Source organism: Capra hircus, chromosome 9 (assembly GCF_001704415.2).
Source record: "Capra hircus breed San Clemente chromosome 9, ASM170441v1, whole genome shotgun sequence".
In the NCBI taxonomy this organism is placed as follows: domain Eukaryota; kingdom Metazoa; phylum Chordata; class Mammalia; order Artiodactyla; family Bovidae; genus Capra; species Capra hircus.
In genome coordinates this window covers 91,507,867-91,561,335 of record NC_030816.1, presented here as the reverse complement: position 1 = coordinate 91,561,335, position 53,469 = coordinate 91,507,867, and the positions used below count along the sequence as shown (strand labels likewise).

Here is a 53,469-nt window from a genome sequence, read left to right as displayed (position 1 = left end):
ATGTTTCTTGTCAGATCTGTAGCTCAATATCTTTTACATAAGCTACAATGATTCTAGCTAAGTCCTGTTGAGTGTGAATCAGAAGGTGATCTACATTTCTTTGAACAGTCGGTAAAACTTCTAAGTAATAAACTATAAATTTCAAATAATGAAACATTTATCTGAAATTTACAGGCTCTTTGAAAGGTGTATTCTGCCATGAAAACTTTTCCTCTGTCCTTTTTGTAAGAAATTTTTCACGATAACACTTTAACTCCTCCGTTGTGAATGTCACTATCGAGATAAGCTTGTTCACATTTGTGATGGAGGTGGGATGGCCCACTGTGACTGCTCTCCGGTCACATGCCTTTCCCGATTTCTACTGATGTCCCTACACTCAAGATTGTTTTCTTTTTGTACCCATCAAGTTCGGCCTCTCAGATCTGCATTTACACAGAATGAGAATAAACACTGCTTCCAAAGCTTTCTGCATCTCAAAGGAATCTGAAAATGATGAAGCAGGAAGAATGGTTGAGATTTTAAATGATTTCTAAGCCCCACTCCCAAAGAAACCCATTAGATAAGACATTCTAGTATCTTTTACTGGTCTATATAAATACATTAAGTTTCTATCCTTGTTATAAAATTGAGAAAAATGACTGGACAAAGTTGCAACAGATTGGAAGGCTATGTTTGGAATGACTGAAGATGAAAGAGGCTACATGAGTTCAAAGGAGTATGTGTAGGTTGATACAAGGTATCAACAAGTACATATCAATGCATTGATAAAGTATACCTTTGTAAACAAAGATAAAACATTTATCTTTTCCTCTTAAACTGAACCTTCCAGAATTTAACTCCTTCAGCTGGCTCCCCTGTGGACTTGATGGTTTATTGTGACCAGATTTCGAGTAATTATACTAATCATTGCTTTGATATGTTCTCTTTGCTTTAAAATTGTTTATGCTCTCTCTCTCTCTCTGTTGTAGTCTAATCTTATTATGTTCTAGCAAGATCACGTGTTTTATCTATTTAATAAGATTGTTGCTTGCAGCATTCACTGTGTAAGCAGGTCTCCAACATATGAATGATGGCTTAAGATCTTAAAGCAGTTAACATATCAATATGTATATAGATATTTTTAGTTATATGTACATAAATTGTTATAATTATATGTATAGAGACCTAACTATATGTCTAGAGATTTTTGTATCTAGATGTATAGAGATATTTATAGTGATATGTATAGAGATATTAAGGAGTTCAGCCCCATAGTTTGAATGTTCTTTGGCATTGCCCATCTTTGGGACTGGAATGAAAACAGACCTTTTCCAGTCCTGTGACCGCTGCTGAGTTTTCCAAATTTGCTGGCATATTGAGTGCAGCACTTAACAGCATCATCTTTTAAGATTTGGAATAGCTCAGCTGGAATTCCATCAACTCCACTAGCTTTGTTCATAACAGTGCTTCCTAAGGCCCACTTGACTTCAGACTCCAGCATGTCTGCCTGTAGGCAAGTGATTACACCACCATGACCATCCCAGTCATTAAGCCCTTTACGTACAGTTCTTCCATGTATTCTTGCCCCCTCTTCTTAACATCTTCTGCTTCTGTTAGATCCATGCCACTTCTGTTGTGCCCATCTTTGCATGAAATGTTCCCTTGATATCTCTAATTTTCCTGAAGAGGTCTCTAGTCTTTCATGGACCTAACATTCCAGGTTCCTAGGTAATATTGGGAAAGGAGTATGTCAAGGCTGTATATTGTCACCATAAGAACTACAGAGCTTCTTGATGAAAGTGAAAGAAGACAGTGAAAAAGTTGGCTTAAAAGTCAACATTCAGAAAACGAAGATCATGGCATCCAGTCCCATCACTTCATGGCAAATAGATGGGGAAACAGTGACAGACTTCATTTGGGCAAGGTGAGGGGAGCCTCTAAAATCACTGCAGGTGGTGACTGCAGCCATGAAATTAAAAGACGTTTGCTCCTTGGAAGAAAAGCTATGACCAACCTAGACAGCATATTAAAAAGCAGAGACATTGCTTTGCCAACAAAGGTCCATCTAGTCAAAGCTACGGTTTTTCCAGTAGTCATGTATGGAGATGAGAGTTGGACTATAAAGAAAGCTGAGCGCCAGAGAATTGATGCTTTTGAACTGCGGTGTTGGAGAAGACTCTTGAGAGTCCCTTGGACAGCAAGATCAAACCAGTCAATCCTAAAGGAAATCAGTCCTGAATATTCACTGGCAGAACTGATGCTGAAGCTGAAGCTCCAATACTCTGGCCACCTGATGCGAAGAACTGACTCACTGGAAAAGACCCTGATGCTGGGAAAGATTGAAGGCAGGAGGAGAAGGGGACGACAGAGGATGAGATGGTTGGATGGCATCACCAACTCGACGGACATGAGTTTGAGCAAGCTCCGGGAGTTGGTGATGGACAGGGAAGCCTGGCGTGCTGCAGTCCATGGGGTCGCAAGGAGTCGAACCCAACCGAGCCACTGAATTGAACTTAACAAGACACCCGATATTATCTGTTTAGCCCCAGGCAAGGACCGGAAACCGGGAATAAGTGAGCCCGCCCAATCCGGTCCCCCCGTGTCCCCGCCCCCTCTGCGCTGTTGTCCAATCACGTCTGGTCCGCCGTCCGCACTTCCGGGGCCGACTTCCGGCAGCAGCGGGGGCAGTGGTTTCGCGAAACCAGTAGCCTGTGTTCCACGCCATGGCGTCTCCAAGCGCCGGGCCGGCGGAGCTGGGCTTCGTGGAGGCGGTGCCGTCGTGGCGGCTGCGCAGCGAGCAGTTTCCCAGCAAGGTGGGCGGCCGGCCGGCGTGGCTGAGTGCGGCCGGGCTGCCCGGGCCCCCGGAGCTGGCCTGCCCGCTGTGTGGCCGCCCGATGGCGTTCCTGCTGCAGGTGTACGCGCCGCTGCCGGGCCGCGCCGACGCCTTCCACCGCTGTCTCTTCCTCTTCTGCTGCCGGACGCCGCCGTGCTGCTGCGGCCTGCGCGGTGAGCGGCCGCGGCCTCTGCTCCGGGTCGGGCCCCGGAAGCCGCCCGTCCTCCCCCGTACCCCGCCGGCCTCTCCCGTCAGGAAGCCGCCCGGCCTCCTCCGTACCCCGCCGGCCTCTTCCCCCCAGAACCCCGCGAGCACTTGCGGGGGTGGGGCCGTCCCGCGTGCTCGCTCACTCCTGGCCGCCAGCCTTCTGGTTAATTACTAGGTAGTAGGTGTGCTAGGGTACTTTCAGGTAATGGAAATTGTCACTGTTTGGAAAGGTGGATCCCAACAGGTTTTTCTTATTTCTGTAGTCTGACTTTACCTATTATTCTTGTTAATTTGCATAAACTGTAAGAGCGCACTTAGTTGTGTGAACTGTAGAAGTTTCTCGTTCTTTTCTCCGTTTCCAAAAGATGAGCTCTTTGCACGGGAAAACTGTCTTTAGTTTTTCTTTTTAAAAAATGAATGTCTTTTTCAGTCCAGTGTGAAGGCTCAAATACTTGAATTGCTGTATTGTTTTATTTAAATCATTCGTTAACAGTTCTCCTTCCCTCCCCTTAGTTTTCAGAAACCAGCTGCCCAGGCGAAATGACTTCTATTCCTATGAGCCGCCTTCTGAGGATCCTCCGTCAGAGACGGGAGAGTCTGTGCATCTCCAGCTCAAGTCTGGTGCACATCTCTGCAGAGTTTGTGGCTGTTCAGGCCCCAAAAGATGCTCCAGATGTCACAAGGCACATTATTGCAGTAAGGAGCATCAGAGTCTGGACTGGAGATTAGGACACAAGCAGGCTTGTGCACAGACAGGTCAGTCAGTTCTTTTTTAATTTTGAAATATCAGCTCAGTTTCCTTGTGTCTAAAGGCCAAATCTTTTATTTTGAGGATAAAGGTTAACATTAGAAAAGGTGTAATAATTTTCAGAATTTTGGTTAACTAGTGAGATAAACACCTTTATGAAGAAGGAGCTGTGAGTTCTCACCCACTCACATCCCAACCAGCTACATATGTTAGTGTCTAAGGAATACTGTTTATGACATGGAATACATTTCATAAAAAGGAAATTATTTTATTTTCAAAACTAAATGATCACTAATGATGCTAGTTACCTTCTTGTTTCAGATAATTTGGACAGTACAGTTCCAGATCACAACTTCCTTTTTCCAGAATTTGAAATTGTAATAGAAACAGAAGATGAGATTATACCTGAAGTTGTGGAAAGAGATGATGAATCAGAGATTATAGGAACCATGGGTAAGGAAACTGTTTCAAAACTCATTCGTTAAGTGAGTGAATACTTGAAAGAAAGAGCTCGATATGCCAAGAAGAGAAGCACTGAGCAACTCACTTGGGAGGCTTCAACCTGTACTTTTCAAATACTGCCCCATTTGGAGATATCCTTTCTGTACTTCCCTCCGTGGCATATATAACGTATATTTTGATTCCTGTGAAGTGTCGCAGGGTGTATCCAGGTGGTCAGTTGGGTGGGTCTGCACAAGATGCTGGAAACTTGGAAAGTTTATCTGGTTCCAAGATGTGTTTCTCAAATTGAGATGGTATACATGAGAGTGCCTTGAAGTGTTTGGTGGGTGGCAGGCGCCCTCTTATCTGGCAAGTTTGCGCTCCATGATCCTGTCAGTTACTTCACGGCGGTCAGGTGCTAGAGCAGTGCCTGTGCTGAGACTGAGTAGGAGCCAGCCCCTCTGCAACACGCACTCTGTTGCGCAGCACGTCCCATGGGCCTTCTGTGCATGATCTCACTGACGTTTTCGCATCAGAACAATACCTTGAAAACAGTACCTCATTTTGCAGTGAGGAGTTTGAGGCTCTGGGTATAACTTGTTTGGACATATAACTGACCAAAGTTAAGTTTCAGAACTGGAGTTTGAGCTCACATCTACTGACTTTAGAACTTGAACTCTTAACCACCACAGAATGTAGATTTTTAGACTCTAAATTAAATTTTCCATTAGCATGTCAGCTTACTGGCTTATAGTTCACATTCAGGGTATCAAAAATACCCTGTGAGTTACAAAGACTCTTGCCTGTTCAGGACAGGGTGATTCAGGTAGCTGGGATTCCAGAGGTGAGAGTGAAAGTGTGAACTGCCAGGTCCAGTGAGCCTGTGATGACTGAATGAGTGTACCAGCTGGGAAAGGAGAGATGGGGCAGAAAGAAACTGGAAATAAGAGTTCAGACAAGTGAAGGACAATAGGAATTAGAAGGGCTCATGATTTGGGAGTATCCTTTTCAGTCCTGAGTACAGCAGTCCTGAGCCTGGGACTTGGGGTCTATTCTTAATTTGAAGGTTTAAGGAGAAGCTCTTTAAAGAAACAGCAGAATAATGCTTCTTCATGGAGTACCTGAAAAGTTAGGTAGTCTTAAAGCACAGATGTTAATGAACCAAAACAGGGAGAGCCTATGAAAACATCAGGCCTTCACTGTCTGATTTAACACTAAGTTGGTTGTTTAAAAACTGGCTTTCCTCTGCATGTGTTTATTGTCAAGACGTGAGTTATTCCTGTTGCCGTAATAATAATGTTGATGATTTTTCAGGTGAAGCGCATGAGGAAGAATTGGAATCCATGGCAAAACATGAATCTAGGGAAGATAGAATTTTCCAGAAGTTCAAAACTAAAACATCTCTTGAACCAGAACAGGTGAAATGGAACTCATGTAGCCCCTTCTGCTGCTCTTTTCGGGTGGGGTGGGATTGTGAATCTTGAGTTGGGAATTCCTGGTGGTCCAGTGGTTAGAACTCTGCACTCCCACTATTGGGGGCCCAGGTTCGATCCCTGGTTGGGGGGCTAAGATCCCCAAAACCACTGTGTGTGCCAACCCCACCCCCAGCCCCGCACCAGAAAAAAAACCCCACACCTGTGTAGAAGTGACTCTTTCTGATAAAGTTAGTCTCTTGTGTTTAGGACTCCTTCACACAGGGGGTCCATATGGAAAGCTGTTTGCAGTGCTGATCCTTTTAATGATTATGGAAAGACTCAAGGTCACAGGGTGTATCATACAATCATTTTCTAAAACCATCAGCAGAGATAAACATCTTTTGTTGCCTATAACACATGGAGTTTAGACACTAATGGCAAGACAGAAAGGAAGTTTTTGCCCATTTTTCCAACAGGGACCTTTGACTTATAAAAATTAACTTGACACATTAGTAGAGAAATCACTGCCTTTGTGAAAAGAATAATGGGCTTTGCCGTTGTGAGGATTCCTGGCTCCTTGAGTTATATTTTGGCCTTCTGATGTAGTTGTATCTACAGTGGAGGGAGAAGCAAAAAGTGGTTTTGAGGGTTAAGGCAGATTATAGACTCACAGTAGGTGCTCAGATTAAGGCAGATTACAGACTCACAGTAGGTGCTCAGATTAAGGCAGATTATAGACTCACAGTAGGTGCTCAGATTAAGGCAGATTATAGACTCACAGTACATGCTCAGCAGATGTTTCCTTTGCCTGTTTTGTTCCATTAACTTTATTCCCTTAATTTCCCTCACCTTAAATATAAACCACGAAAGACTTTGCAAAATTCCCATAAGTCAGTCACTAGACAAATAAATACTCGAGCTTATAGGAAGAATAGATCTAGGTCCTAAATACTGAGAAGGTGGTTTTTAGCAATGTGTATTTCTTTTTTAACAAGAAACATCTAGGAAAGTCACTCAGTTGCTGCGTAACATTTTATTATAGTGAAATTCACTTCTGTTGTATTTAAAACAGTGTCTCACTTGGTATTTGTTCATTTCAAACTTGGCAACTAAGGTTCCTTATCTGTGTGAAGGTCAGCAGAGACACTGGGCTGCATTTTATATTCACAACCTGGTAAGGGGGAAATAGAATTATTGATAGTCTCTTCACAAAATAGCCATAGAATTCAGAATCTAACCATATTGGCACCTAAGAAAAATACTTGTGATGACCTGCATCAGATGAGCTGAAAGCATTACTTGGATGATACTGAGGCAGGCATTAATGGTGCTGTGTGTATGTGCCAGGGGGTGGGGGAGAGGCAGACAGGAAACTCGTTTTCCAATGAGCGTTTCATCAGTTGTCAGAGTATGTACCAACTTTCTCGAGATGATCCTCAGGTCACATGAGATGCTGGTGATTTAAACTGATCCTAACTGATTTTAGATTCTCAGATATGGCAGAGGGATTGCCCCGCTCTGGATCTCCGGTGAAAATATCCCTCAAGAAAAGGATATTCCAGATTGCCCCTGTGGTGCTAAGAGATTATTTGAATTCCAGGTAGGATCTTGAAAAGGAATATTTTAGTATATATTTACCCTATTAAGTATTAAAAAACTTTGCCAAAGTAATCTGTGTGCAAGCGTTCCTTTGGGTACTATGTATGGAAGGTGCCCTTGAAGGACACTTTCTGCCCCACTTTACAGTATGTTCCAAGGAGGGAATTATCCTCTACTGGTTAATCTGGAAGTTATTTCTGCCTCTAATTTGCTTGCTTTTTCTGAGATTTATCAGTTTACTAGTTTCTAGACATTATCTATTGACTGACTTCCGCAGTAGTGAGGATTTAAACGTCATTTATGCCACCTGGACCATCCCCTGCTTCCCAGTGTGGTTAGACCATTAGGGTTAGGGCCTCTGTTGTTACCTTCATGATTTAAAATAATATAGCTTTAATCTTTGTGAGAGGACTGTTTTAAAACCCTTGCTCTGTTTAGTCTTGGTTTGTGGATTTGTTAGAACAAATGAATGTAATGATTAAGATAAAATTTTTCTTGCCGAAAAGAGAGTAGTAGCATCAGGGTCCGTTTGGGTTGGGTGTAAACAACCCTTGAACTCTTGATTCACTAACATTATAAAGTCATAGTCATCTCTTAACGGTTGAAAGGGTGATTTGAGGACTTAGCCTAAATGGGCTGGCTCTTGGTGCCTGACACCCACGACGAGCTCTGTACAGCAGTCTGATAGCAGTGGTGGCAGTGCTGCCTTGGACTGATTCCCAGGAGACCACGGACTCCTCAGACCCCTTTCTCGTCTAAACAAACACGTCAATAGGTTGTCTTTTTGTATTCTACTATGGTAGTGTTTCTTCAGAGTCATAGGAACGGCATCTGCTATTCAGATTGTAAATAACACAAAATAAAAGTTGCCCAAATAGAAGCCTCTGCCCTATTTTTGTGGCATTATTATTAATAAAAAATAATTAGGTTAACAGCAAGATTAAACAGATCAGCCAATCTTATACTTGGGAACTTCTTTCTCAGATAAAAGGACACCAGATATAAAGAGGGGCTTTAAAGAAACAGAGTTGCAAAGTATTTTTAGATTGTTAGTAAGTTACCAGTGTAAAGTCTGCTGCTGCCTCTGTGCAACCCCACAGATGGCAGGCCACCAGGCTCCCCCGTCCCTGGGATTCTCTAGGCAAGAACACTGGAGTGGGTTGCCATTTCCTTCTCCAATCAATGCATGAAAGTGAAAAGTGAAAGTGAAGTCGCTTAGCCGTGTCCGACTCTTAGTGACCCCATGGACTGCAGCCTACCAGGGTCCTCCATCCCTGGGATTTTCCAGGCAAGAGTACTGGAGTGGGGTGCCATTGCCTTCTCTGCAGCCTTGCTGTAAAATGTGGAGACAGAGCTGAGAGATGATCCCTACAGTAGCCCTGGCGGGGAAGATCTGGTCTGTTGGAAACTGTGTCCTCCTCACCTTCAAGGAGAGCTCTGACTGTGCAATCCTTTCCTCAGGTCATGCCTCAGCTGCTCAACTACCTGAAGGCGGACAGACTGGGCAGGAGCGTCGACTGGGGTGTCCTGGCCATCTTCACCTGTGCCGAGAGCTGTAAACTGGGCATTGGCTACACAGAGGAATTTGTTTGGAAGCAAGATATAACAGATGCAGCCTAAAGACAATGGTGTGAAGCCTTAAAATATTCATAATCTCTTTTACCTTGCAGTTCCATTTCTAGAACTTTATCCTAAGGAAACAGTTGTACCAGAGATACACAGAGGTAGTTTTAGGTGTTGTTTACATTGTCTGAATGTTAGACAGACATGTCCAGCGGCAGGGAGTTGAATAAATTTTGGTGTATCTATCTAGCAGGAGGCTACCGTCTTAACGATACAGACCTATATGCAGATCAAGTAAAATAGACAAAACCATCCATGAACCATGTATATGCCACCTGTAGACCACCCCGTCTATATACCAGCTCATCTTAGACCACCCCATCTATATAGCAGCTCACCTTTAGACCACCCCATCTTTAGACCACCCCATCTATTAGACCACCTCATCTATAGACTAACCAATCTGTAAGACCACCCCATCTATAGACCACCCCATCTATAGACCACCCCATCTATAAGACCACCCCATCTTTAGACCACCCGATCTGTAAGACCACCCCATCTATAGACCACCCCATCTATAAGATCATTATAGATGGTGAAGGTTTTGTAAAAATATACATGTGTATGTATATCAAAAATCAGAAAGATACTAGATGTGAACTCAGCAGTGGAACCAAGAACTTTTTACTTATGTTCAAAATGAATTTTTTACTTTTGACTTATATTTAAAACAAACTAAAATCTCTTTACTTATTTTTTTTACAATATAAACAGATTATGTGCCTAATTAAGTCAAACTATCACTCAGAGCATCTTCCCCCTAAAATTTGCAAAATTCAAGAGAAAAATATTTGGGTAAAACCCCAAAAGACATGTATAATAACCAGGTGATTGTCACAGGCTCCAGTTTACATGGAAGCCCAGAATGTGAGAAAATTCTGAACCCCATTCACTAATTGGACTTCCCTGGTGGCTCAGACAGTAGAGCGTCTGCCTACAATGTGGAAGACCTGGGTTTGATCCCTGGGTCAGGACAAGGATCCCTGGAGAAGGAAATGGCAACCCACTCCAGTACTCTTGCCTGGAAAATCATTCACTAATCACTAATCATTGACTAATTAGTACAGTGAATGGGATACCCACCAATTCTGAAGGCAACAGTTAGCAGGATCAGAAAAGTCAGTAGATTCGTAATCAGAAGACTGACTTGGAAAAGCTCTACCTCAAAACTGACCTTAGCCAGTGGCACTGCTTACAGACCCGAGACGGAAAGGCAAGAGTGACGGTTTTCTCTTTCCATCTGCCTGCCTCAGCACTGCCCAGGTAGCAGGTAAACCCGAGGAATGATTTGGAATCAGCCACTGGAATTTCTCTGGGTTGGGCCCCAGGGAGTGTTGGACCTAAGAGAGGCCCTGAAGAGGCTTTCAAATGAGGGATATTCTGTTCACACAAGTGGTTCCTAAATCAGTGTTAAGGCTCCTTTCCACCCAAGCAATATACAGTTACAGATACACTTGAGATAATTCCCAGTTCTCTTAGCAGCAGTGAAGCCTGCCCAGCACTAAGGCAAACCTGAAGACATCGCTGTTGACCGCTGCTTAAAGACCAACAGCTAATTCTGGTTAATGGCCCTGCTAACCTTGAAATGCACTGCCACCATAAACACAGCTTAGAACAGCCTGCCATCACTTGCTAATATCACTGGCGATTACTTCATTGTACTTTTGTATCAGGAAGTCCTAGCCTTTTACTCGGTTTTATGTGGATAGTAGTGTTAGTACTGTAGTGGTGCTAGGCACTCAGTCGTGTCCGACTCTGCAGCCCCATGTACTGTAGCCCGCCAGGCTCCTCAGTCCATGAAATTATCCAGGTAAGAATACTGGAATGGGTGGCCATCCCCTTCTCCAGGGGATCTTCCCAACCCTAGGATCAGACCCAGGTCTCCCACATTGCTGGGGGATTCCTCACCATCTTGAGCCACCAGGTGTGTGTGAGTGTGTAATTCATACAAAGATGTGTATATAAAATAGTTAAACGTAGCAATCTATGCAGAACTGCAGTATGGAATCCCATGGAGAGACTGTTGAATCCAACTTTCAGAGGGAGAGAATGGCATTACAGTCCTGGAGCCAGGAGTGCTGAGTCAGCGAGGATCACCGTAACTAAGGGGACACAGCCTGGGGCTACTGAGACAATATGGTAGGAGTCACACACTTGGCAGGAAGCTCACTGGAGAACTGATCTACTGCGACCTTCATAGTCCAAACTCACTCAGATGCACGTTTGCCAAAACAGGACAGCACCCTGACTGCTAAGGACTTTTTAAGTGAATTCACTGTGGTCTATTTGGAGACATCCCTGGATGTCTACATACACAGGCTTGCAGGCGTGTGGTAATCAGCCAAGCTACTTTAGGTATATATTCCTGCCATGGTCTGGAGATGACAGTGAGTTCACAGGGCATTTCCACTTGGATACAGACATCCAAATCACAGCACTGACTTGGCAGCCATGTCCAAAAACAGCAGCTAGTTGAAATAACTAAAAAATTTAAAACTTAGATTAAAAAAGTAACTCAGTTGTCCCTAGAAATGTGAAGACACGTTTACAAACCTTAACGACCATGAAATGACTGACGCAGGACCCAGCAGCTGCTCCTGCAGAGGACGTCAAACTGCCAGAGCACATGCCCCACCATCCCCCCAGCCTGGGCTTGGCCTGGACACCGGCGGACCAGGCAGCTTACCCCACTGCAGAAAGCAGTGCATCCACCCCCTCTTATTTCAGATGCTGATGCCGGTCTCATCCTTCAACAGTTCAGAGATTACAGTGAAAAAACGTTTCAGTGCTTTTGATAATCATATTGGTGGTGGTAGTCTGTTGTTCTAACTCATCATCCCTTGTGTCTTTAAAAATTAAGGGTTCTAAGCATAAAATACATTAACACAGAGCTGATGGGGTACACATGTATACCTGTGGCTGACTCACGCTGATGTATGGCAAAAACCATTATAACACTGTGAAGTTATTATCTTCCAACTATAATAAATTTAAAAATAATACAGAGCTGACTAAAAGCCCTGTAGTCTGGATTGGATGTATTAATATGAACACGAGGCATTTTTATCTTGAGAAATTTTAAAGGGAAAATAAGCACTTATCCTGCTATGTGAAGTATATCACTATAAATAAAGTTTTCCAACAAATAATGAAAAAATGATTAAAATTTCATCTTTTACAACCTAATGAATTAATGGATCAATGAGGAGATAATCAGACATTCAATTTCTAATACCACTACTTAAGAGTCTCTATCAAGGGATCAAGCCTTCAGATGCAGCCACCCACCTTCAGGAACAGAACAGGGCGTGCTGACTGAACCGTCTGGACTTTGGCAACAGCAAGACAGACTAAGAAACCACTCACCAAACAAGCATGTAAATTTCCTTAAGTGAGATGGCGGGGAACTTCAGGAGTAAAACACATAAAAACACCAATTTATTAAAATGGAAGACTAATCGATATTGGTGTTAGGTAATTACTATAAAAGGATAATGGTTATGGGGGTGTGTATCTGGACAGGACCATGAGGAGCTCCTGGGATGGCTCGCAAGGTTCTGGCTGGTGGCTGCTGGGGTGTCTGCCTCTGAATAATACATTATGTGAAACGCGTATTGGGTTTCCTGTGTGTTTAAGTTCAGTCAAGGGATTGGAAATAGGTAAATATATCAACGACAATTTTAAAGTATTCTGAAAAATACCATTACTAAGAAACTATAAAATACTTAGGAATTAACTTCTATGAAATGTAAAAGCCCTAAAAAAAAATCATGACACTTTCCTGAAGAACCTAAGAGGAGCTACATGTGAGGAGACAATTCTTGGATTGAAGGAGATACTGCTGGAATGATGTCTTTCGGATGAGTTCATACGGTGCTGGCATCACTAATGACTTCTGGACTATACTCCGGTTGGACCTATCAACACCTGGGATGTGCAACTTCGGTAACACAGTGAGCCCTAGGAGTGTCGCTCCAGAATCACCTGTGCTCCCACAAGTGCACGAAAGGGCGCTCCCTGCTGCACTGTCGGTACCAGGGAAACACCGCAGATGGCGAAAACGGCTGTCACTCAGGAGAGGACTGAATGCATCACGGTATGTAAGAGGTGCTGTGGCACCACCGAGTTCCATGTCACGGAAGTCTGTCTGTCACGCAAATATGTGTGAGATACAGTGACTACAAAAAGGAGGCTATAAAATCAAACGTATGCTTTACCGTATTCTCCAAATATGGAGAAAAGCACGCCCAAGGGAAAGAATCTGAACAGAAGAGAGCTGAGGAAACACCAGTCTGTAGTTAACTACAGACTGTTTTCAGGGCAAACAGAAGGAAGTAGAAGAAACTTACCTTCCTGATTATATACCTCTGAGCTGTCTGAAAAACAATTTCTACAATTAAAATCACACACACCACATATGATGAAACCCCAAAACTTATACATGTTAACCTGATATTCATGAGCACAACAGACATCCATCTGAGTCTGTTGGGACTACCCCAGTTCTAACCATGAAGGCCTTTGGCTTAGAACCCATGTTTGCCACTTACCTGCTCTGTAACCTGGGGCAGATCCTCAGGTGGGACCTAGTTTGCCTGCCTTGTGTAAGAGCAACAAAACCTGATTACAAGTTTTGTGAGAATTAAGGTATGTGGGAACTAGAAGGTGCTCAATATAAGGGATGCAGTGAACACACTTTTGTGAGCAACTGTGAATTTTCACAATCCTGCCACTTTCATTGCGACAATGAGATGCTGATTGAAGCGAGCAAGCAAACACTGAAATGGTTTCACGCATTATATCTAAAATACAATGTTTTTAACAGCATGATCACATGAATCTTACAAAGTTTCATTTACAACATCAATCTAACACTTTTATAAACAGCATTTATTGTACAGAGTACTCTGAAGGAAGAAAAATATGTACAGCCATTTGTTTTCATTAATACATTTCTATTCTGTCCTGCAATACTGAAAAGGCGGAATGTGTCTGGCACAAAAATAACCCTCAGGAGTTACAAATTAGAAAACAACACTTTTAAAAAAGAGTTTTACTTTTCTGGTAGAAATATAAAAACTGTGGTTTATGGGGAAGAAATTAAACAAAATAAAGTCCAATCAATTGTTGAGGTGGCTTTAACACTTAGTTTTGTCCCTTAAACCAACTTGCCAACAGCAGTAAGTGTTTAAAATCTAAATATAAATAACAGGCAGCACTGCCCGTATAGCAGCACAGTTTGAGCCACTTACAGGGACGCTCTGGTGTTCTCTGTGCAGAAACAACACCCCTCCGGCACCCCATGGGGGCACACGTGGAAGAGCTTCACCTGGTGCTGCACCCTACAACCAGACGCCCATCCTCTACCACGTGGGGCCGTCCACACCACCACTGAGTGTACCAAAACCGATTGGTTTAAAACAAAAAAAAAGTGGGTGGGGGAGGCAGGAGAACACAGCAGCCATTACGTCGTCTTCCTGAAACCCTTCAGAATAGGGTAGATGTTCTCAAAGGCTTCATAAATTTCTGCTCTGACTTTAGCACCTACGAAGACAAGTGGAGTACAAGAGTCTGAAATGGCATTTCTTAACAAAACCACAAAAGCACAATTCTCTCCATATCCAGTAAGACAGATGCAGGCATCAAAACATTCACAATGGGATCCCTTGCCACCATCATATTTTTGTTTTCAAAGTGGCATTTTCCTAATTTGGCTTTTTGAAAAAAGAATTACCAAAGCAACAAGACAGATGACTGCACCTCCCATGCCTAGTCTGCCCACAGGGCAGCTGCTGTCTCTGCACCAGGGCAGGGCCCAGCAGGGCAGCGGTTGGCAGTGACAGAGGTCCATCCTCTCAACTGCCGCTTTCAGCCAAGCCTTTCTGCATCTTCTTTTGTTGAGGCAAAATGATAATGCTGAGGGAAACCAAAGTCTTAGACGATGATACCCAACTTAAAACACCATCTATTATGCAATGTAACGCTCACCTCCTCCCCTCCTCGCCAAGGTGACGCTTCCGTCAGCAAGGCTGTGATCTGACTTTCCTCAGCTCACCACCTCTGGTGGAGGTTCCCCATCAGTGTTGAGGAAGAGAGAAAAGGGGCAAAGCTTCTCTGCAAGTCACTAATCAGCTGTCCCAACACTGTGATATTACTTCTAAGTACTGAGAAAATGCCATTCTCGACACTTTCAAAACTTCAACCACTACCTTCTGTTACAACTTACCTGTTAATACAACTTTCCCAGAAACAAAAATAAGGAGAACAATTCTCGGTTTGATCATTCTGTAGATTAAACCAGGAAATAACTCCGGCTCATAACTAGAAGGAAAATAGCACAACAGTTTGGATTAGCAGCTGCTCATGCCTTTAGAAAACATGAGGACCTGACCAAGGGGAAGCACTGGGCTAGCCACAGACTAAGGAGGGGGTGAAGCCCAGCTCTGCAGGCAGCATCTGGCCAGTGAGGCTGACCCGTCACTAGCACTTGAAGACCAACTAATTCTGTTTCTAACGAATCTGGATTTCCTGACATAAGAACAAGAGTTTTATAAATGTGTTCTGTAGTCTCTGATCTTTATCAAGTTTCATTCTGGACAAGTTTATATCAACTTAAAAGAGCCCAGTAATTATCCATCTATAAGATCTGCCAGTCACACAGTTGATTTTCTAATCATTCACATCTCATCTCCTTAAAGTGAAATATCTTCTAGCTGCTACGTTTGCTCAGGCAATTTAACCTAAGTGCCAGAAAAGACACTGGTTGGAGACTGAACCTTGCCCTGTTTTATCTGATTAAATGCACTATTGGTACGGTTTTGTTCTAACCCTAGTAATCTCACTTTGTTAGACTGAAAACAGGATGTATGACCGTGTTTAACTTACTGGAAAATTCAAGGCAGGCTTCTCTGAGGAAGGGAGACGCTGGGATGGATACATGAAATGCCAGTGGGAGTTTCTTAGGTAAAAAGTGACAGAAGAGTGTGCCAGGGATAAAAGTGGGATGTGCAAGGGTCCTGGTGCAAGAGGAGCATGATAAGCCATGGGGCTGCTGTGAGCAGACAGGCTGTGAGAGGTGATCGGGGACCACCTGCCTTCGAAGTCTTCTTCAGGAAGTAGAACAAAAGACTCAAGCAACTGGGGAAAAGCTGATACAAGAGGGTGTGGGTTTTATTTATTCATTTACAATGTATTTATTGAGCAATAAAATGATGAAACGTACAGAAGGGAATCGATTTCATGCCAGTAAAGGGGAGTTCTGGGTGTCACTGAGTTACCAGATAGAGGAGGAGGAGGCTGGTGAGAACAGTAGGTACTACCAAAGAAATCGGGAAGACACTTCAACAATAAGCGTGCCTATCAGTGTATCATTTGTTCTTACTGATTATTCACTGGAAAAGACTCTGATGCTGGGAGGGATTGGGGGCAGGAGGAGAAGGGGACGACCGAGGATGAGATGGCTGGATGGCATCACCGACTTGATGGACGTGAGTCTGAGTGGACTCCGGGAGTTGGACAGGGAGGCCTGGCATGCTGCAATTCACGGGGTCGCAAAGAGTCGGATACGACTGAGCGACTGAACTGAACTGAACTGATTATTCTGCTTAAGTTTTATCATGAACAATGTTTAAATAGATCATAACTTTAAATTGTTGACAAAAGCAACCACCCCATGTATTTCAGACTTACCTACTGAATTGTTGGTGGGTTAGCACAAGGCCTTCTAACCTTATAGGGAACTTCACATCACAGCTCCCCACCATGTTCTGAATCTTGAAGTCCAGGAACTTAGCTGGAAAACCCAATTTCTGCACAACTCTGGCATACTTTCTTGCTGCTAGTCTAGACTGTTCTTCACTAGGAAAGAAAAAGCGAGCTATTCATACTCAAAGACAGCTAACGCAATTATTTATATAAGAGAAACTTTCCCACATCCTCGACAGAAAACTGTAGGCCTACCAAAACGAATACCTTTCAATTCACCAAATTATTGATAGCCCCAGATTTCATGGACATGAAGTATAATATCAGCATCACCATTAATATTGCTGTATTTAAGCCCACAAATTTGTACTTAGATAAAAACCAACAAGCGTCACTTTGATAGGAAAATACTGATGAGATTTATGCTCAAAGAATGTGTACACTAATTCCTCTTTTATGTTATGTCTTTCTTTATCCATTCCTAGAACTGACTTGTTGGATAAAATATGACTTAGCAGTGCAGGGCTTCTATAACAAAAGCAGAATGAAAGCCGTAGCATCATTGTTGACAAAAGGCTATCAAGTGCAGAGTCACGAATGCCGAAAGTCTGGCACGTACACACGCTGAGTTACACAGAAATAAGGTTGGAATACACGTCCTAAACTAACACCTATTGTTAAGAAAATGAAGCCGCCACTGTCTAAGGTGATGAGAAGCAACTACTTTAATACGAAAGCAACAGTAACACTGTGTCTGCATTAAAGCAGCAGCCTAGCCCTAGATGCCATGGCACAGCCGTCTCTGGAACATGCAGGCCCGGACAAGGAGCTCCTCTAACCCACCTCTTGGCTCCCGTGCACACCATCTTCCCAGAGCTGAATATCAGTGCGGTGGTGCGGGGCTCTCTTATTCTCATGATGACAGCTGCAAACCGCTGGAACAGCCAGAGACAACAGTTAATGAGGTCAGACTGCTGACTTCCATCAGGAGACCTACACAACAACAGGAGCATCCCAGACAACGAGAGGGACCTGGTGCTGAGCCAGTTACGACACTGTCACATGTTTCCTTACAGGACTCCCTTCCATCGCCACGTGGCACACATGCTTTTGCATAGGAAACAAACACTTCAACTGTGACGACAGAGGCAGCTGGGCCGAGAGTTTTGGATTCTGTCATGACATCCCAACAACTGAAGATAAATAATATCTGCAAAACTTTACCTGTGAATTTTCTGTTTTATTAATGATTTTTTAGGCAAATCAACTTACAAACCTTTCCACCTCCAGAAGGAATATATCAGATTACAAGCACATCAACACACAGTGAAGTGACCTCCCCATTCCCGTAGACTCTTAGAAACTGCACTGCTTTATTGGCATTTATATAAATGCAATGGCCTCTCTAAAAATGTGATATCTGCTACCTAATTACACACAAAAAATTCACATATTTCTAATGAAGATGACTCTGACAAGTTAGATAGCTTTAACAATTTTAATTTAAAAACTATGGTCTGTCTTCCTTCTAACTTTACCACCATGTAAAAATGGTAGCATTATATTCTAGTTTATACAAGTCCCAGGAAATGTCTAATTATTTAGCATTTTCCAAATTCCTTCTATAGTTTTTTACATTTCCTAAATTCCTTTAACCAGTTTTACTGGTTGGATAACTACTATCATTTCATTAGAAAAAAAATATGTAAAATTATGTATTCAACGTAATAAAATTATGATACACAAAAGGTTAATTCTTATAATGCTCTACTCATACAGATTTGCCATATGCATTAGGTTGCTATCTTAAAATCTGAAAATTTGTAGGTATTTTCTTCTTAATCTTTTTATTAAAAAAAAAAGACCTGGCAGTTATACAAAGGTAGAAAAATATATTAAACTTCCTTGTACTTATTATCCAACTTTAACAATTACTAGTTTTTGGCTAACCTTGTCTCATTCAAATGCCCCTTTCCCAATTCTCCAATTGCATTATTCTGAAGTAAATTCCAAGTAGCCTGGCATTCTATTCTATATAGTTTTCAAAACGCAAATGGGACCACACTACATACTTTGTTCAGTAACTGTGCATGATCCCCTCACAGTAAGTATATGAGACTTTATCCTGTGGACTGCTGTATTCGGACAGTCTCTTACTTGGCAGTTATTGAACAAAAACGCTACATATTTTGCTTTAAATTCTTGTTTGGTTGGTGTCAACAAACTTAAACACAACATATTCTTTTTAATCGAAAGACCTTTGGAAGAAAATTCTGTTATCACTGTGGTTTGATACAATTGTTCTGACCTTGGGATTATACTCAGCATTTCGGGCCCGAAGTGCAATGGTCTTTAGGTCAAGTTTACAACCAAGATTCACTGTGGATACAATATTTCTGTAAAAAATTTGAAAAGAAAACATGATTATTTACTGTTAGTTATCTAAAAAACAAAATATTTCCTAATTTTTTTAATTAAACAAATTTTTTAATTGCTGACATTAAGTGTTCAAACAAGTACCAAACACCATGCCAACATAATACATAGATAACCTCACTTAGTACTCACAATACACTATGAAGTAATAACTATTAATACTGCCATCTTCAGATGAAGAAACTGCTCTGTATATACATGCCTAAGTGAGGTATGACTTTCTCACTTCTTTCAAAATAAGTATCTTGAACAAACAAAAATTAAATTATCTCTGACAAAGGAAGGAAACCTTTTTCTTCCAATTAACGCTCAGTAGATCAAGAAAACCAGACACTGATATTACATAGGTCCAATGAACTTTTTTAACTCTCTTTCTCCTCTCTTTGGGGGCCCCCCACCCCGCCCTCTGCTCCCCCTGATGTCAGGGGGCAACTGGTATTCCGGAGCAGCACCTCCGTAACTGTGCTGAGGCGCCTGCGCCTCACAGCATCGCAGGCGGGAGACAAAAACTCCCTTTTCATTTTTAATATTTTTATACATCTGTTTTCTTCTAATCAATTTTATATACACAAGTTCACATAACTTTATCTATTTACTTCATAGAATCGGTAGCAACATCCCTACCGTCCTTTCTGATTTTAGTACTCTGAGTCTTCACTTTCTGTTAGTCTAACTACATGTTGATTTTTTTCAAAGAACCAATCTTTTGCTTCACTGATTTTCTCTAGTGTTTTCTTTGTCTCTGTTTCATCTATCTCTGCTCTAATCATTATTTCCTTCCTTCTTACAGCTTTTGGTTTAGTTTGCTCTTTTTCTAGTTGTAATGTTATTGCTTTGAAATTTTTCTTTTTTTTAATGTGATCCTTTGCTGCTATAAATCTCACCCTCAGCACCAATATTTGCTGCATCCCAAATATGCTCCGTGCTCCATCAGGCTTCCATTAGGTCTATCAGGCTTCTCTGCCCGTGGAATTTTCCAAGCAAGAACACTGGAGTGGGTTGCGTTTCTTACTCCAGAGGATCTTCCTGACCCAGGGATCCAGCCACATCTCTCGCACCTCTTGCCCTGGCAGGCAGCTCTTTAAACCACTAGCACCACTTGGGAAGCCCTATGCAGTATTTTCATTTTTATTTGTCTTAACTATTTTCTAACTGCCCCTGTGATCTCTGATCCACTGGCTGTTTAAAAGTATGTTATTTAATTTCCACAATTCTGTGAATTCTGGGGGATGCTTTGTGGAATACCAGAAATATTAAGGTGCTGGCAAGAAATAAACACCCATCTGAACTGGGTATAAATTACAATTTAAACCAAAGGTGCAAACTTAAATGGGCATAGGAGCCAGGTAACTGTGCAAGACAACAGCATATGGTATTTTCAAAGGTGAACTAATAAGTGCTTATCTTTCTAAAATCATTAACATTATTTTGTTTTTTTAAATTGTTTCAGATCAAACACACACCCAGGGCAAGATTTAGGTCTCTGTGTAACAGTCATGATCCATGATTAAACATTACTTAGTTCTAAAAATGATTAGGAATGACTGGCATGAAAACTGGGTGATATATTATTACAAATAACCCTTCATGTGGTTATAAGCTTCCTAATGACAAAAGCTATATAATTCTTACTGACAGATATGAGGCTATCTGTTTTTCAGGGAGGAGAAATTTTCCCTACCTGTCCCCCTACCCTTTTTCTGTTACATACAGGACCCACTGCACATAGGTAGAAAGATCCATTTAGGGCAAGAACAGCCATCCTCAGCTTGTGGGAAGGACACAGCTCTCAAAGATTCATATGCAGCCCTTATGATAAACAATGAAGAAAAACAGGGACCACTATGAACGATGATGATTCTGTGACTTTGCAATTAATCTTTCCAAAGACTTATAATACCACAAGGGAGGGAGACTATATAAGGCTTGATCTGGTTAATCAGCTACAGTGAAATATCAACAACAATAATGCAATCCAAACTGGACTTCACTGGCCCAAGCATCTAAGCACAGCTACCAAATTCCTGAAGATGTCCTGAGAGACCTTTCCTAGGGGCACTGACTCACTAAGACAGCTTCCCTTCCCTTTCTCAAGTAAGATAAAGCATGTTTTGATGCATGATCACCATTAATACTACACAAGTAAATCAATCCATCTGAGAACAGAGAACAGCAGCGCAGCTGCGGGGGGTCCCTCCAGGGCAGGGACAGGACACCAAGGAGAACTCACTGCAGCTGCGGCACGATCCCGGAGCTCTCTGAGGCTGGTGTGGCAGGGGTGATGGGGGTCATGGGGGTCATGGGGGAGGGGTATAAGGGAGTGGTGCCCGGCAAGGGTGCAGTCGTAAGAGTCTGTGAGTGGAAGAGCTGTGGTGTCTGGCCCGAGGGCCCCTGGGTTGCCTGCTGGGACGTCGACTGCTGGACGGCTGCCACTGCCGCCTGCTGCTGCTGCTGCTGCTGCTGCTGCTGCTGCTGCTGTTGCTGCTGCTGCTGCTGCTGCTGTTGCTGCTGCTGCTGCTGCCGTTGCTGCTCCTCCAAAATAGACAGACTGTTGGTGTTCTGAATAGGCTGTGGAGTCAGTCCTGTGCCGTAAGGCATCATTGGACTAAAGATAGGGATTCCAGGAGTCATGGCACCCTGTGGGCAGTTAGAGAACAGTGGGTTAGACTGGCTGGTGTCAAGCGTCTGCAGAACTCGGCTGGTAGAAGTGCAGGTGAGATGTGCAAAGACAGGCACCATCCGAGAACAAATGGGGCTGTTGAGCCATCATCTCACACACCTCACTTTCTTCTTCACCACAGCCCAGTAGCATAGAGCTAGTAGGTAAGAGCTTAGGATGTGGAAGTAGACCTAGGTGTGAAATTCAACGAACAACACGTGAGAATTTAGGAAGATGCTTAACCCTTCAGGCTCTAGAGGGTAACAATGGTCTAAGACTGTGAAAAAATTGAGAATTTCCATTCTTTGAAAGATACCATTAAGAAAATTAAAAATTAAGACACAGATTAGGAGAAAACATCTACCATACATACATCTGAGAAAGAACTTGTATCCAGAATAAACAACAATCAAAATGCAATAAAAGATGAACAAACAGACCAATAAAAAATGGGCAAAAGATGTGAAGGACATTTTACAAATGCAGATACATGAACAGTTACTAAGCAGTTGACAAAATGCTCAAGATCGTAAGTCAACAGGAAAACACTTTTACTTTTAGACTCAAGTGAAAACAGAAGTGCTGGCGAGGGTGTGGAGCAACGAGAATGCTCACATGCTGCGGGCAGGACTTGAGAACACGCAGGGCACTTTCTTATAAAGTTAAACACACACTTACACCATGACCCAGCAATCCCATTCCTAAGCATCTACCCAAGAGAAATAAAAACACAGCAGACATGAAGAATATACACATACAGCACCTTCACTCACAATTGCTTCAACCTAGAAACAGCCCTAAGGTCAGCAACTGGAAAACAAACTGTGGTGCATCCACACAAGAGGGCCACTTGGCAATAAAAAGGAATTCGCTGATATATGCAAACATTATGCTGGGCTAAGATGACAGACCCACGGAAAGCACACACTGACTGGGAGGACGCCACCTGCACAGTATTCTAGCGTAGACAAAACTGTCTCTACGTCTGCAAAGTGGATCAGCTGTTGCCTGGGGCTAGGGGAGTAACTGTAAAGGGGCAGAGAGGGATTTTTAGGCTAAATGAAATGTTTCAGAACTTTCAAAGGTGCATACACTTATCAAAACACACACTTAAAATGGGTTTTTTTATTTAACAGAAGTTATTCAAAAATTTTAAAAGTAGATATGTTATTTGGAACTTTAAACATAAAAAGGAAAAGATAAAGCTAGAAAATAATTAGGTTACTTATGAAATCAAACACTGTAATCACTCGGACCACTTTCATAAGTGTTTATCAAAAGATTAAGTCTTATAGACAAATATATATTTTAGCTTCCAAACTTCCCAAATTAAACGTTATCATGCCTATTAAAAATCTAAAGGAAATTCTCAATGAAATAAAGAAGACTTAAAAAAATGTAAGTCCATTTTCAGCAACAGATGGCTTAATTCCCTTCCTTCCCTTTCACAGTATCTCTAACAGTGCAGATTCTGTCCACGTGCACCCTCCCTCCAGTTGCATTACCTGAGGGGAGGCCAGGCCCTGAGCATAAGGTGGGAGGCTGTTGTTCTGATCCATGACGTTCACCTTCTTGGCAAATCAAAAACCTTTGGACTAGAAATTGCCTCAGCATTCAGTCTTTTCCTAGAGCATCCCCAGCACACTATTCTTGGCGACTTCCTCAGCTCTATGGGTTATCTTCGTGGACACCAAGAAACGGTGGTGCTGCTTTGAAAAGATTTGAAGTTTAATGTAAGAATACAGGTAAGCTATACAGCCTTATAAATCAGTTTCATGGTTATACAAAAACAAATTTAAAAACCCAATCAAGCTATCCTGGAATTCATTTCCTTTTACCTTACAAAGCTGAACTCTTATTCCTTCCATGTTTTTCATGACTGCGTGCAAAATAGTCAATAGGACAAAAACTATTTTGTTATGTGTTCAATTTATAGTCTTGTAATGTTAAATGTTAAGGTACATAACCAGCATTCAAAACTTTTGGGGAAAAATATCCAAGGAAAATAAATTCCTAAGGAAACTGTCATATCTGAGTAGAAATATTTATTATGCACTGTGTACATGGTACTATTAGGCTGAATTTAAGTTTTTAAATATTTCGTTCAGTTTTCTATCCTCTATAATGTCTTGGGCATTAAGTTTAATAAATTTTGAACTGTATCCGATACACTTCAGCATGATCATTTATTGAGAGACTACCTTAAATAAATAACATTCTGTGATAGAAGCTGTACAGACATAAAAATAAGACATCGTGTTTTATATATGTAATACCTTTACCTCTTCGGAGCACACAAATACCAATATGCTCGTACCTGGCTTTCCTTAAATCATCTCTTTACTGGCTACACATCTGAAATTCGTTTTAGGTTAAAGAACCGAGTGACTAATGAAAGACCTTTTATTCAGTTTAGTTCATATGGACTCCTACTGTGCGCAAGGCTGCTGTGAGAACTGACTGATTCAAACAGGACTGATTAATACCTTAAGAACAGCATCCAGTTATAACACAGTAAGCGCAGGATAAATGTCAGCTATTACTATTAGATTTCAGTTTAAATGTTACCAATCTAGTACGGTTTTCTCACACAGAACATATAGATCTTAAAGTTACAAATTATATGTCAAAGACACGCATGTACCTCAAGCACGTACTTGTATAAAAAAGCACTCAGAATCCGGCAGTGACTCTGAAAGGACAAAGGACTCTGAAGACTATATATCCTACAAACTCATGAGTGGAAAGCAGACCAAACACAGAGAAAGCTGCTTCAGAAAACAGACATATAAGAAAATCATGCTCTTTTGGGCACTGTTAATCTATTACAGCAACACAGTGCAGCAAATATGAAAATTAAGAGGATATACAGATACAGTCTCTGGCATCAAAGAGTTCAATTTGTATGGGATACGCAAATAATCACTGCAAAACTTAAGTGCTATAACAGCAGACACACACTGTGCTAAGCCCCTTGAGTGAAGAAACCAGGAGTATGTTTCTGTAATCTCTATACTTGGTACAGTGTCTGACACACGATATGTTGATGATGGATGAATGCACTGTTCCGTTTAGTAGCTAGGTCACGCCCGGCTCTTTTGCAACCACATGGACTATACAGTCCACCAAGCTTCTCTGTCCGCGGGATCTTCCAGGCAAGGATATTGGACTGGGTTGCCACTTCCTTCTCCAGAGGATCTTCCCAACCCAGGGATCGAACTGGTGTCTCCTCCAACTGCAGGTGGATTTCTTACTACTGAACCACCCGGGAGGCCCCAAATGAATGCAGACATGCTAGAGAAAAGAAGGCAATGTTAACTGCCAAGTGTTCAGAAGAGTGTGTTTATAAAGCAAGGACCATCTAACTTGGGTCTAGCAAGGTGAGCAGGAATTTACATTCAGCATTTCAGGCAGAAGAAAGGTTAAGCACAAAGAGACAAAAATTGAAAGAGCATGCAAGCAACAAACCAAGCATGACCGTGTGGACTGCTCCTGCAGCGGTGAGGCAGCAAATGTAAGTGGGGCCACGTCCCCTTATGTAAGCAGTGCAAGCAGTGACCAGGTCCTGAAGTGCACCACGGGCAGATCTACTGTAGGAACGTATGAATGGGCTCCAAGAGACAAAGCTGGAGCCTGGAAGTTCCCTTTAAGAGTCACTGCTATGGTTGAGGCCAGAGATAATGCGGGCAGGATCGAAACCACTCACTTATACAAACAGATTGATGCAGAAACTGGTGGCTCCTGACCCCCTTCTGCAAACTAAGTCTAGAGAAAAAAAATCTGAGGAAGTAGTTGAGGCCTAACGTTACCATTGTTTAGAGCTCATCTATAATTCGAAGTGATGGTACCGACCATCTTTCCTCCCGTGTCCTTAAAGCCGACAGTTATTACTGCACTAACTTATCCTCAGAAAAGAGTTGTTTGCAGCATCGCCTCATCTTTTGGTAACCGACGCGTCAAATTTGATATTTTGAGGAGATAATCACTGATAAGGGAAAAGAATCAATAAATTCTGTATAGTCTCCTCGTGTCTGCGTAACTCAGTCAAGAATAATCTTTTCTGAGACGCCTACCTAGAGTACTACATGCGAAAACCACACTGTCCAGGGCCTAGACAAGGACACCTTTGCATTTGCGTATTACTCTAACGTGCCTGAAGTCTCCGGCCTCTGACAAAACGTTATTAAAAAGTCTCAAGCCCAACTTTATTATAAAACTACCCCTGTTGGTATCAAGACAGGTGGGCACAGGCCAGGGTGAATATGCCTTTCAATAAAGAGAATTAAGGAATGGCAGGGTCCCGGATGAGCGGGACTGTGCCGCCTCAGGCCCCACCAGCGCCCGGCGCCAGCGCTCGAACAGGGAAGCCGCTCTCGAGCCACCGCAGAGGGCGGCGGGCGGGAGCCACGGCCGGGACAGGCCGAAGGGGCGGCAGCTCCAGCCAGAGGAACGGCCCCCGCGGTCTCCGGCTCCATTCCGCGCCTCTCCGCCCCACCACCCCCAGGGAGTCGTTGCAGGGACCGCCCTGCAGTAATTCTCAGAGAGAAGCTGACAGGGTGGGTACCTGGAGTCACTGCAGAGACGACTACCGGTCGGAGAAAACGAAGTTCAGCGCCCAGCGGCCCAGGCGCCCGCCACGGCGACCCTTCCCGATCCCACAGGACTCGGGGCGCGCGTTGATAACGTCACTTCCGCCAGTTTCACCCTCGGCTTTAGCAGGCTGCCCACGAGGGGCGCCGGCCGCGCTAAGTGTGGGCGCCGGGCGACTTCCTCTGACTCCCTTGGAAACTCGGCTTTAGAGAAACAAGAGGCGGGGCGGAGCGCTTCTGGCTTCCGGGGGAGGCCGCCCTGCCAGAATATGTTGATTGGTCGCTGCTGGATGTAGACAAGATACTGATTTTCAAATATTGACTGTTTAAACCAACTAGCGGTGTGACATTGAGCAAGTTACCAGACCGCTCCACCTCAGGTTCTTCATGTATAGGATGGAATGGTAATACCGCTTGTCCCAACAATGTGAGAAGAATTACGGAAATGCATAAACAGTGCCTGGCGCGCGGTAAGCAGTGTTAGCTATTCACAAACGTGGAATGATTAAAAAAAAAAAAAACAGGTAGCCTGCTGCCATCTTTTGAAGTCTTTTCACATTTGTCACAAGAACTATAGGTAAATTTGGACCCCAGAGGACTATGGTTCAGTTCAGTTCAGTCGCTCAGTCGTGTTAGACTCTTTGTGACTCCATGGACTGCAGCACGTCAGGCCTCCCTGTCCATCACCAACTCCCAGAGCTTGCTCAAACTCATGTCCATCGAGTCGGTGATGCCATTCAACCATCTCATTCTCTATCTTCCAGTACTCCTGCCTTCAATCTTTCCCAGCATCGGGGTCTTTTCCAATGAGTCACTCTGTCCCATCAGGTGGCCAAAGGATTGGAGCTAGAGCATCAGTCTTTCCAATGACTATTCAGGACTGATCTCCTTTAGGATGGACTGGGTTGATCTCCTTATATTCCAAGGGACTCTCAAGAGTCTTCTCCAGCACCACAGTTCAAAAGCATCAGTTCTTCAGTGCTCAGCTTCCTTTATAGTCCAACTCTCACATCCATACATGACTACTGGATAAACCATAGCTTTGACTAGAAAGACCTTTGTTAGCAAAGTAATGTCTCTGCTTTTTAATACACTGCCTAGGTTAGTCGTAGCTTTTCTTCCAAGGAGCAAACGTCTTATAATTTCATGGCTGCAGTCACCATCTGCAGTGATTTTGGAGCCCAAGAAAATAGTCTGTCACTGTTTCCATTGTTTCCCCATCTATTTGCCATGAAGTGATGGGACCAGATGCCATTATCTTAAGTTTTTAGAATGTTGAGTTTTAAGCCAGCTTTTTCACTCTCCTCTTTCACTTTCATCAAGAGGCTCTTCGGTTCCTCTGCACTTTCTGGCATAAGGGTGGTGTTATCTGTATATCTGAAGCTACTGATATTTCTCCCAGCAATCTTGATTCCAGCTTGTGCTTCATCCAGCCCGGCATTTCACAGGATGTACTCTGCACATAAGTTAAATAAGCAGGGTGACAACATACAGTCCTGACATACTCCTTTCTCTATTTGGAACCAGTTTGTTGTTCCATGTCCGGTTCTAACTGTTGCTTCTTGGCCTGCATACAGATTTCTCAGGAGGCAGGTAAGATGGTCTGCTATTCTTATCTCTTTAAGAATTTTCCACAGTTTGTTGTGATCCACACCGTCAAAGGCTTTGGCATAGTCAATAAAGTAGAAATAGATGTTTTTCTGGAACTTTCTTGCTTTTTCAATGATCCAATGGATGTTGGGAATTTGATCTCTGGTTCCTTTGCCTTTTCTAAATCCAGCTTGAACATCTGGAAGTTCTCAGTTCAAGTACTGTTGAAGCCTGGCTTGGAGAATTTTGAGCATTACTTTGCTAGCATGTGAGATGAGTGCAATTGTGCGGTAGTTTGGACACTCTTTGGCATTGCCTTTCTTTGCGATTGGAATGAAAACTGACCTTTTCCAGTCCTGTGGCCACTGCCGAGTTTTCCAAATTTGCTGGCATGTTGAGTGTAGCACTTTCACAGCAGCATATTTTAGGACTTGAAATAGCTCAACTGGAATTCCATCACCTCCACTAGCTTTGTCCGTAGTGACGCTTCCTAAAACCCAGTTGACTTCGCATTCCAGGATGCCTGGCTCTAGGTGAGTGATCACACCATTGTGGTTATCTGGGTCATAAAGAGCTTTTTTGTATAGTTCTTATGTGTATTCTTGCCACCTTTTCTTAATATCTTCTGCTTCTGTTAGGTCCATAGCACTTCTGTCCTTTATTATGCCCATCTTCGCATGAAATGTTCCTTTGGTATCTCTAATATCCTATGGTTCATTTAGGCATAATTGCAGGTTGTAATGCTTGTTAGCTTGCTTCCTTTGTGCTTCACATAATCAATGAGGTTGTGTGCTCCTTAAGATAGGAAAGATTTTACGGAATTTTTGTATCCAAGACAGTACCTGAATAAATACAATACTTCTCTGTCCATAACCATCAAAGAAAACCCTTTCTTTTATGCTTTGTTTACAGTAAAGTATAGGAAAAGTTTTAATTAAAAAAAGTACTTTTCAAAAATCTTTTTCTGCTTCCAGAATTGCATGTATATATCAGGCAGTCCATTCTATATTAGTCAAAGGCTTGCTTGCTTTTTTTTATTAACATTTTTAAATTGTAAAATATGATATTCATATAAAGAAGTATGTAAACATGTATACAGATTAATAGATGGTATTAAATCAAGTAAGGGCAGTACATAAACCAAGAACTCCCGGATGTACAAGCTGGATTTAGAAAAGGCAGAGGTACCAGAAATCAAATTGCCAACATCCATTGGATCATAAAGAAAGCAAGGGAATTCCAGGAAAACATCTACATCTGCTTCATTGACTTCACTAAAGCCTTTGACTGTGTGGATCACAACAAACAATGGAAAATTCTTAAAGAGATGGGAATACCAGACCAGTTTATCTATCACCTGAGAAACTTGTATGCAGGTCAAGAAGCAACAGAACCAGACATGGAACAATGGACGGGTTCAAAACTGGGAAAGGAGGACATCAAGGCCGTACACTGTCACCCTGCTTATTTAACTTATATGAAGAGTACATCATGCAAAATGTGTGGCTGGATGAACCTCAAGCTGGAATCAAGATTTCCTGGAGAAATATCAACAACCTCATATATGCAGATGATACCACTCTAATGGCAGAAAGCGAAAAGGAACTAAAGAGCCTCTTGATGAGGATGAAAGAGAGTGAAAAAGCTGGCTTAAAATTCAACATTCAGAAAATGAAGATCATGGCATCCGGTCCCATCACTTCATGGCAAATAGACGGGGAAACAGTGGAGACAGTGACAGATTTGATCTTGGGCTCCTAAATCACTGCAGTGACTGCAGCCATGAAATTCAAAGATGCTTGCTCCTTGGAAGGAAAGCTATGACCAACCGAGACAGTGTATTAAAAATCAGAGACATCACTTTGCTGGTAAAGTCTGTATAGGCAAAGCTGTGATTTTTCCAGAGTCATGTACAGATGTGAGAGTTGGACCATAAAGAAGGCTGAGTGCCAAAGAATTGAACTGTGGTGTTGGAGGGACTCTTGAGAGTCCCTTGGACAGCAAGGAGATCAAACCAGTCAATCTTAAAGGAAATCAACCCTAAATATTAATTGGAAAGACTGAAGCTGAAGCTCCAATACTTTGGCCACTTGATGCAAAGAGCTGATTCATTAGAAAAGACCCTGACGCTAGAAAAGAATGAGGGCAGGAGAAGGAAGCCTGGAGGAGGGGGGCGGGGGGCAACAGAAGATGGGATGGTTGGATGTGATCAACACAATGGACATGGGTTTGAGCAAATTCTGGGAGATAGTGAAGGACAGGGAAACCTATCGGGCTGCAGTTTATGGGGTTGCAAAGAGTTAGACACGACTTAGCGACTGAGCAACAGCAACCAAGGGCTCCTCTGGTGGCTCGTTGGCCAAGAACCTGCCTGCCAGTACAAGAGACACGGGAGATGGGCGTTCGATCCCTGGGGGAGGAAGATCCCTTGGAGGAAATGTCAACCTGCTCCAGTAGTCTTGCCTGTAAATACCCCATGGACAGAGGAGCCTGATGGGCATAGTCCCTGTGGTTGCAGAGTCGGACACGCCTCATCTACTGAGCAGGCAAACATTAAATCAAGTAAAGAAACCCAGTATTGCTAGCACTACAACCTCCAACCCATCCCTAGCCAAGGAGGACCTTTCCCTCTAGCCAAAGTCAGTTAATTTGCTTGCTTTTGCACATCCACATCCCTCAGTTGCTTTATCCATTCTGCAGTTTATGGATATTTAGCTCATTTCCAGTTTGGGGCCATTAAGAACATCTTTATGAACATTCTTGCACGTCTTCTGGCCAGGGTACATACCTCGGCGTGAAACTGCTGGGTCATGATGTGTGTGTATTTTCAACTATGTCAAGTAGTGCCAGTGCCTTCCCGAAATACGGCTGTACTAATTTACACTCCAATAGACTGTTCGAGTTTCCGTTGCTCCATAGTTTTTCCAATGTCTTTGTAAGCTCAGACTTTAAAATTTCTATCCATCACGAGTGATTTCGAATATTTGCCTGGAAAAGAGAGCCTGTACCTCACTGCCAGGTCTCTTCGTAGAGCAGGCAATAGCTACCGACTGGAAAGGTAGGGCTGTGGCCTCCAGGAGCAACGACTGGCGCGAGATAGAGCGGCCGGAGGCAGCGCCGCGGAAACCGGAAACGGCACAATTTCCGGTCGAAGCAGCCATCTTGCCGTGAGACAGCAGGAGAGCAGCCACGGAATGTTGTCCTCCGTTGCCTCGTACTCGGGCGCGGGCCGAGACCTGGCCATGGAACCTCACAGCTCCGTGGGCCCTTTGCAGCTGCGCTTTTCGCCCTACGCTTTCAACGGAGGGTAAAACCTGCAGAGCCGCCGCTTTCTCTTTCTTCCTCCATATCCCTGCTTAAGTCTGTCTGCCCGGCGCTGCCCTTCCAGTCTCAGGCCTCCCTCTCCGAGGTTGCTCGGCTAGCTCTTGTTCTTCAGGGCTTCACCTTATAGGCGGGTCACTGGATCTTGATGTGGATGGCCAGCTTTACGTAGACAGCAGATAGAAATTGACACCTGACCTCCGCTCTGAAGAGCTTTAAAAATGGACCTATCTGTCTGAATGTGCTTCTCTAGCCAGCAGGCACGGGGCAGGTTGAGCATCTGAGATTAAAAGTTAGGGTTGATTGGCCATGTGATTAAATATAGCTGTCTAGCTAAAGTGAAAGTGAAATCGCTCAGTCGTGTCCGACTCTGCGACCCCATGGACTGTAGCCCACTAGGTTCCTCCGTCCATGGGATTCTCCAGGCAAGAATACTGGAGTGGGTTTCCATTTCCTTCTCCAGGGGAATCTTCCTGACCCAGGGATCGAACCCAGGTCTCCCGATTGCGGGCAGACGCTTTAACCTCTGAGCCATCAGGGAAGCCCTGTCTAGCTAATAGGTCTAATCAAATCACCATTTTGAGTTGTTTTAAGTAGCAGGTAGGATTACTTGCGCAGACTTAGTTTCATTGATCAGTGTTTATTTTTAAGGGCTAGCATAAGTTCAGGGAAAAAATACTCAGAAGGCGGACCTTTGAATATGTGTATTCTTGCATGTTGTATGTAAGTTTTTCTTTCTTTTTAACTTATCCGCTTTATCTTAATACTTTTCCTTGATAGTGCACTAAAAGAACTAGGGTTGTGGAAAGGCACTCTCTTTAGGACTCTTCACTGCGAAGAGCTGTGTATTTAAGCATCGTTTATAGTTTGCCAGCCAAATTTTGTACTTTGAAACGTACACACCAAATTAATCTGGTAATCTTTAAGGACCATCCAAAGACCAGATTAATTACTCAGGTCTTATGGGTTTGAAATTTTAATGTAGATTTTTGGGGTATTTGCAAAGAAGGTGGAAGTGTGATTTTAGCCTTGTCTCTGACACTAAAGAGCAGTGTGGTGTTTGGTACCTACCTCTCAGCTCCTTGAACCCAGATTTCCTTATCTTCCTTAGCTACTCATAGTTTGAGAGAAGAATCAAAAGAGAAGCATTTTGTAGATTGAAAGCAGGTATCTTTTTAATCCTCGTGATGACTGACTGTTAGATGATATATACCTCAATTTTACAAATGAATTTGGGCTCTTAGAAGTTTAATTTTGTTAGTCATAGCGCTGGTGTGAAGTGGAACCCCAGGACTTGAATCCATATCTGTGTTGCTATGAAGTTTATAAATGCTTTTATCATTGCACTTTTAAATATTTCCTGTGACAACTAATGAAGTGGTGGGATCACAAAATGAGTTATTAGACCCATTTCTTGAGACAGTTGCAGATTCTGCTTGAGACTCTAAGGTGTTCAGTGTTTATTACTGTCTAACCTTTGTGATCCAATTACTGCTCTAAAGTTAGTGCTTATGGCTTTCTGATATTGAATTACCTTTTCTGAGTCTGTGTCCTTTTCCTTTAACATTTATTGCTGGCTCTTGGGCAGCCTTTGCTTCTACAAAATAAGACTCGGTCCTGTGTCCTTCTAGTCTGACTGAATGTGGTCAGACTCCAGGTGATTGGCCTGTGCACTTGCCACTGAGTACTTTAAGATTACACCATTTGACTCAGTCAGCCTTTAACAGAGGGACTGCTGATAGCATTAACTTGATGATTTGTCCAAGGTCACAGAGCTGTTAAGTGGCACGGACAGGTTTTGGGTAACTTCAGAGTCCAGGTTCTCGGTGATCATACTTATGCCAGGGGGATCATAGCTAACACTTAACTGGAGGACCAGTTATGTTTCAGGCACTGGTATAAGGCTTAACAATTTAGTCCGTTTAATGCTTGTAACACCTAACCAAAATAGCTATTGTTGTGATCCCTGATACATGTTTGAGGACAGCGAGGCCTTGAGAAGTTAAGCAGTTGACTATCATATTTTCTAAGCAAGAGAACCAGACTTCGAACCCACACAGTTTGCTTTTAGAGCTCATCCTCTCGGCCTCCACTGAACAGAGCCACAGAGGGGAAAGATTGTTCTTTGTTGGTCCATTTTCCACCAGATGCTTGGGTGTCTCCTGAGTGCAAGACAATTTTATAAAGACTTGGATATAAAGAAATTAAAAACATTAAGCCCCAGGACCCCCCTTGTGGTCCAGTGGTTAAGACTGCCCTTCCAAAGCATGAGACACGGGTTTGATCCCTGGTGGGGAAACAGATTTCACATGCTGTGTGGCGGGATCAAAAAATAAAAAATAATAAAAACCACATTAAGCCCCTCTTTCTTAAGCTCAGATATCTTGTGTTGTATGACTACCTACACCTCCCCCAGCAGGCAAGGCCATGGCCTTTGGCCATTTTATAGTATCAGTAATTGTTTAATGATACATATTAATCAATAATGTTTAGTTTTTTGATGATGGTGATAATTTAGTGATGTTTGTGCTTAGTCGCTCAGTCGTGTCCAACTCTTTAGCGATCCCTTAGACTGTAGCCCATCAGGCTCTGTCCATGGGGATTCTCCAGGGAAGAATACTGGACTGGGTTGCCGTGCCCTCCTCCAGGGGATCTTCCCAACCCAGGGATCGAACCTAGGTCTCCCGCATTGCAGGCAGATTCTTTACCAGTTGAGCCACAAGGGAAGCCGGATGTTTCTGTAATCTTCTGCTAAGGAACCTTTGGTCTGATCTGACTTGTGTTTTTAAGGGAATTCTTAAATTTTTTTTTCCCCAGATGACTTGTAGCCAGGGATCCTTTCCCCTGATCTTTTCCTCTTCCATCTGAATCCTGTACTTGATTATATCTAGTAGATTTTATCTCAGTATGTGCTATGGATCCTGCTCATATTGGGATAGGTGTTATTAACGTCCAAAATAATTCATTAATTTTGTTTTTCCTTCGTTTCCCCTCAGTACTGTATTGGCAATTGCTGGAGAAGACTTTTCAATTGTTGCTTCTGACACTAGATTAAGTGAAGGGTTTTCAATTCACACACGGGACAGCCCCAAATGTTACAAACTGTAAGTAAATATTTCTAAGGACATGTTTTCGGCACCTTGTGATGATTTAATGCTGTGAGAGATTCAGGTTTTAAATGATGTGTTTCATGAATTTTTAGATTGCCTGTTTGGAGCTCAGCTTGTATTTTTGTTAGAAAATTATTTTCTAGTAATTCAGTATGTAGCCTTCATAATATTTGCTATGTCTAGGTACCGACAGTGTTTTTGGTAACTTAAATATTTTTTACTCAACATCTTATAAAAAATCTCAAATATACAGCAAAGGTAGGATAATTCTCTACTCGATGCTCATATACTATCATGTAGATCTTATCAGCGTTTCTTTGTTACTACTTTATCATATGTATTTTAATCTTTCTTTAATATGTTGGATTCTTTTTCAGTCTGCACCTTAAAAAAAAATAACCTTCAATTTACCCATATCTTAAGCAGTTATGTCCATGGCTCACAATTCTAGTGGGTGGCTATGTTTTTTCTAAAACATAAGAAAATAAAGTCATGGGTACTGGGGGTAGGGGGAATCTGCATAAATTACTAACTAAAGGCACCTTACATGTTAACAGTGGTTTGTATTTAACATTTTTGGACACAGTTGGAAATGGTTACTCTTAGGTTACTACACAAACACTTCTTAATCCTGAATTCCAGCAGGAGTGAACTGATGAAGTTGAGGTCCTTTGGGTGGGCCTTGTGGTGCTGCAGGGCGTGGCCCAGCCTACACCGCAACCTAAAGAACAGTAAGCTGGTCTTCATCTTCCCAGTTCCCTTTCTGTCCACTTCCATCTTTTGATACCTTTTTCTCTTCTCTGATTCGTAGCATGGTGGTGATTTAGTTGTTAAGTCATGTCTGACTCTTGTGACCCCATGGACTGTAGCCTGCCTGGCTCGTCTGTCCATGGGATTCTCCAGGCAAGAATACTGGAGTGGGTTGCCATTTCCTTCTCCGGGGGGGGTCTTCCTGACCCAGGAATCAAACGCTGGTTTCCGGCATTGCAGGCAGATGAATTACCTACTGAGCTATCAAGGAAGCCCTTGTAGCATACCCATGCAACAATTTTTGTCTTTTAAGATGTAACTTTTATAAAGTGAAAGTAGTAAATATCATGAATAAAACTTAAATACATAATGTGATAGATACTGTCCTTGTACAAGAGTCTGCTCATCTTGGTAACATTGTTTTAGCTTGTATGCCTCCGGAATGAGTACTCTCTCTCTTTTTTTTTTTTCCTAATGAAACACTTCAGGTATATATAGAGAGAACAGTATTACTTCTGTGTTCCTGCCGTGCATTACAGGCACTGGGTCACATGAATTGCTTGCATGCTCCTGATCCCATGCCCTTTGGGGCTGACCTAGAGTCTAGCCCACCTCTTCCCCTACTTGTTTGAAACTTATATTTACTCTTTATTCTTTGCAGAAAAACTCTTCTTTATTTAGATACCTGGATATTTGGCAGAAGCATTTTGAAGCTCAGATTTTGTTTTACCCTCCTGGTACTGTCAGCCATTCTCGATAGCACAGGCAGTGAAGCCTTACGGTGTATTGGGGTTTGGCTCAGTGCAGTGAGGTTGGTTATAGAGAGATCAAGAAATGCTGGTGATGACCCTGGAAGTGCCGATGGTCTCCCCAGTTGGACAAGTATGTTTTGTGTGAATCATTCTTTCATTTCTGAAAGAAAGGGCCTCTGCTGATCATTTCTTGATGAGATGGGTTTAGGTTTCCTTATAAATATCAAGACTTAGGAATTAACTTTTGAGGTGTCAGTTCCGTTGCTCAGTCATGTCCAACTCTTTGCGACCCCATGGACTGCAACATGTCAGGTCTCTGTCCATCACCAACTCCCAGAGCTTGCCCAAACTAATGTCCATCGAGTTGGTGATGCCATCTGACCATCTCATCCTTGTTGTCCCCTTCTCTTCCTGCCTTCAATCTTCCCCAGCATCAGGATCTTTTTCACTGAGTCAGTTCTTCACATCAGGTGGCCAAAGTAATGGAGCTTCAGCTTCAGCATCAGTCCTTCCAATGAATATTCAGGACTGATTTTCTTTAGGATTGACTGGTTGGATCTCCTTGCAGTCCAAGGGACTCTCAAGAGTCTTATCCAACACCACAGTTCAAAAGTATCAGATCTTTGACATTCAGCTTTCTTTATGGTACAACTCACATCTGTACATGACTACTGGAAAAACCATAGCTTTGACTAGACGGACCTTTGTCGGCAAAGATACACAAAAATTTTATTAAGTACTCTCTGGTGGGCATTTGGGTTGTATTTGTTTTGTTTTAAAGAGTCATTAAAATAATACGTATACGTGAACCTAGAGCTTATCTTCGTGAACTTGAATGAGTATATTTGTAGCAATGGAATTTTTCAATGAAAGTGATGTGCATTTAAGTTTTTAATAGATGCTGTCAAACAGCCTTTCTAAAGAGTTGGGTCAGTGTACATTCTTTCCCAGTTTCTGAGAGTACCTGATTTTCAAAACCTCACTAGCATTAAGCATTATTATTCTACTAGGCCGAAATCGTCTCTTTTAGATTTTAATTTATGAGTGGCGTGGAGGCTCTTTTATATGTTTATGGTGACTTGTGTCTCTTTTTATATGACTTTCATATAATTTAGGGGCTTCCCTAGTGGCTCAGATGGCAACCCCGTCCAGTACTCTTGCCTGGCAAATCCCATGGATGGAGGAGCCTGGTGGGCTGCAGTCCATGGCGTTGCTAGGAGTCGGACACAACTGAGCGACTTCACTTTCACTTTTCACTTTCATGTATTGGAGAAGGAAATGGCAACCCACGCCAGTGTTCTTCCTGGAGAATCCCAGGAACGAGGGAGCCTGGTGGGCGGCCGTCTCTGGGGTTGCACAGAGTCGGACACGACTGAAGTGACTTAGCAGCAGCAGCAGCAGCTAGTGGCTCAGATGGTAAAGAATTTGTAGGAGACTGGGTTTGATCCCAGGATCGGGAAGATCCCCTGGAGAAGGGAATGGCCATCCACTCTAGTATTCTTGCCCGGAGAATTCTATGGACAGAGGAGCCTGGTGGGCGAGTCTGTGGGTTCGCAAAGAGTTGAACATGACTGAGCCCTGAAAGTTTCACCTTCCTGCCGCTTCCCCCTCTCCTTTGTTTTTTGTATCGAGGCCTAACTGACGTCTGGGGGCCTCCCAGGTGGCGCAGCAGCGACGAGCACGCCTGCCAATGCAGGAGGTGCCCCTAAAGCGGGGACTGCAGCCTGCCCAGTGTTCCGGATTGGGAAGCTTCATGGGCAGAGGAGCCTGGCAGGCTGCAGTCCGTGGGGTTGCAAAGGGTTGGGCGTGACTAAGCAGCTGAGCACACGCATACATAGTTGACATATAGCATTTCAGTACTTTCGGGTATATAGCGTAACGGTCCCATATTTGTGTATATTGCAGAATGATCACAGTTAGTCTGGTTAATATCTGTCACCACACAAGTTATAACATTTTTTTTCTTGTGATGAGAACTTCTAGGCTCTACTCTGAGCAGCTTCTAAGTGTACGATAGGATGTCACTAACTATGCACATTATCCCCAAGAGCCATCATACTATTAATGCATTTCACATTTTTAGGAACTGTTTACAGAATAAGGAAAGTAAAAGTAGACTTTGGTCTCATCGTGTATATTTTTTTTTCAATTCACCATATTTTAATAGACGTTTTCATTTTTTATGCAGTCAAATCTATGAAACTTTCTGTGTGGGCATCGGGTTGTATTATATGTAAACTGGCTGCCCTCAACCTAACCTTATTAAAAAATTCAGTCATATTATCTTTAGTGTATTCATACTTGCATTTATTCTCGTAAGTCTTTATCCACCTGTAATTCATTTGGTATAAGGGGTGAGACTTCCGGATACAGGAATTCCCACCTCCATGTGCCTACATGCCTTGAGTAATTTTAAATTTAAAATTTATTCACCAAATGGGAATGAGACTGGGAGTTTGTGAGTTTTAAATTTAAAATTACTCAAGACATGTTTTGCTTTCCTGTCAAACCAACTGTTTCCTGAAATGTGGTGTGTTTTTGTTTTTTTTTTTAACAGAACAGACAAAACAGTCATTGGATGTAGTGGTTTTCATGGAGATTGTCTTACCCTGACCAAAATTATTGAAGCAAGACTAAAGGTAGATGCTTTTGTACATGTCTGCACTGTTGAAACCTAATGACAAAAGTTCTTTAGATTATTTTAAAATTATTTCCCTGGGTTGGGAAGATCCCCTGGAGAAGGAAATGGCAACCCACTCCAGTATCCTTGCCTGGAACATCTCATGGACAGTGGAGCCTGGTGGGCTGCAGTCCGTGGGGTTGCACAGAGTCGGGCACAACTGAGCAACTAATACTAATACTAAGCCTACATCATGGCTATTGCTAGCTGGAGAAGAACTAGTTTAGCAGGTGAACCTTTAACCTACACTGCAAATGACGCGGTCTTGTTAATACGGCCATCGTCAAAGTAGCGTAATGTAAAATGACGGCCAGTTCCTTTCTGTTAAAGCACACGTACGATATGAAGTGAAGGATTATCTCTGCTTTTTAAGGTAGACTGGAAGGGGTTTCTTCTGAAGATACTCTTCTCAGAAATGAAACAAATCAGTTTCTGTAGAGGAGGCAGGCTTTTAGACCAGAGCTTGATTTGAAGCACCATCAGCCAACACATCCCGCTCTCTTGACAGCAGGGTACTCTTAGCAGGAGCAGAAGGATGAGCCAGCTGTTTGGACTGGAGGCACTGTCATTCTCACCTGGCCCCTGCCAGTCTTTAGTTGACAGCCAGCTGAGAAAGATCTGACACAAGGTGGATGGAAGTGGAAGAGAGCGGGTAGGGTGAGGGAGGAGGGAGAGAACGAGATAACTAACCTGCAGTGCAGCCGTCAGAGGGGCTGGCGCTGGCCCACCTGCGTGTCTCTGGGAGCGGGGGTGTTGAAGAACAAGGGAGCTGACTTGACAGAAGCAGAGGCAGGCCTAGATGTTGGTTCTGGCCTGGGTGTATTAGCAGCGTTTGCGTCAGGTCATTTCAGGGAGAATAGGATAGGAGTAGTTCGGGCTGCGCTCATACCGATTTTTCAGTAATGACTCCCTTCTTAGTTTGTAAAGTACAGGGTTAGGGTAGGATTCTCAGTCACCGCACGTCAATACTCAGAAGTGTAGCTCTGTTTCTTAGTTACATAGCTCGGTGACGTTTTAAATTTCTGTTGATGATATTTACAGTATCAGTATTATATCTCCTTAGTTTTTATATTTAATTTTCTAGGCTATATATTGTAATATTTAGTAGTTGGTAAGTTCAGCTGGTACATGAAAAGGTTAGCAGGGTTGATGTTCTGTTTTGCCTGCTTGTGGATAGCCCTTAAGATTACAAGTAAGGTTACTGGAGTCATGTAATGAATTCAACTGACCCTTGCCTGTTTAAATGTGTAGAAATGATTTCGTTGAGTATTTACCAATTGTTAACATTTGTTTAAAATCTATTGATATTGAAAGCTGTAGTGACTTATTTATTGACATTTTTATGATCCCTAATGCATATTTTGTAAATGCCATTTTTGCTGCTGCTGAGTCGCTTCAGTTGTGTCCGACTCTGTGCGACCCCATAGACGGCAGCCCACCAGGCTCCCCCGTCCCTGGGATTCTCCAGGCAAGAACACTGGAGTGGGTTGCCATTTCCTTCTCCAATGCATGAACACGAAAGGTGAAGTGAAGTCGCTCAGTCGTATCCGACTTAGCGACCCCATGGACTGCAGCCTTCCAGGCTCCTCCATCCATGGGATTTTCCAGGCAAGAGTACTGGAGTGGGGTGCCACTGCCTAGGGGACAAAAATAAACCTGACGTGGAAAGTAGTATTTTGTTGATAAAATTTCAGAAAGGTGCAGTGAGTCCAACTCAATGCACAGAACTTGAAAATTTCTGTCACATTGTTATGTAAATGGTGAGCTGAATAAATATGTTGGTGCTTGGTTTTGAAATGAAGAATTTTCTTTGTAATCTTGTCATTGTTAGATTTTATAGCTCTTTAGAGATTTTCCCTGTGGATGACAAATTGGTGAGCTTAGATTTATTAGTTAGGATAATTTAGGGTTGCCAAGGATGTAGTGAATCTTGGGTCAGAAATCACTGTGTCAGGAGCCATCATGGGTACTTCTGTTCTTCGTGGTAGATGCTCTAAGGATTAAGACCCTGCCCTCTGCTGGGTTCATACAAAGTAGAGCTGCCCTTGTCTCTCACAGATACCCTCTCTGAAAAGACAGAGGCTTGTCTGAGTATAATCAGGATTCAGCCATTTGGTTTCTGTGGCAACTGTTTAATCTGCCCTAAACCAGGACTGGAAAAGGTCAGTTTTCATTCCAATCCCAAAGAAAGGCAATGCCAAAGAAAGCTCACACTACCACACAATTGCACTCATCTCGCACGCTAGTAAAGTAATGCTCAAAATTCTCCAAGCCAGGCTTCAGTGATGGTTCAAGCTGGTTTTAAGGATCAAGGAACCAGAGATCAAATTGCCAACATCTGCTGGATCATCAAAAAAGCAAGAAAGTTCCAGAAAAACATCTATTTCTGCTTTATTGACTATGCCAAAGCTTTTGAGTTCCAGTATATGCTTTTTGCATATATTCCATGCAGCCAAAGATGGAGAAGCTCTATACAGTCAACAAAAACAAGACCAGGAGCTGACTGTGGCTCAGATCATGAACTCCTTATTGCCAAATTTAGACTTATATTGAAGAAAGTAGGGAAAACCGCTAGACCATTCAGGTATGACCTAAATCAAATCCCTTATGATTATACAGTGGAAGTGAGAAATAGATTCAAGGGCCTAGATCTGATAGATAGAGTGCCTGATGAACTATGGACTGAGGTTCGTGACATTGTACAGGACACAGGGATCAAGACCATCCCCATGGAAAAGAATGCAAAAAAGCAAAATGGCTGTCTGGGGAGGCCTTACAAATAGCTGTGAAAAGAAGAGAGGTGAAAAGCAAAGGAGAAAAGGAAAGATATAAGCATCTGAAGGCAGAGTTCCAAAGAATAGCAAGAAGAGATAAGAAAGCCTTCCTCAGCGATCAATGCAAAGAAATAGAGGAAAACAACAGAATAGGAAAGGCTAGAGATCTCTTCAAGAAAATGAGAGATACCAAGGGAACATTTCATGCAAAGATGGGCTCGATAAAGGACAGAAATGGTATGGACCTAACAGAAGCAGAAGATATTAAGAAGAGGTGGCAAGAATACATGGAAGAACTGTACAGAAAAGATCTTCACGACCCAGATAATCGTGATGATGTGATCACTCATCTAGAGCCAGACATCTTGGAAAGTCAAGTGGGCCTTAGAAAGCATCACTACGAACAAAGCTAGTGGAGGTGATGGAATTCCAGTTGAACTGTTTCAAATCCTGAAAGATGATGCTGTGAAAGTGCTGCACTCAAGATGCCAGCAAATTTGGAAAACTCAGCAGTGGCCACAGGACTGGAAAAGGTCAGTTTTCATTCCTATTCCAAAGAAAGGAAATGCAAAAGAATGCTCAAACTATCGCACAGTTGCACTCATCTCACATGCTAGTAAAGTAATGCTAAAAATTCTCCAAGCCAGGCTTCAGCAATATGTGAACCGTGAACTCCTTGATGTTCAAGCTGGTTTTAGAAAAGGCAGAGGAACCAGAGATCAAATTGCCAACATCCGCTGGATCATGGAAAAAGCAAGAGAGTTCCAGAAAAACATCTATTTCTGCTTTATTGACTATGCCAAAGCCTTTGACTGTGTGGATCACAATAAACTGGAAAATTCTGAAAGAGATGGGAATACCAGACCACCTGACCTGCCTCTTGAGAAATTTGTATGCAGGTCAGGAAGCAACAGTTAGAACTGGACATGGAACAACAGACTGGTTCGAAATAGGAAAAGGACTACGTCAAGGCTGTATATTATCACCCTGCTTATTTAATTTATATGCAGAGTACATCATGAGAAACGCTGGACTGGAAGAAGCACAAGCTGGAATGAAGATTGCTGGGAGAAATATCAATAACCTCAGATATGCAGATGATAGCACCCTTACGGCAGAAAGTGAAGAGGAACTAAAAAGCCTCTTGATGAAAGTGAAAGTGGAGAGTGAAAAAGTTGGCTTAAAGCTCAACATTCAGAAAACAAAGATCATGGCATCCGGTTCCATCACTTCATGGGAAATAGATGCGGAAACAGTGGAAACAGTGTCAGACTTTATTTTTTGGGGCTCCATAATCACTGCAGATGGTGATTGCAGCCATGAAATTAAAAGACACTTACTCCTTGGAAGAAAAGTCATGACCAACCTAGATAGTATATTCAAAAGCCGAGACATTACTTTGCCAACTAAGGTCCGTCTAGTCAAGGCTATGGTTTTTCCAGTGGTCATGTATGGATGTGAGAGTTGGACTGTGAAGAAGGCTGAGCACTGAAGAATGGATGCTTTTGATCTGTGGTGTTGGAGAAGACTCTTGAGAGTCCCTTGGACTGCAAGGAGATCCAACCAGTCCACTCTGAAGGAGATCAGCCCTGGAATTTCTTTGGAAGGAATGATGCTAAAGCTGAAACTCCAGTACTTTGGCCACCTGATGCAAAGAGTTGACTCATTGGAAAAGACTCTGATGCTGGGAGGGATTGGGGGCAGGAGGAGAAGGGACGACCGAGGATAAGATGGCTGGATGGCATCATGGACTCGATGGACGTGAGTCTGAGTGAACTCCGGGAGATGGTGATGGACAGGGAGGCCTGGCGTGCTGCGATTCATGGGGTCGCAAAGAGTCGGACACGACTGAGCAACTGAACTGAACTGAACTGAAAGCTTTTGACTGTGTGGATAGCAGTAAATGGTGGAAAGTTCTGAAGGAGAAAGGAATACCAGCCTACCTGACCTGCCTCTTGAGAAATCTGTATGCAGGTCAGGAAGCAACAGTTAGAACTGGACATGGAACAACAGATTGGTTCCAAATAGGAAAAGGGCTACGTCAAGGCTGTATATTGTCACCCTGCATATTTAACTTACATGCAGAGTACATCATGAGAAACGCTGGACTGGAAGAAGCACAAGGTGGAATCAAGATTGCCGGGAGAAATATCAATAACCTCAGATATGCAGATGACACCACCCTTATGGTAGAAAGTAAGGAGGAACTAAAAAGCCTCTTGATGAAAGTGAAAGAGAAGAGTGAAAAAATTGGCTTAAAGCTCAACATTCAGAAAACAAAGATCATGCCATCTGGTCCCATCACTTCATGGCAAATAGATGGGAAAATAGTGGCTGACTTTTTTAGGGGGCGGGGGGCTCCAAAATCACTGCAGATGGTGATTGCAGCCATGAGATTAAAAGATGCTTACTCCTTGGAAGGAAAGTTATAATCAACCCAGACAGCTTATTGAAAAGCAGAGACATTACTTTGTCGACGAAGGTCCATCTAGTCAAGGCTATGGTTTTTCCAGTAGTCACATGTGGGTGTGAGAGTTGGACTGTGAAGAAGGCTGACCGCCAAAGAATTGATGCTTTTGAACTGTGGTGTTGGAGAAGACTCTTGAGAGTCCCTTGGACTGCAAGGAGATCCAACCAGTCCATTCTAAAGATCAGTCCTGGGTGTTCATTGGAGGGACTGATGTTGAAGCTGAACTCCAATATTTTGGCCACCTCATGCGAAGAGCTGACTCATTTGAAAAGACCTTCATGCTGGGAAAGATTGAGGGCAGGAGGAGAAGGGAACGACAGAGGATGAGATGGTTGGATAGCATCACTGACTCAATGAACATGGGTTTGGGTGGACTCCGGGAATTGGTGATGGACAGGGAGGCCTGGCGTGCTGCAGTTCATGGGGTTGCAAAGAGTTGGACACAACTGAGTGACTGAACTGAACTGTACAAAAACAGGCGCTAACACTGTCTCATGAATGAGTAAGACTGTGTCCCAGTGAAGCTTCACTGAAACAAGTGGCGGGCTGGACTTGGCCCACGGGCTGTATTTTCCTGACCACTGTCAGTTTGCAGAGTGGAGAGCTGAGTTTGGAATATCCTCTCCAGGTTGCCTCATGTGATCTGTTTGTGTGTATTTGCTGTTGAGTTAAGAGGGTCTGAGATGAGGTAGGCATGGAAAGGAGCTTCCAAACTGGAGAGCTGAGGGCAACTTGCCGTTCTCTTCCTGAGAAATGTCTGTAGCCCCCACAACGATAGGACATAATAAAATACTATTTTGTTTTTGTATTATTGTGTTTAATCATGAAAGGAACAGGAGTCCTTTCCCATTTCACCAGGAAAGGCTTTCATCCTTTTCAATTTGCTGTTCATTGTTCCAGTCTTAAGTATAGTCCGCCTCTACATGCCTGTTGGTTTTGCTAATGATTGCAGATGTACAAGCATTCCAATAACAAGGCCATGACGACCGGGGCGATCGCTGCCATGCTGTCTACAATCCTGTACTCCAGGCGCTTCTTTCCCTACTACGTGTACAACATCATCGGGGGGCTTGATGAAGAAGGTAGGATGTTTCCTTGTGAGTGATGGAGTGGGTAGCATTTCTTATGTGTGTTTCCATCCAGAGCTGATAGAAACTGGGTACCATCTTGCCCATCAACTTTATTTTCTCATAATTAAAGCAGTGAAGAAACTGAAGTTAAAAGGGAAGTAAAGGATTATCCAGCGAGACACAGCAAGCAAGTCGTGTGTTAAATGAATGTTGGGCATTCGGTTCTTTTACAGGTATTTTCTCAAGATCTTGCATGAGTTCAGTAGTAAATATTTAGCATTTTAATCTCAGAGAAAGAAACTTGACTTGGAGAAGCTTGACCTAAATATGATTTTAAGTAATGACGCTTCAGTAATGAGCATATTTGATTTCAAAAAGTTGTTTTGAAAGTAATGTGTGAAAGAAATGCTTTTCCACCAGGGCTCTTGGATCCTTTCTGAAACACCTCTTTGATTCTTTGTCAGGGTTGGACCAGGAGGGCCAGGGAGAACCAGCACTGCTCCTTGACATTCCCATGCTCGTCTTGAGCTAAAGCTGTGTTACCCAGAAAAGGCAGCAGTGTTTTTCACCAGATCTGATTTGAGTGAACTGTTAGTTGCTTCTGAAAATCAAATACAGTCTCCCAGGACAGATCTGTGTTCTGGGAGTAGTTTAGAGTAGTCCATTGTAAAAAGAGAGCTTTCCTGGTGGCTCAGATGGTAAAGAATCTGCCTACTATGTGGGAGACCTAGATTCGATCCCTGGGTTGGGAAGATCCCCTGGAGGAGGGCATGGCAACCCACTCCGGTATTCTTGCCTGGAGAATCCCGTGGATAGAGGGGCCTCGTGGGCTGCAGTCCAGGGGGTCGCTAAGAGTCGGACACGACTGAGCGACTTCCCTTTCACTTTTCACTTTCATGCGTTGGAGAAGGAAATGGCAACCCACTCCGGTGTTCTTGCCTGGAGAATCCCGTGGGCAGAGGGGCCTGGTGGGCTGCAGTCCAGGGGGTCGCACAGAGCTGGACACGCCTGAGGCACTAAGCACAGGCACGGAGATTGTGAAGAGAAGGCACAGACGTGTCTGGGGGGAGCACGGTTGGAATATCTGTCTTTGTTTTTATTGAAACTCTGATTTGTTTCTGGCTGTGCTGGGCCCTTGTTGCTGAGCAGGCTTCTCTGTAGTTGCAGTGAGCGGCGCCTGATCTGCACTGTGGTGCGCAGGCTTCTCGTCACAGTGGGCCCTCTTATTGCGGAGCACCGGCTCTAGGGTGTGCGGCCTTCGGGAGTTGTGGCTCCCAGGCGCTGAAGCACAGGCTCAGTTGCTTTGGCATATGAGCTTAGTTCCTCTGAGATACGTGGAATCTTCCCGGATCAGGGATGGAACCCATGTACTCCTGCATTGGCAGGCGGATTCTTCACCACTGAGCCACCAGGGAAGCCCAAGTCTGTCTTTCCTGGAGGGAAGGTTCTGGGTCAGAGGGAGTCAGGCTCTCCTCTCCTCTCTCGCTTTCACTCTGTCCATTCCTGCTCACAGGTGCTCCCTTTGTTCCCCCTTTCTCAGCCCCACCCCTTAGGTGACGGACGGGTCTGTTTTGATCACTCTGGGTTGACATAGCAGTTTCAGGCTTTCACACGTAAAAACAGAGAAAATGTAAAGCATAGGAATGGTGAATAGGAGTTAGTTACCCTAACCTGAGTAATTCTAGCCGCAGGTTAGCTGGTTAGCTGGCCTAACTCCCAGCATGCTTCTCGTGCCCTTTTTTTTTTGACTGATTTTTAGTCAAAGGATCATTGCTTTCCAGTATTGTGTTGGTTTCTACCAAACATCAACATGTACCCACTACCCTCCCACTCGAACATCCCTGCCACCCTTCTAGGCTGTTGCCGAGCCCGGGTTTGAGTTCCCTGCGTCATGCAGCAAATCCCCGTTAGCGTCTGTCTCACTCAGGGCAGCATGTGTTTCTGTTACTCTCCCTGAACACGCACGGTCTCTGGGGCCGTTTTTAGCTTTAGTTATGTCTGATTAGAATGTCAGGCTGATACGTTCAGATTTCACCCACATGAGCAATAGCTGCTGTTGGATTCAGCAGGCAGACAGTGTCTTGGAGGGTGTAGTGTCACTGATTCGGGAACCTCGTGTACACTGACGGGCAGAGCTCAGGTGTGGGCTGCTTGACTTCAGAGCCCTAGGCTTTGATTTCCACGTGCCACCATTGTAGCTTGCTTTGGTGGTATTCTCAGGCTTTTCTAACCTTTTTCTTTCTCCTAATCTTGTCTGGTTTAATTTGATTTTTTATTCCTAAGAGGAATTTCTGTGTGTAGTGAAATAGTCCTTTGCCTTCTTATCCTGTTTTCCCAAGATAGTCTTGAGTGCTTTCACTCCCATCCTTTCCTCTTTCTTGGTTTATTTCCTTGTTTAGTGGAGTGCATTGCTAGAGAAATTTCTGAAGAAAGCTATCAGGAGACCTTTTTGAGTCTTTGCTTTTAGTCTTTTCTCTATCCTACGGTTTTTTGCTATTAAAAAAAAAAAAACTTCCCCCACATGTTGTCTGGCTGTTTGGGTTTTTTTTGTTCCGCTCTGAAGATTTTCTCAACTTCAGTGCCTCGTTCTTCACTGAACTCTTTCTGTTTCCTCCATCATTAATTTCCAAGAGCTTTTTCTTACTTTCTAGCTCCTTTTTTTTTTTTTTTTTTTTTAAGTATCCTGTTGCTGCTAGATTTGGGGGAACTTCCTTTGAAAGGCTCTCTGCATTTTATCAGATTGCTTCTTTGGTCTTGCTTATTTTGGCTACGCTCTTCTGTTGGAGGCTCCCTTCACACTTCTTTTGACTTTGGCTGTCCATTTGCACCGAAGAGTGATCATCTCAATGTGTCCATAAAGGCATGTGGTGGAGTGGCTCACCAGCTCTCCATCTAACACTTCTGTTCTTGGATTTACTCTCTCTGTGCCTAAGCCTTGTGCTTCCAAGTCCAGAGCCTCTGTTGAGTGTTGAGATTGTCTCCTGTCTTTTGTGATGGAGGTGGGCCATGTTCCTAGTAGAGACCCGCAGGACCCTGGGGCGACAGCTGGCTGAGCACAGCGGCAGCTGCTGCTTGACTTCTGCACCTTCACCTCCCCAGTTGCAATCATGACCTCCTTTTAAAGAATCTCCCCCAAGTTAATGAGGACTTTGGTTTCTCTATAACGAAAACAATAATGCTTATAGAAGTAGTCAAATAGTATTGGAAGATAGAAAGATAAAAGCGGGAATCCCCCAAAGCCTGTCCCTAGAGGTGATTACTGTTAGCCTTCTGGGTATGCATATGTGCTTGTGCACTGTGTGAGTAGGCCGTAGTTGGCACGTTTTTCCTTGACTGTACAGTGGATGTCTTGTCATGGGGTAGATTTGTGCTGGTGGATAAAGGTGTGGGTGGTGATTTTATGGCCAACACATGGGGTAGAGCTGCACCAGAGTTTCCCCCCTAATCCTCTGAGAGTCATTTACATTGTTTCCAGTTTCCTTAACAGAAACAGGATTATGCCTCCCTGTACATAAGATTTTGTGTACTTCTCCTATTATGCTTATCTCCCTGGAAAAAATTCCTGGAAGTTGGGTTTCTGGGTCAGAGAATATCTGTGTTTTCCGTTCTGCTGATACCACATGCTTGCCCATCAGAAAGGGTCCTGCACTCACCAGCAGGGGTGAGAGTACCATTTTTGTCTTTTGTTTTGAGGTTTTCTCGTTTTCCCTTGGCGTCCTAACCAGTATCAGAATTTTAACACATTTTGAAGGTCTTTGCCTAGTAAATACGTTGTTATAATTTATATGTATTCTTTGTTTTTATTGAGTTTGGGTGTCTTCATGTTTATTGCCCTTTTCATTTCTTTTTTGGAGACTGACCCATGTATTAGTCATCAACTGTCCCCTTACGCACAGGTCAGTCTTTTTCTTGCTGACTTATAACAGCTGTTTCAGCTCGTGTTGCAGACGTCTCTTGCTTTTCCTAAGGGGTCTTGGAAGCCGTGGCCTTGGACACATTCTGCTCTTCTCATTCTTCTCAAAGCTGCTGTGTGTGGCTTTCTGAGTTCAGCTTCCCTTGGGTGAATCTTTTTGCGTATATGTAGTTTTATTTATTTGTATATGTGATTTTATTTATTTATGTTTGTAATTTTATTTATTTACACGTTATTTTATTTATACATTTAATTTTATTTATTTACACATAATTTTATTTACACATGGAATTTTTATTTCCACATGTGATTTTATTTATATATGTAATTTTATTTATTTACATATGATTTTATTTACACATGTGATTTTATGTTTGTGGTTTTATGTACATATATGATTTTATTCATGTGATTTTATTTGTTTGTGATTTTATTTACATGTGATTTTATTTATACATGGAATTTTATTTACATATGTGATTTTATTTACTTATACATGTAATTTCATTTATTTACACATGTGATTTTATTTGTGATTTTATTTACATGTGTGATTTCATACATGTAATTTCATTTATTTACACATGTGATTTTATTTATACATGTGATTTTATTTACTCATGTGATTTTATTTATGTTTGTGATTTTATTATACATGTAATTTCATTTACACATGATTTTATTTATTTACATATGCGATTTTATTTATGTTTGTGATTTTATTTACATATGTGATTTTATTTATACATGTGACTTTATTTGTTTCTGTGTGTGATTTTGGCTCTGCTGGGCCCTTGCTGCTGTGTGGGCTCATCTCGGGTTGTGGCGGGTGGAGGCTGCTCTTTGTTGCAGTGCTCAGCCTTCTCCTTCTCTTGGATGGAGCACGGGGCTCCTGGGCTCTATAGCACAGGTTCAGTAGTTGTGGCCCTCGGGCCTGGTGGCTCTGCAGCATGTGGGATCCTCCCAGTCCAGAGGTCAAACCTGTGTCTCCTTCATTGGCAGGTGGGTTCTTTACACTGAGCCACCTAGGAAGCCCCCTGCCCTTGGGTAAATTTTTGGGGCCTTGTTTTACTTGTGGCCTATTGGCCTCGTGAAAGATAACACGAGGTTTGGTTTTATCCTTTGCCTTTTTATCCTTTGATTTTGTCCTTCATAGCCCTTGGCTTATGTGTTGAAGTTGGTGAGCTTGCTTGCTGCAACCTGGGTTCTTGTTCTAAGCTTATTTCTAGCAGAACACTTCTTCAGGTTTTCTCAGATGCTGCCTTCTCGGTGGGGTTTTTAGGCTTAGCGTAATGTTTATGTAATTCTTCAGAATTCTGCATGAATCTGCTGGTTTTTAAGTCATGCTTTATAAATGACTCATGAGTGCTCACACTCAGAACACAGTTGTTTTTAAAAGTTCTCTTTAAACATTACAGTGACATGTGTTCTTTCCCTTTCCTCGTCTCTAACCCCACAGAGATGAGTAAGTGTGGTTCCCTTGTTAGCCTTTCTGCACGTTCCTGTGTGCCTGTGTGAATGTGTATGCGTTCACTTAATGCCTGTAAATGGAGGTGAGACTGTGCTGTGCTCACTGCAGAGCTCTCCCTCTGGCACGTGCTGTGGCTGTGTCCCACAGCTGCTCCCTAGGCTGCGCATCACTATGGTGGACATGACATTTTCTGCTAATGGATTTTAGGTTGCTTATAAGTTTTTTATCTTTCAAAGATAAATCAGTGATCCTGTACATACTGCTTTGTGTGTTTATGTAAGCATTATTTGTAGGGAAATTTTAATTCTGTAAGTGAAATTATTGCTGGATCACAGGGTACCTACTACTATAGTGTGATGGACTCTGACTCCAGTGGCGTGACAGTTCATACTTACTTCAGGAGAGCCTGAGAGCCCATTTACCTACCGCCCGACAGGTCTCTGTCACTGTCATGTTAAGAATCTGTGTGCTCAGATTCTGCTTTTCTTACCCCCAAAAAAGTACTGCTAGTGGAAAACAAGTGATTACATTTTAGGCAAGTCTGGCCTTTCACATGTGATATTTGTGTTCTTCTGGAATTTCTTCTTTATTAAATTGATTTTTGTATAGTATTGATGCTACAGAGTGTGCTTACCATTAGTCTAAAAACACATAACAAGGTTTTTGTGCTCTGCTTGTGTTTTGCACGAGGAGAAATTTTAAATGCATTTCCTCACTGCATCTGCCCCAGTTAGTTTTCTAGGAATGTTGTGAGGAGTTTGGTGCAGAGCTTAGAGCAGCAGCTGTGACTGCGGACCCCCATGTGCACTGGGAACCCCATCGCGGTAGTCGGTGAAGCAGCTTGAAGAGTGTGAAGCTCCTTGTGGCAGATGCTGCCGTGGGCAGGAGGGCCTCCAGCTCCGCTCTGAGGGGAGGGCAGGGATAGACCGTGCTTCTTACGTCTTGGCCAAGTTGATGGTCCATGTTGTGTCATACTCTGATTCGGGTTATTTTACCACAATTTGGGAATGTTGTCAGGAAGCACTCTAACGGAGACTTTTCTTCTCTAAGGGAAGGGAGCCGTGTACAGCTTTGACCCAGTAGGGTCCTACCAGAGAGACTCGTTCAAGGCTGGAGGTTCAGCCAGTGCCATGCTGCAGCCCCTGCTTGACAACCAGGTAAGGAGACTGCATCCAGGAGGTGGTGGGTGACCCCAAAGTGCCTTCTTTTGCCTTCTCTTCATTAGCTAGGGGAGCCGAAAAATCAAGGCTCTTTTGTAATTCACTGCTGAGCTTGCTTGGCCTCACCCGCCTTCTTGTCTCTGCGCTGCGGGCTCAGGCCCAGGGCTCCAGCGTCTCCTGCTCTCCTGACTCGGGTGCTTCTGTCCACAGCGGCTGGTCCTGTGTCGCTTCTCCTTTGGCCGATGCATTTCCCCCCCAGTCTCTCCATTTCTGTCGCCTCATCTCGTATCCTAACCTCCATGTATATTTCAATTTTTCCCCTTTTCTGTTACTGCTGGCTGCATTTATGTCTGCGTGGCATCTTGCCTGGATCGTGTTAATTTCCTAACATCCTTTTTGCCTCCTAGCTTACTTCCTTGTTTCATCCTCCTTGCTTGTTTGAAATGTGTGCAGTTACTTCTGCTTATTGCTTATCTACAGCGTTTCCTATCGCTCTGTATTCCACTCAGATCCTTGGAATGATGTGCCTGCCGGTCTCCACGCCTCGATCTGTGATGTGACTCCACCCTTAACTCCAGCTTATCTGCTAGGGTTCCTCTACTCAAATATGTTTCCTGCAGGAGGCTCTCCTGGCTCTCTCTTCTTAGTTTCCGCACACTCTGTAACCAGGCTTGGCTTTCATGTGTCTAACCCTCTACTGTGCACTTCTCAGAAGTGGGGACTGTGTCTTAGTGGATGCTTGTCAGGTGTCAGGTGGGTAATTCAGCCAGGTCTAGAAGCGTTTCGCTTGGGGGACATGTTACGTCTGTGTGACATATTCATTCTGACCCCTGAGGCCTGTGGAAGCTCTGGGGGAGACTGGGCCTCCTTTGCATGATCGCAAGATGCCTAATCCAGCTCTCCTGTCCCACTAGGTTGGTTTTAAGAACATGCAGAATGTGGAGCATGTCCCGCTGTCCTTGGACAGAGCCATGCGGCTTGTGAAAGACGTCTTCATCTCTGCTGCGGAAAGAGACGTGTACACTGGGGACGCACTCAGGGTCTGCATCGTGACCAAGGAGGGCATCCGGGAGGAGACCGTTCCTCTGCGGAAGGACTGACTTCTGGGCCCTGGTCACTCATCTGCTCAAAACTGGCTAAGGTTGTACCTTGAAACTGTTGGACTAACTTGTTTTATTAAAAAATAAAACCCCAAGCACTTATTTTGTTATAACTTGTCTTCTTCCAGGACAGAACTAGGAAATAGAATTTCCTTTTCCTTTCATTTTCTTCATTCTAGTATTTTTCTGTCATCCAGAGCTAAGCAGAGTCTTCTGGTCAGTTTATCGTCTTATGATAGCCCATCTTACGAAAAACATGTTTACAGTTTATTTAGTCCAGCTAGCTTGCCTTGATGGACAGATTACCTTTAACTGTCTCGGTTTCATTGAGATGTTAGTTAATATAAGTAGAGTATGCTAAGGTCTATCATCCCTGGAATGGCTGTTTTAGAGGAAAATCTTCAAGTCAACCAAAACAGAAGAAAATTGTAAAAGCAAATAGCCCTTTATATGGACTTTTGCCAGCAATCTGCAGTAATTGTTATAAACAGTTAAATGAGAGTTAAACAGTTAAAATTGAGAGCTAAACTTGGATAGAGCTAAAGTTTTTGCCTTAGAACTATTAAGTACGTTTTAACTGTATTACATGTAATGTTGGGGTAACTTTTTTAATGTTGAGCAAATTATTACGGTAGGGGGTGTGATTTGCTTTGTGGGCTAAGAAAAATGGAATTTTACTGTTGACTTTCCGTTAATTTAAATGATCAAAAACCCCTAGTGGATGCATATTTGAAATTTTGTTCAAGAAATACTTGTTGAATACTCTGTCCTAGGCAGCAGAGTGCATTGGTGACATCTCATTCAGTTCTCTTACAACATCACAACTGAAAACCAGACTCTCCCATTCAAAATGTATTGGTCATCTCTATTATATCAGTTATCCAGAGAAGCAGAAGAAGTAGGGTACAGATCGGTTATTAGTAACTGGTTCACATGGTTCTGGAGGCTGAGAAGTCCCCACTCCCACTGTCTGCAGCCTCAAGACCCAGGGGATGTGGGTATGAATTCCAGTCCATGCCTAAAGGCCTGAGCCCAGGAAAACTGATGGGTGTGAGACCCTGTCCCCACAGAC

The 53,469-nt window shown here is 43.1% G+C and overlaps 3 protein-coding genes across 4 annotated transcripts; 2 read left to right on the top strand and 1 right to left on the bottom strand.

Moving 5' to 3' along the window:
• Positions 2,614 to 12,005, top strand: PDCD2 (programmed cell death 2). Its single transcript, XM_018053504.1, has 6 exons — positions 2,614 to 2,985; positions 3,533 to 3,775; positions 4,089 to 4,220; positions 5,523 to 5,626; positions 7,110 to 7,223; positions 8,684 to 12,005. The coding sequence occupies exons 1-6, from the start codon at positions 2,703 to 2,705 to the stop codon at positions 8,840 to 8,842; spliced, it is 1,035 nt and encodes a 344-aa protein (XP_017908993.1). The 5' UTR covers positions 2,614 to 2,702; the 3' UTR covers positions 8,843 to 12,005.
• TBP (TATA-box binding protein) lies at positions 13,633 to 26,700 on the bottom strand. Of its 2 annotated transcripts, none has more exons than XM_018053502.1 (8): positions 26,212 to 26,700; positions 23,153 to 23,356; positions 21,219 to 21,625; positions 18,861 to 18,948; positions 17,396 to 17,487; positions 16,538 to 16,705; positions 15,075 to 15,169; positions 13,633 to 14,392 (listed from the first exon to the last, which is right to left on the bottom strand). In XM_018053502.1, exons 2-8 carry the CDS (start codon positions 23,204 to 23,206, stop codon positions 14,313 to 14,315), a joined length of 984 nt encoding a protein of 327 aa, XP_017908991.1. In that variant the 5' UTR covers positions 23,207 to 23,356; positions 26,212 to 26,700; the 3' UTR covers positions 13,633 to 14,312. The 2 variants fall into 2 exon arrangements, with proteins under 2 accessions (XP_017908991.1, XP_017908992.1); XM_018053503.1 differs by having other exon boundaries at positions 13,724 to 14,392; positions 23,153 to 23,353; positions 26,212 to 26,425.
• PSMB1 (proteasome subunit beta 1) lies at positions 30,966 to 52,499 on the top strand. Its single transcript, XM_005685017.3, has 6 exons — positions 30,966 to 31,133; positions 34,144 to 34,251; positions 38,317 to 38,398; positions 44,636 to 44,765; positions 51,188 to 51,294; positions 52,212 to 52,499. The coding sequence occupies exons 1-6, from the start codon at positions 31,021 to 31,023 to the stop codon at positions 52,395 to 52,397; spliced, it is 726 nt and encodes a 241-aa protein (XP_005685074.1). The 5' UTR covers positions 30,966 to 31,020; the 3' UTR covers positions 52,398 to 52,499.

Bases quoted from the DNA above. Each gene is read 5' to 3' on its own strand.
- PDCD2 (XM_018053504.1), top strand. From the start codon at position 2,703: ATGGCGTCTCCAAGCGCCGGGCCGGCGGAGCTGGGCTTCGTGGAGGCG. The intron at 3,776-4,088 runs GTCAGTCAGTTC...TTCTTGTTTCAG, and splicing joins GCAGGCTTGTGCACAGACAG to ATAATTTGGACAGTACAGTT. The intron at 5,627-7,109 runs GTGAAATGGAAC...AACTGATTTTAG, and splicing joins CATCTCTTGAACCAGAACAG to ATTCTCAGATATGGCAGAGG.
- TBP (XM_018053502.1), bottom strand. From the start codon at position 23,206: ATGGATCAGAACAACAGCCTCCCACCTTATGCTCAGGGCCTGGCCTCC. The intron at 21,626-23,152 runs GTAATGCAACTG...AACTGCCCACAG, and splicing joins AGGGCCTGGCCTCCCCTCAG to GGTGCCATGACTCCTGGAAT. The intron at 14,393-15,074 runs GTAAGTTGTAAC...TTGTCTTCGTAG, and splicing joins TGGGAAAGTTGTATTAACAG to GTGCTAAAGTCAGAGCAGAA.
- PSMB1 (XM_005685017.3), top strand. From the start codon at position 31,021: ATGTTGTCCTCCGTTGCCTCGTACTCGGGCGCGGGCCGAGACCTGGCC. The intron at 34,252-38,316 runs GTAAGTAAATAT...TTTTTTTAACAG, and splicing joins AGCCCCAAATGTTACAAACT to AACAGACAAAACAGTCATTG. The intron at 51,295-52,211 runs GTAAGGAGACTG...CTGTCCCACTAG, and splicing joins AGCCCCTGCTTGACAACCAG to GTTGGTTTTAAGAACATGCA.